The 72,089-nt window shown below is 44.7% G+C and overlaps 1 protein-coding gene across 4 annotated transcripts; it reads right to left on the bottom strand.

The window, feature by feature from the left end:
* Nucleotides 1–14,929: 14,929 nt before the first annotated feature.
* Nucleotides 14,930–60,999, bottom strand: LOC141100178 (uncharacterized). 4 transcript variants are annotated; one of them, XM_073588471.1, is made up of 7 exons: nucleotides 60,916–60,999; nucleotides 57,690–57,780; nucleotides 39,500–39,566; nucleotides 36,259–36,393; nucleotides 35,962–36,153; nucleotides 35,082–35,205; nucleotides 14,930–16,646 (listed from the first exon to the last, which is right to left on the bottom strand). In XM_073588471.1, the coding sequence occupies exons 4-7, from the start codon at nucleotides 36,364–36,366 to the stop codon at nucleotides 15,169–15,171; spliced, it is 1,902 nt and encodes a 633-aa protein (XP_073444572.1). In that variant the 5' UTR covers nucleotides 36,367–36,393; nucleotides 39,500–39,566; nucleotides 57,690–57,780; nucleotides 60,916–60,999; the 3' UTR covers nucleotides 14,930–15,168. The 4 variants fall into 4 exon arrangements, with proteins under 4 accessions (XP_073444572.1, XP_073444573.1, XP_073444571.1 ...); XM_073588472.1 differs by having other exon boundaries at nucleotides 39,513–39,566; XM_073588470.1 differs by lacking the exons at nucleotides 57,690–57,780; nucleotides 60,916–60,999 and adding an exon at nucleotides 41,672–41,743.
* Between the last annotated feature and the right edge of the window lie 11,090 nt (nucleotides 61,000–72,089).

Genomic DNA, 72,089 nt, shown 5'->3' with positions numbered 1-72,089 from the left:
TAGCAGCTAACAGTCTATTCAGTAGGACTATCAGCTGTGTATCTACCAGACTTCTGCACAACACAACTGATGGTCCCAACTCTATTTATAAGGCAAGAAATCCCACTTATTAAACCTGACAAGGCACACCTGTGAAGTGAAAACCATTTCCGGTGACTACCTCTTGAAGCTCATCAAGAGAATGCCAAGAGTGTGCAAAGCAGTAATCAAAGCAAAAGGTGGCTACTTTGAAGAACCTAGAATATAAGACATATTTTCAGTTGTTTCACACTTTTTTGTTAATTATATAATTCCACATGTGTTAATTTATAGTTTTGATGCCTTCAGAGTGAATCTACAATTTTCATAGTCATGAAATTAAAGAAAACTCTTTGAGGTGTGTCCAAACTTTTGGTCTGTACTGTATATGGGGGCAGGTTGAAGACATGGGGCCCGGATGGGAGGACACATTTGGCCATGATGGGAGGACATATGGGAGTAGGATGGAGACACATGTGGGCCAGGAATGAGACACATGGGGGCCAGGATGGGTATCGTTATAATAGGAAGGTATCATGATGTAGGACATTATGACTGTAGGGGCTAATTAAGGGATATTATTAATGCTGGGATATATTTTATTTTTGAGTATACTGTTTTCAGTGGTGGGAGGTCCTGTTACTGTGCAGGGTGATACTGTTGCTTTTTTTATTTGTCTGGCGCAGTGTAGAAGTTACAAAAAAATTGGGGAATCTGCTCTAGATAACTTATTCTATGCAGAGATGAGTCTTAGGTGGAAGTGATGGTGGTCTGCATACTGGATGAAGAAAAAAAGCAAAGTTGAATATCTTCAACTAGAGACTTCACTGGTATTACCGGTACACTTATGCTATACTGACACTATATACAGAGCTCCTGTGTATAATGTCACTGGTGATCACTGTATTACCTGGACACTTACACTATATACAGAGCTCCTGTGTATAATGTCACTGGTGATCACTGTATTACCTGGACACTGACACTATATACAGCGCTCCTGTGTATAATGTCACTGGTTAACTTATCTGTACACTGACACTATACACTGGATACTACGTACAGAGCTCCTGTGCACAATGGCATTTATGGTAATATTAGTATTGTGGTTTTAATTAATGAATAGTATTGTAGTAGTCACTATGTGGTGGTAATATGTGATCTGATGATGGTGTAGCAATATTTGTTACTTGCATGAGGTATTATTCAGTCACTATGTAGTGGTAATATTTGGTCTAGTCACGATGTGACAGTATTTGTTCCTTGTATGTGCTATTATTCGATCACTATGTGGTGGTAACATGTCGTCTGGTCATGGTGTTACAATATTTGATTCTTGTATGTGGTATTATTCGGTCATTATGGGGTGCCTGGGGCACTGCTGGACTGTTGCTCAGTGGTCCAAGGTTTTGTTTTCAGATGAAAGTAAATGTTGCATTTCATTTGGAAATCAAGGTCCCAGAGTCTGGAGGAAGAGTGAAGAGGCCACAATCCAAGCTGCTTGAGGTCTAGTGTGAAGTTTCCACAATCAGTGATGGTTTGGGGAGCCATGTCATCTGCTGGTGTAGGGCCACTGTGTTTTATCAAGTCCAAAGTCAGCGCAGCCCTCTACCTGGAAATTTTAGAGCACTTCATGCTTCCCTCTGCTGACAAGCTTTTTGGAGATGGAAATTTCATTCTCTAACAGGACTTGACACCTGTCCATACTGCCAAAAGCACCAGTACCTGGTTTAAAAACAACAGTATCACTGTGCTTGATTGGCCAGCAAAATCGCCTGACCTTAACACTATAGAGAATCTATGGGGTGTTATCAAAAGGAAGATGAGAGACACCAGATCCACAATGCAGATGAGCTGAAGTCTGCTATCAAAGCAACCTGGGCTTCCTTAACACCTCATCAGTGCCACAGGATGATCGCCTCTATGTCAAGCTGCATTGATGCAGTAATTGATGCAAAAGGAGTCCGGACCAAGTATTGAGTGCATTTACTGAACATACATTTCAGTGGGCCAATATTTCAGGCTTTTTTCCAGCTGATTTTGGTCTTGATAAAACACAATGGACCAACATGAACCAGAATTGAAAAAAAATTTTCAATAAAAATTACAATTTAACAAAAAAAAAAAAAAATCAGTGTGATTTTCTAGTTTTTATTATTAGATTCTGTCTCTCACGGTTGAACTGTACATACAATAAAAATTATAGACCTCCCCATTCTTTGTAGTTGGGAAAACTTGCAAATTTGTCAGTTTATCAAATACTTATTTTCCCCACTATATGTCTCACTACAACCATAACTATGAAAGAGTGTCCCGACTTTAGCAATTATTGGCCAAGTCTGAAAACCTTCAGCTAGACACAGCATGGACAGTAGCTGAATTGAGACTCCTATTCTGAAACCGGATAAATACTAGGCCAATCCTTGCATGGTTGCTCCTTTGGCTAAGCCAAGGTGCAGAGACTGAGGCAAAGGATGATGGATCTGGGTCCGGAGACACAAGGACTCTCCAACTGGAGTTGAGGCTAGAGACACCAAATGCCAAGTCTGAGACTGATCAGAAGCAACAGGCACAAACTCAGAGTCCCAGAGGCACAAAGCTAGAGCCACAAAGCCAAAAGGCACAAGACACAATGCCAGAGGCACAAAGACCTGATGGCTGAGTAACCTCTACTGGTAGCTTTGCAGAAAAGATGTGAAGGGTGGCTGGCTCTAGCCTCCCCTTTTCATAGATTGGTGGCTTCAGATGATTTTTCTAAAAACAACAGCTAATCATCAGTCTATGGTATTTGCCCTAAATATCTTTACCTTTACTGTGGTGCCACGGCATACAGATGTAAGTTTGCTGAACGAAAGGGATATGAGTATTTAGCATGTTTAACCAACTTGAGGGCCCACAGATGGATGGCCTTGGTCCCCACTTTCCCTAGGTTATTTGTTCACTCTCAATATCACTTTAACCCTACAAACTCTACCTTAGATTAAGTTATTTTTGATGCTGTGTAATTTTGCGGCACAAAAAAAAAAAATCTTACAGTTCATGCAAAGTGTTTTGGATTTATAAAAATCTCTTGCCTACTATGCTTATTTTTTTCCTACTCTGTGTAATCTGACATGTGGTTCATGTTTAAAATCTGCAACATGTGAATTTTGTCTTGTGGATACGCTGAGTTTTATGTGTTGATTTTTCCCCAGAGACTTGCATCATATGGTGAAAATCTGCAGGTAAAAAATGCATGTGCGTTTTGATTGCATTTCTGAAACACACTAAAACTGCATGTTTTCCACACAACTTAATCAATATAGTTTTGTCAAAGCTCAATACCAGGCAATATCAAAACAAAGCAGATTTATTTAAAACAAGTGTCAAAACTGCATGCACAAAAAAAAAGGACTCACAAAAATTTGTTTTTTTTTTACACAAGTAACCTAAATTTAGATAAAGCACAACTTCAGAGTGTTTTGTGACAGTAGCGTCTAACTGCCTGGAGGTTATTTGCTATTTCCTTAAGCTCTTTTTGCTATTTCCTTTCCGCCCTGATTTGTTAGTGCTTTTCCTTCACCTCAGTTACACAAGAACCAATTGGCCTGTGTAGTAACAGATAGGTACAATGATATCATTGGCTTTCATCAAAACCAGCTTTTCAGCCCTCATTGGTTATTTCTTGATTAGTCTCCCTACTAAAACACACACCAAGCTCCTAGTTTAAACACGCCCCCTGACGAAGCTTTGGGTGAAACGTGCATTGGGGCTGGTGGGCCAGCACATGTGTACTTTACCCCTACATATCTACATACCAGCTTGATGTAAGTACTTTACTTGATCTTTTTTCTTGGCTAAAACGCATTCAGCAATAGACTTGTCCTTGACTAGGGTATATTTTTAGGGGCTCTTGTTTTTAGGCCCAGCTATTCATATCTAAAATTGTACATATGTACTGGCATCACCTTTTTAGGAATACTCTGCATCTTACTTAAATCTGACTATATATATATTTCATTTTTAAAAAATATAGAAATAAAATGTGATGTTTTATAATATCAAAACAAAGCAGATTTATTTAAAACAAGTGTCAAAAATGCATGCAAATAAAAAAGCACTCAAACAAAATGTGTTTTTTTACACAAGTAATCTAAATTTAGTTAAAGCAATACTTCAGCGTGTTTTTATTAGCAGTGGAATGGCGTTTTAAAGGTAGGTCACCTTCCCCCGGTCATATACTCACACTCCAGCGTTTTCTCAGTTTTTCAAAGCCGCTCCTGCGGCGCGATCTTGTGACAGTAGCTTCTAACTGGCTGGAGGTCAGAAGCTAAGTCACAAGCTCTCAATACAAGTCTATGATAGACAGAATCAAGATATCATAGGCTTGTATTGAAAAGTGACCCCTGTCTAGTTCGGCTGAGGTCACACTGCGTTATGGCAGTCCGTATAACGAACTGCGTTACACCGCGGTATAACGCGGTGTAACGCAGTCCGTTAACGCTGCCATTGACCCCCATTATGTGGCGCATCGCGACGCATGCCGTGAAGCGGCACGCATTCGCAATGTGCCGTCATTCACTGACGGAGCCTCGGACGCAGGCTGCAGCGTCTGAGGCTTAGTCACCGCTAGCGCTGATGAATCATGCGTTGAACGGGCTGTGTTAACGCTATGTGAACCTGGCCTTCCATGAAAAACTGGAGCTGCAGGCAGGTCAGGCGGCAAAAAACAGATGAAAACACCGGCAGGTGAGTATCAGACAGGGGGCTGAGGACTTACATTTAAAGCACCACTCCAGAGGTGCAAACAAAAAAAAACGCTTAAGTGGTGTTTTAAAGCACTACTCCAGTGGCTTTTATTTGCAGTAATGTTTCTACTTTAAGGCACCTGACCCTAGTCTTGTACTTACCCACTGCCATCTTCACCTTCTCTCAGCGACGCTCCTGTTGGACCCCAGCAGTTTGTGACCTGCCAGGACACTCCAGTGTTTGCTGCATGAGCTGGGGGTCACTCTCAATGTGAGTCTGAGAGCCACGTTCCAGTTCTCATAGACAAACATTGAGCGCTTATGACCGTTACTGCTGACTTCTGGTCAGACAGAAGATGTGGCCAGATGGTGTTGGCGCAGGACCAGAGTGGCGCTGATAAGGTGAAGATGGTGGCGGGCAAGTATAATATTAGGGTCAGGGACCATAGATTAGTAGCACCTCTCCAGCACTGAAAATAAAAAAAACTCTTTACATTGGATAGTCTGGCCCAAATGTACCTATTTCTGCAAATAGTAAATATTCATTTGGACTTAAATCTAGACATCTGTTTTAAGAAGTCCCCACCTCTCCAATTTCTTTTGACCAGTTGTATGCTGCAAAAATGGACACCTACACAGGATCAGTTGTGATTCTCTAAAAAGTGTCATGAGAGGGGATCCCCCTTAAAGCCTTTGTTGATATTGTCAAGATGTTCTTTTACCCGTGTGGTTAACTGTCTCTTTGTGCGGACTATGTATAATTTCTTACAGGGGCAGTGAACTGCGTATATGACCCCCCGTAGAGTGACAAGAGATGAAGTCCTTAATTGAAAATTGTGTCAACCCACTAGAGTCCGTGAAAGTAGTTTAGAGGAGTTTCTTAATTCTAGTTCAGACACAGCAGGAACATTTCCCACAGGGAATAAAACCTACACCAGATGGGAAGAATTCTACTAAATTTGTCATTGATATTTTTGAACGAATTACTCCCGATTTGATTGTGGGAGCTACAAGGTTGCCTATTGTTTGGGCTCTCCTATATACAAACCTTGGATCGTTTAGTAGCAATTCACCTATTGGTTTATCCTGTTGGAGGATAGGCCAGTATTTTCTTACAATATTTTTAAATACCCTATGGATAGAGTAATATTGATTAGAGGTGGGCCAACCCGAACAGTAAAGTACGGCTTGCATACCAAACACCTATTGTGCGGGCACGGACACCGAACACTAACTTTTTTTTAAAATTTATTTACAGCACATAAGCCGACTCGCTCCTCCTCTCGCTGTTATTATCGGCAGCAGGTGTTGGATGATGGGAGCAGTAGTCCCATCAGCTGACACCAGTGACAGGAGGTAAACTTTATACCTCCGAACACAGCTGAGCATTCACACTGTCTTTTGACAGAGTGGGAAACGAGGCTCTCTGACCGACAGGGATGATTTCACCGCCAATCAGAAGCGGTGTTTGCCGCGCTGTCATGCACATGACCGCGTGGCAAACACTAGATGCTCAGGTCCCCCATTCAAGCAAATGGGGTCTGGGGTCAGGTACTGTTCTGGTACCCAAACTTTTTGTAACTGTTCAGCCGAACCCGCCGGACCCTAACATCCAGGTGTCCACCCATCTCTAATATTGAGTAATAATTGGAAGTTTGTTAATTTGTTGAGCAATACGTTGGGTTCCAGACATATGCTTTTCTTTATGAACCAAGTTGTGTCTGGACATAGACCCGACCTCCTGTATCACTTTTTGTAACATAGGTGACTGATACCGCTTGCTACGAAACTGTTGCTTTACATACTATGTTTCAGTGATGTAGTCTTCCAAGTTAGAACAATTTCGCCGTATATGTGTGAATTGACCCTTGGGGATACTGGTCAACCAAACGATTACATGGCAGCTAATTATATGTATAAAACTGTTAGAGAGTCTACCTCTTTATAATAACATTTGGTGTTTAAATGCGATTCTGGTCAATAAAGATATTAAGATCTGAGAAATTGACGTTAGATTTACTATTGGTTGGAGTGAATTCTAAGCCAAAATCATCATTGTTCAATTCCAAAATGAGAAGATTTAGATCAGACAGTACATCTCCCAAATAAAATGTTATCGATGAAATGGCGCCATAAAGTAAGGTCCTTCCATAACCGACTCTCAAGATGAAAATTTCTTCCCGCTTGCCCACATATAAGTTTGCGTAACTCAGGGCAAACCTGGTTCCCATTGCGGTGCCCCAGTGTAAAGATGAATTGTATACTTTCTGTGATGAACTGAATATGAGTTTCGTCGTATGTGTCTAGCATACGTAAGAAATGGCCTGCTGCCTCACAACCTTTGTTGATTAGTCACCGTATATAGGGACTTGACGTAAAGAGTGCCCAGAATATAATCAGTCTTCCAATCACCCTGGGATCGCCAGTGGGTCGATTGGTTGTTTTTCAAAGTGATAAAAGATGATTTCTCAGCAAAAATCCATCTGATATTAAATATACAGGTAGGACTTTATTCACCATTCTATAGCCTGTATGCCCATATTAATAGTTTAGATAGGTCAATTGTGGTGACAGATGCCCTTTAATGAATCTAGGTGTGTAGCTCCCATTTTTCTTCAGCAACTGTTGTATCCGGTCGTGATCATTAATATTGGTCTTGTCACTTAAAACATTTCATTTTCATTAATGCTTGCCATTGTCTAACTTGGGCAGTTACTACTGGGCATGGTTTCCATGGTATGTGCAAACACTCCTGTGCCTTCTAGGCAGTATTCTTGGAGCTATCCTAAAAGTGTAAATGTGCAGCACGGTTTATGATCATAGATGTTTAATTTTTTTTTTTTTATATAACTTGAGTAGTGGGGTACTTTGCTTAAAACCTTTGAAAACCCAGGACGCAGTGGTTCCTCTGAAATAAACTTCAAACCTTATTGTAGGGGTTTGGGGTCAATTTTGAAATTTGACTACAATGTACTCATTATGTGATAAATTCCTTACAAAACAGAAAATTATTAACAGAAAATTCCTTCCTTCTGTGATGACACATAATATAAGACCTGTACCTTGGTCCAGGATCTGATGAGGATTTAGACATGGAAGACTACAGACAATCTACAATGCACTAACGATATATAATGGTAAACATGGATGGCACAAAGTTAGCATTTTATATACAATGTCCTCAGAAAAAATAAGAATGATCTGTTTTTCGTATGGAATACAAATCGGACAAAGCTTTTACCACTGGTGGAGAAATACTTATTACTCTATTAAAAGGAATCTGTCACCAGATTTTTCTACCCTATTTGAGAGCAGGGTGAAGCAGGGGCAGAAAAACGGATTCCAAGGTTGTGTCACTTACTGAAATGCTTGCTGTAATATTGATAAAACCACTATTTTGTTTACTGTAGATCTATTAGTTTTCTGAATGCTGAGCTCTGTATTACCCCACCCACACCACTGATTGGGAGCTTTCTGCCCATGTACAGTGTACACAAAAAGATCCCTCTTGGTGGTGGGGGTAGGGTTAAACAAAGCTCATGAATATGGAAGACTATCTGGCAGCAGGTTTAATAGTCCTTTAATAATCTCCTGCTAATAGAACAGTGATTTTATGAAAACTACACTAAGTAACCCAGTAAGTGATACATCACTGGAATCAGTGTCTTTCTTTATCGCCTTATTGGGGGACACAGATTACCATGGGTGTATGCTGCTGATGCTAGGTGGCTGACACTATGCAAAACAAGAAAAATTAGCTCCTCCCCGGCAGTATACACCCACTGACAGGCACTAAGTACCTCAGTTTGTGCTTAGTGTCTGTAGGAGGCGGACTGGGATCTCCCCAGATCCGCATTTAATCTTTTTCTTTTCAGGTTTTTAGTTGTGTTTATTAATATTTGCGCTTTATTTTTCAGATACAGCATCAGGAAACAGGATGTGAGTTCATCCTGCATTTCCAATTCATACGGCTGAGCGAGCAATGTGGTATTGCCCACATTGCAACTCTCAGGCCCGCAGCCAGGACCTTCCCCTATCACCCTCGGGTGCTATGGGCCATGGATGGGTGGCCGGTCCTAGCCGATTCCCCTCCTCACCCCTCTCCCGGGACAGGGCTGAGAGGAAGGCGGCGGTCGCCAGCGGTGACGTTTCCCCTGCCAATGGGATTGGAGCCGTCTTCTGCACCATACGGACTTGGTGCGGGTACTGAGGATCGCCTTCCCCAGCGGCCTGCTCTCTATCGTGGGCCCCTGCGGTCATCCTCCTCAGGGACGTCAGGTAAGCTGATCTGGATGTCCCCTTCAGCCCCGCTCTCAAAGATAGACCCAAGGACCCCTGCAGCTATCAGTCAGTACCTGCAGCTATCACAGCTGTTTCTAATATCCGCCCGGCAACTCCCTCACACACTATCAGGGTCGGTACCTCTCTTCTCCTTTTGAATTTCACGCACTTTTTGCCCAGCGCTCTGGCAGGCGCGCGCTCCTTCTATCACCGGGGGACCGGCGGTGCCTTCCACGAGCAGCATACCCGGTGCCCCCTTCTCCAGCCCATCATGTAGTCTGCGGTTGTATATAGTTTTAAGCGGCTTCTTGGCTCTGGGCGCGCCGTCGCTTGTGAAAGCAGAGGGAGTTCTTTCACTTTCAAAAGCTGCCTTCCCTCTCCCTGTGCGCGCTTTCTTCACACGCTTCTTCAGCCTATCTCAGGGCTGCTTTCGCTTCAGCCTTGTCAGCAAGACGTTAACCGCGCCCTCCCCCTCGGGCCTCAGCCAATCACGCGGCGCGGCGGTTAAGCCCCGCCCACCGCCAGCGTCTTTTCCTGTCTTGCTGAACATCTTCCTCCCTCTTCTCCGGATCTTTTCCTAGGGGACACAACGCTGTTCTGTCTGCTTCTGAACCTCAGTAGGCTTGACGCTGCTTCAGCCTAACGCTGGAATTAGCTCCCCTCCGCAGTTTTCATTCAGGTAGCATTTCTACCACAGAGACATATGCCCAACCCTGCAGGGGCATTCTGTTCTAGACCCACCGCTATTCACTACGCCTGCGTGCGATGTAAAAAGAAGTGGGCATCAGGTCAGTCGTCTCCCCTCTGCCCGTCCTGCAGCCCTTCCTCCATGTCTGCCCCTCAGGAGCACACCGAGCCCCGGGTGGAGAACACCCCACCCCCTGAGTGGGCCGTGGCGATGTCTCAGTCGGTCTCTGATCTGACAAAAGTGTCTCAATCTCTGGTCCAGGTCTTAGAGCGGTTATCCCAGCTACCTGCAGCCACCCGTGCTTCGACCGCCCATCACGGTGAGTCGTCTGCACCTGACCGCAACCCTCAGATGGACAGGCCGGATAGGGGCTCTAGGAAGCGGGCTCTATCTGGCTCTTCTTCCAGCTCGCAAGGTCCTTCCACTTCGCCTAGGCTGCGCTCCTCGTCTCCCTCCTCGGCAGACAACCCTAAGTCAGACGATGATTCTCAATCTGGATCGGACTCAGAGGCGGACAACATAGCCAGAACCCGGGACATGGTGGATAGCCTCATATCGGTTATATTTCAAACTCTCAAGATAAAGGAGGATAAGGCACCTCCTCAGGAATCCTCTGTTTCTTTTAAGAAAGCAAGGTCCCCTTCTCGAACCTTTCCTAACCACAAAGAGTTCGACCTTTCTTTAGCCAATCACTGGCAACATCCTGAGAAACGGTTCTCAGGCCGTAAGTAATTAGATGTACTATATCCCTTCGATGCGGATCTAGTCACAAAATGGACCAAAGCTCCCGAGGTAGATCCACCAGTTTCCCATCTTTCCTCAAAGACGGTTTTTTTCCTTCCGGACGGAGCTTCGCTTAAAGATCCAACAGACAGGCAAATAGAATCGTTGGCTAAGTCAATTTTTGAGGCATCCGGCGCCTCCCTCTGTCCGATTTTCACCTCCGCTTGGGTGGCGAAGGTCATCTCGGCTTGGGCAAAGATTCTGCGCAGAGGCATTTCAGCAGCAGCTCCTCAGGACGAGCTGGCAGATTTAGCAGACCAATCATGCAGGTAAATACCTTCTAGCCGTTTCCTTGGACGCGGCTGGGTGCGTAGCAAGAGCTAACAGCAACATAGTAGCGATTGGCCGCATTCTTTGGCTGAAGTCGTGGAGTGCGGTCACCACCTCTAAAAAGTCGCTCACCAACCTGGCGTTTCAGGGCTCTAGGCTCTTTGGCGCCAAGCTGGATCAAATAATCTCGGACGCCTTGGTCGGTAAGAGTACCTCCCTTCCTCAGTCCCGGCCTAGAAGGTTTTTCAACAGGAAGGCTTCTCGGTCATTTAGGTCATTTCACCCCTTCTCTCCCGCAGAAAGGTCATCCCAGCAGGATCGGTCCTCTGCGTCCAGAGACCGGAGAAAACCATCTTACAAACCTGCTCCCCACTGGAGATCTAGGGGTCAGATCTCCAGGTCCTCAGGCCCCCATTCCGGCAGATTTTCATCTAAGTGACAGGTCACCCCCACCTGGAAATCTTTCAAGGACGCGTGGCTGTCCGTTGTCGAAGACGCTTGGGTCAGGGAACTCGTCACAACCGGATACAGAATCGAATTTTCTTCCCCCCCAGACAGTCGCTTTTTCCTGTCTCGACCCCCAAGACAACAGTCCCAGATTCAAGGATTCCTTCAGGCCATCTCCTCCCTCCTTTCCGCAGGGGTCATCGTGCCCATTCCCTCAAACGAGCGGTTTTCAGGGTTCTACTCGAATCTCTTCGTAGTCCCGAAAAAGGACGGCTCCCTTCGTCCAATTTTGGACCTCAAATTGCTCAACCGCCACGTGAGAATCCACCACTTCAAGATGGAATCTTTGCGCTCGGTAATAGCCTCAATGGAGCCCGGAGAGTTCCTCTGCTCTGTAGACATAAAGGATGCCTACCTCCACATCCCCATTTGCTCACAACATCAGAGATTCCTCCGCTTTGCGATTCAGGACAATCACTATCAGTTCACAGCCCTTCCCTTCGGCCTAGCCTCCGCTCCTCGTGTGTTCACGAAGGTGATGGCAACAGTCATGGATGTCCTTCGATCCAGGGGGATTCTCCTCATCCCTTACCTGGATGATCTCCTGATCAAGGGCTCGTCCCGCCTAGACTGTCTTCAAAGCCTTCAGATAACCCTGGATGCCCTCGAACGCCTCGGATGGATAGTCAACAAGGAGTCCATCCTTCACCCTACCCAGCGTCTGACCTTCTTGGGCATGGAATTCGACACCAATCTAGCCCGGGTGTTTCTTCCGAGAGGCAAATTTTCAGCCCTTTGCAAGGGGATTCGGTGCATAAAACGCTCAAGGGTCATGTCCCTTCGGTCCTGCATGAGGGTTCTGGGGAAGATGATAGCTTCCATGGAAGCTGTGCCCTTCGCACAATTTCACTCTCGCCCACTCCAGCTGTTTCACCTTTCAATCTGGGACAAGACCTCGTTTTCTCTGGACCGCCCCATCCTTCTTCTGCACAGTCAGACAATCGCTGACTTGGTGGACTTTGCCGGCGTCAGTTCTCCAGGGACGGTCCTTTCTTCCGCCTCAGTGGCAGGTCATCACCACCGATGCCAGTCTCCTAGGATGGGGGGCGGTTTACCATCGGAAAACGGCCCAAGGGCGCTGGAACGCCCAGGAGACTCACCTTCCCATCAACCTTCTGGAGATCAGAGCAATCTTCCTTGCTCTCCTTCGTTGGCAGCTTCTCCTCGTAGGCAAACCAGTCCGAATTCAGTCAGACAACGCCACGACCGTGGCATTCATAAACCACCAGGGAGGTACTCACAGCAGGCAGGTGATGTCAGAAGTGGCAAAGATACTGCGTTGGGCAGAGCGTCATGTTCCGGTGATCTCCGCCGTTCACATTCCAGGGGTGAAAAATTGGGCAGCCGACTTCTTAAGTCACCAAGGTCTATCATCAGGCGAATGGTCCCTTCATCCCACAGTCTTCAGTCAGATATGCCAGCGTTGGGGCACCCCGGACGTCGATCTAATGGCATCTCGGATGAACAACAAAGTATCTTGCTTTGTAGCCAGGTCCAGGGATCCTCTAGCCGTAGGTTGCGACGCCCTGGTAATTCCGTGGTCCCAGTTCCAACTGCCTTACCTGTTCCCTCCCCTTGCCCTAATCCCAAGAGTAGTCAAAAAGATAAAGTCAGAGGGGATCCCGGTTATTCTGGTGGCTCCAGACTGGCCGGGACATCCTTGGTACGCGGAGTTGGTGAACATGCTCGCGGACGTCCCCTGGAGGCTTCCAGACCGTCCAGATCTTCTCTCACAAGGCCCCCTTTACCACCAGAATTCTCAGTCTCTGAGTTTAACGGCATGGCCGATGAGGCCGCAATTCTGAGAGAATCAGGGTTTTCCAGCCGGGTCGTTCAAACCATGATCAGAGCTAGGAAGCCAGCCTCCTCCCGTATTTACCATAGGTACTGGAAGGCTTTTTTCCGTTGGTGCGAGGATAACGATTTTTTTCCATTGTCATTCTCCATTCCATCCATACTTTGCTTCCTCCAATCCGGTTTGGATGCGGGCCTTTCCCTCAGTACTCTCAAAGGCCAGGTGTCTGCCCTGGCAATCCTCTTCCAGAAGGATCTGGCTTCCTTGCCGCAGGTGAAGACTTTTCTCCAAGGAGTCGCCCATGTAGCTCCTCCTCATCATTCTCCGATAGATCCGTGGGATCTCAATCTCGTTCTTGGTGCTCTCCAAAAGGCGCCGTTCGAACCAATTCAGGACATTCCTGTGTCCCTTCTCTCATGGAAGGTGACCTTTCTAATCCCCATCACATCCATCAGGAGAGTTTCTGAGCTGGCGGCTTTGTCCTGTTGTTCCCCGTACCTTGTCCTCCACCAGGATAATGTTGTTCTCAGGCCAGTTCCTTCCTTCCTTCCGAAGGTGGTATCCCCCTTTCACATTAACGAAGATATCGTTCTTCCATCATTTTGTCCTGCGCCTGCTCATCCTCTGGAAAAGTCGCTCCACAAACTGGATTTAGTGAGAGCCTTGCGTGTCTACCTTGCCAGGACCGCTTCTTTTCGCCAATCCGATTCCTTGCTTGTCATCTCTGAAGGTCGCCGGAAAGGGCTTCCGGCATCTAAATCCACAATTGCTCGCTGGATTCGTTCTACCATCCTGGATGCCTACCGACTTCGAGAAAAATGGCCCACTCCGGGAGTGAAAGCCCACTCCACCCGGGCTGTAGGGGCTTCTTGGGCTGTGCGACACCAGGCTTAGGCCGTACAACTTTGCAGAGCCGCGACCTGGTCGTCTTTGCATACCTTTGCGAGGTTTGACAGGGTTCATACCCAGGCCTTATCTGATGCAGCTCTTGGTAGGAAGGTTCTGCAGGCGGCGGTCGCACATCGGCCGACCTAAGCCCTTTCTTCTTTCGTTCCTTTCTGGCTGTTCCCACCCTCGGGACTGCTTTGGAACGTCCCGTGGTAATCTGTGTCCCCCAATAAAGAAAGAGGGATTTTGGGTTCTTACCATAAAATCTCTTTCTTGGAGCCTTTATTGGGGAACACAGCACCCTCCCTGTTTAAGTTGTACCGTGTTGGGTGTTCATGTCCCTTGTTGGGTTGGTACATGCGTTGATAGTTTTTGGTTGCTTCTCCTACTGCTTTCTCACCAACTGAGGTACTTAGTGCCTGTCGGTGGGTGTATACTGCTGGGGAGGAGCTAATTTTTCTTGTTTTGCATAGTGTCAGCCTCCTAGCAGCAGCAGCATACACCCATGGTAATCTGTGTCCCCCAATAAAGGCTCCAAGAAAGAGATTTTACGGTAAGAACCCAAAATCCCTCTTTTTCTACATTATGCTGCTCTCAGATCAGGTGGCAAAAATCTGGTGACAAATTCCCATTAAAAGCAGTTTTTAGGGTATGAGCACTCATTGGAGTAAAATTTGTGCACCATTTCTGCATCTCTTGGCAGGCAAAATGCAGCTGCAAAAACGAGGGTTTTTGCCCTGCATTTTTGACTGATTTGAAAAATGTAGGGCAAAAACACAAAAAACTGACATGCTGCAGATTATTTTCTGCCCCAAATAAGCAATGCGTACATCGCCCTCTAGGTTTCTTATTCACTTTGCTGGCATCAGGATTAATTCAGGTTTTTCTAGAAAGTTTGCATGGCGAAAATGCAGCAAATCTGCATTGTGTGTACAAGCTCTTATTCTCTAAGGATAAAGCCATGAAGTGTAGTTTTGGTGCATTGCAAAACTGCATGAAGTTTAATATTTTTGACTTTATATTCGTTAAACAGGGCCATTTCCACATCAATTAAATTGTCCTCATAAATTCGGGTTATGCTGTAAAAAAACAAAAACACACTGATAAAACCATGTTTGCTTATACAAAAACAGCAAGGTGTGGCCTTACCCTACTGGCAAATTACACCTGAATTTTGAGTAATGCATTTATCTTCTGAAGATGAAAATTGGTTATTCCTGTTGGTGATTTTTTTGATGCGCAACAAGGCCCGATTTTTGGGCAAAAGTTTTACCACATATTGCGCATGAAAATGGTTTCTCGCCAGTGTGAGTTCTTTCATGTGCAATAAGGCCTCCTTTCTGGGCAAAACCTTTCCCACATTTCAAACATGAATATGGTTTCTCGCCAGTATGAGTTCTTTCATGTGAAATAAGGCCTCCTTTCTGGGCAAATTTTTTGTCACATTCCAGACATGAATATGGTTTCTCTCCAGTGTGAATTCTTTGATGTGCAATAAGGCCTCCTTTTTGGGAAAAACTTTTTTTACATTCACTACATTTAAACTTCTGCTCTAGGTGAATCTTCATGTGATCTAGAAGGTATGCTTTTTGGGTAAAACCTTTCCCACATACTATACATGAAATTAGTTCCTCTTCGTAGTGACTTTTCTGATGATCAACAAGACCTGACTCGAGGCTAAAACATTTCCCACATTCTGAACATGAAAACTGATCTTCTCCTTTGTGACTTCTCTGGTGGGAAATAAGTTTTGATTCCTTAGTAAAACTTTCCCCACATTCTAAACAAGAAAATGGCGTACAACCGGTGTGGCTTTTCTTATGTTTAACAAGATCCAGCTTCTTGGAGAAACATTTTTCACAGTCTGGACATGAGAATCGCTTCTCTCCCAAGTGAAGTTTTTGAAGTTGATCTAGTTTTGATTTTGTACTCTTACATCCCTCACATTCCGAACGAGTTCTTTGATGTCCAACGAGATCGTAATTCTTGGGAAAAGTTTGTCCAGTTTTAAAACATGAAAAGGTCTTCTCTTCAGTGTGAATTCTCCGATGATGGATTAGTTGTGATTTACTGGGAAATCCTTTTCCACACTTGCTACATGAAAACAGCTTCTTTCGTTTGTGACATTTCTGATGTTTAGTAAGAACTGATTTCTTAATGAAACTTTTCCCACATTTGGGGAAGAACTCTGTGTGAATTTTTGGATGTTTAACAAGATTTGATTTCTTTGCAAAGTATTTTCGACATTCTGGACAAGAAAATGGCACCATTCTTTTGCGGAGTCTCTGATGATGAACAAGATGTGATTTCCGGTTAAAACGTTTGACACAAAGTGCACATGAAAACTTCTTCACAGGTTTACAAATCACCAGAGGGTTACTACAATTAGCTTTTTCCTTAAAATATTTCATGCCTTCAGAAGACTGAAGTAGTGCAATGTCCGTCAATGTCCTCTGAATAAGAAAATGTGCTTCCTGTGTAAATTTTTTCTCCAGCTCTGATCTTAAAAATAATTCTTGTCTACTGTGTTCCGTAATTAGATCTGATGTATGAGAAAAAGGTCGCTCTTGGTTAAATTTAGGTGATGACAGATCCCAGCTATTGTGCTGTGGATAAAGAGTTTGTGTAATGGTTTTTCCTCTTGGAGACACTTGTGTGATACGATTCACATCTCTTTCACAACCATCTGCTGGATATAAAAGGATTTTATTTTAATTCATTTCTGTTGCTTGAAATACAAAGTAGGTAAATCAAGATATATCTGGAAAGTTTCCTTCACCATGTTCAATGCATAAGTAGAACAAGAACAAACAGGACGTGTATTACAACTAGAAAAAAGGCCTATTTACATAGAACAAAAATTGGCTAAAAAGTATTCATACAATTGCTCTTTCTTGTTCATCGGCCACTATAAATATGTGGCCAATAACTGACAAACAAGTTCACCAGATTATTAGACTATGTAACGCCATAAGACTAATGTCGCCTGATCCTGTAGATATTGATGGGTTTGGAAAACTCTAATGTGTATTGATCCTCACTGGAAATGTCGATCAAAAATAGGAAAAGAAAAACTGTGGCACTCATCCCATGGCTAAGATGTTATTCCTTTATTACATACTGGTGGAGGATACAGACAGAAGAAAGAGCGACGGCCATTTCACACTGCCAAGTGATTCATCCAGGCTCTGCTATCAGTTCCATCCAACATCCCTTATATCCTGTTTTGCCATGTGGATGGAAACATACTATAAAAAACAATTACATAGTAACACATACCGTAATTGTTTTTTTTTTTAAATCAAATATTTTTAATTGAAGAAAATGAGGATAACAATACATACATAAAGCAACAAATATGAACCTAGCACTCAACTTAAAGGTATTTGTAAGGCGGTTTATTGTAGTACACGAAAAAAGATGTTTCGGTCAATGTTACCTTCTTCAGTTACGTGTGGTATATAGAATGTGTAGAGCTTATAGGCATCTATCAGAAAGGACGATGGTGCTTTAGGCATTGAGGAGAATGATCTCTCTAAGGTAATGAGCTTGTCAGTATATAGGAGAGGGGCAAACGTGCCTCCAGATGCGGTGTCCACCGGCCATCACGGTGATGGCCGGTGGACACCGCATCTGGAGGCACGTTTTCCCCTCTCCTATATACTGACAAGCTCATTACCTTAGAGAGATCATTCTCCTCAATGCCTAAAGCACCATCGTCCTTTCTGATAGATGCCTATAAGCTCTACACAATCTATATACCACACGTAACTGAAGGTCACATTGACCGAAACGTCTTTTTTCGTGTACTACAATAAACCGCCTTACAAATACCTTTAAGTTGAGTGCTAGGTTCATATTTGTTGCTTTAACGGTTTGGGAACCTAACTGTTATGATTGAGTCACCGTAGGAGGCAAAAACAGAAATGCTAGCTAAGTCCAGAAAACCAGAGAGGTTGGCAGCTATCGGATTGCAGACCCCTGATCCTATCCACAACAACTAACAGTAGCCGTGGGGGGTTCCTACGATGCCCTAGACCCCTCGATCACAGCCGGAGAATTAAATAGGCCTAAAGAAAGAAAGGGGAAATCTAAACTGCCCCAGAGCAGACCCCAAAGCAATAGGCAGCCCCCAACATATAATGACGGTGAAGCAAGAAGAAAACACTAACACAGACAGAAAGATAGACTGAGCAAAGACGGGGCCCAAGCTAACTAGATAGGAAAGGACAGGAAGGCTGCTGTCTGCAATCCGTGAAAAACCCTATGAACATAAGAGCCAACAGACTGACAGTGAAAAAGGCCCTGAAGACGCTAGGCTTCAAAAAGCTATGTCAGTACTCAGGAATATTCTGAAGACAGAGCAACCGGCAAAAGGAGATTCAGCTCACCCCAGCAGGGAATGGCAGAATCCAGAAAAGCAAGGCAAACAAAACCAAAACACAAAAGCTAACAGGCAAAGCAGAAAACTTAGCTTTAGAGGAGCAGGAATCAGACTGGTGTCCTAGAAGTCCACAGAGAAATCACCCGCAGGGCAGAAGGGCGTCGGCAGCCTTATATCCAGTCCGTGACTCCACTCAGCCAGTCATCCTCATTAGGCTCAGGTGCCTGATAATCAGGCTCATTACCTTCCTTTACCAGAATAGGGAGTTCACCAGACCTCAGTGACGAAGGGGAAAATGAACTCACAACACCTAACCTTAGCACCATCTTGAGTTGTGCTCACGGTGTTCTTTCTAAACAATACATACATAGGCATGCATATTTATCAGCACTATTACTTTACTTACATTTTTAGTAATACAAGAAAATCCCCCCTTAGAAACTAAGAAAACCCTCCCCGCTTCATAAGTATTCACAAAATGGACTCTGTTCACAAATTCCTTTCTAGTAGGGGGATCTTCATCCAACCAATGTAATGTAATAGTCTTCCTTGCAACATATAGCATTTTGGATAACGCCAATCTGCCCCACTCGTCTGTCGCCACCCCGTCTACATGCCCTAAAATACAGGTCAATGGGTCTCGAGTAATGTTTATTTCCATCAATCTCTCTATCAAATTCAAGACCACTATCCAGAATGCCGGCAATCAGGGACAGGACCATAGCATATGTAGCATATCGTCCTCATCCATCGTACACCTCGGGCACCTGGAATCCATTCTCACACCAGCCTTTTTCATCCACACAGGGGTCCTATATACCCTATGTATGGTGAATAATTGCAACACCCTCCCAGACTCACTTACAGAGATTTTAGGGATGTATTTGTCAGGAACACCGCACTGCACTTGCTCACTGAGCCAGTGCGGGTGTCCTGAGTACAAAGACAGTACTCACAGATACCTGTGGAGCAGGGCAGCAGCGGTGACGATGCGTGCTTCAGAGTATTAGGACCTGAAGCACATGACTGCTGGGGGCGTGGCCTAAGCTCCACAGATCTAGGAGCTGCAGGGAAACTCCTAGAAAGGTAACTACGGGGAAATGTTACCAAGGGGCATAGACAGAGACAGAAACCAGACGAAGCCAGGGTCAAAGCACGAGATAGCAATACAGTACCACGGGGTTTAGACAGAAAGGATAGTCAGGACGTAGCAATAGGTCAGAAAACCAGAACGGGCAATAGATGGTACAATAGGGACAAACTGTAACGGAGTAACGATAGCCAAGCCAGGAGGTCAGAACCGGAGAAGACAGTAGTACCAAAGCGAGAGACGGAGTACAGAGTGAGGGAACAGGCCGGGGTCATACACGGGAAGCAAACAAGCAATGCAGAATACACGCACACCAGGGGTCAGACACACCAGAACAACAGTATAGCTGACAGAGAACCCTGGTAAAGAGTGAGTATAAATACCCCTCCCAGATCCAGAAAGAGGCCACGAACACTTAACCCTGTGAGTGCAGGGCAAGAACCCTGTTCAAACCATGACAGTACCCCCCTCTTAATGGGGTGCCACTGGACCCCCAGGCTTGTCTGGGTATCTGGCATGGAAAGACCGCACCAGACGATCGGCATGCACTGAACTGGCCGGAACCCATGACCGATCCTCCAGAGAGTACCCCTTCCAGTGTATCAGATACTGGAGTCTCCGGCGCACCCACCGGGAGTCAACAATGCGCCCTACTTCATACTCCAGCTGCCCCTCTACCAGCACTGGCGGAGCATTTGATGAGGGATCCTCTCTCACCGTCCCCACAGGCTTTAACAGGGACCTGTGGAAGACATTAGAAATTTTAAAGGAGGTGGGCAGCTGCAGTCGGTAGGCTACTGGGTTAACAACCTCCACAACTTTGTATGGGCCAATAAACTTGGGGCCCAGCTTTATAGAAGGTATCTTAAGCTTGATATTGCGGGTGGATAGCCACACCTTCTCCCCTACTGCAAATGCTGGACCTGGCCCCCTCCTCCTGTCAGCAAACCGCTTATAGTTTTCCTGGGCCTTGGAAATATTCCTCTGAACCTCCCTCCAAAGAATTCTAAGACGTTGTGTCACATCCTCAGCACCAGGACAACCTGAATCCATACGGGAAAACTCTCCAAAATGTGGGTTAAAGCCATAGTTGACCTGAAAAGGAGACTTCCCAGTAGACTGACTCACACGACCGTTGAATGCAAACTCTGCCATGGGCAATACCTCACACCAGTCCTCCTGCCTGGAAGAGGCCAAGCATCTCAGAATCTGCTCCAAAGATTGGTTCGTGCGCTCCGTCTGTCCATTAGACTCTGGGTGGTAGGCAGAGGAGAAGGACAACGAAATCCCCAGCTTTTTGCAAAAAGCCCTCCAGAACCTGGCTACAAACTGTACCCCTCTGTCTGACACCACATTCATAGGCACTCCATGTAACCTAATTATATGCTGCATAAATAAGCGGGCCAGGGTTTCAGCAGATGGTAACGCGGGGAGAGGTACAAAGTGAGCTTGTTTTGAAAACCTATCCACCACCACCCATATCACCGAGTTGCCCCTGGAAGGAGGAAGATTTGTGATAAAATCCATGGACAAATGTGTCCATGGTCTACCTGGAATTGGCAAAGGCCCCAATTCCCCGGCCGGCCGGACCTGAGAACTTTTAGAACGAGCGCACACCCCACATGCAGTCACAAACTTTTTAATATCTGTTACCATAGAGGGCCACCAGAAATCCCTCGCAATTGCCCCCCGGGTAGCTGCAATCCCAGGATGAGCACTCAACACAGAATCATGAAATTCCTGCATAAGTCCGAGACGGAAACGTTCCGGTACAAACAATTTACCCGGGGGTTTACCACCAGGAGCCCGAGCCTGGGCCTCCAAAATCCCTCTCTGTAACTCAGATGAGATTTCGGCCACCACTACTCCTGGCTGAAGAATGGAGGAGGGAGGTTCTGGAGGGGACACCGAATCAAAGCTTCGGGATAAGGCATCAGCCTTGATGTTTTTAGATCCCGGGCGGAATGTGATGGTAAACTGAAAACGAGAAAAAAAAAGTGCCCACCGAGCCTGTCTGGGGGTCAATCTCTTGGCAGACTCGATATAGGCCAAATTTTTGTGATCAGTGATGACTGTAATGGGATGAACAGACCCCTCCAGGAAATGCCTCCATTCTTCAAAAGCCAACTTTACCGCCAACAACTCTCTATTGCCGACATCGTAATTTCTCTCAGCAGAGGAAAATTTTTTAGAGAAGAAGGCGCAAGGCCTCAGGTTAGTAAGGGTAGGAGGGCCCTGAGACAAAACTGCCCCCACCCCTACTTCCGAGGCATCAACCTCCACGACAAAAGGTCTTGACGGGTCGGGTTGTACCAATACAGGGGCTGAAGAAAAGCACTTTTTTAATGTCATGAAAGAGTTTTTTGCAGCTACAGATCAATTTTTTACATCAGCTCCCTTGAGAGTGAAGTCCGTTAGAGGCTTTACCACCTGCGAAAAGCCCTTAATAAATTTCCTATAAAAGTTGTCAAAGCCCAAAAATCGTTGCAACCCTTTCAAGTCATGAGGCTGCACCCACTCCGTAACAGCCTGGACTTTCTTAGGATCCATGCGGAACCCCTCTCCTGACACAATCAACCCCAGAAAGGATACTTCTTGCATGAAAAATGAGCATTTTTCCAGCTTGGCATACAAATGATTCTCCCTCAGTCTCATGAGAACCATCCGCAAATGGTGCAAGTGAGATTGACTGTCCACCGAGTACACCAGAATGTCATCCAAATAGATAACCACAAAACGACCGATTAAATCAGAGAAAATTACATTAATAAAATTCTGAAAAACAGCAGGAGCGTTGGTGAGACCAAAGGGCATAACCAAGTTTTCGAACAGCCCTTCAGTCGTCAGGAATGCTGTTTTCCATTCGTCCCCTTCAAGGACTCTTATAAGGTTATATGCCCCACGTAAATCCAATTTAGAGAACCACTTGGCCCCGGTGAGTTGGTTACATAGATCAGGAATTAGGGGGAGAGGGTATGTATTTTTCACAGTAATTTTGTTTAATTCCCGAAAGTCGAGGCACGGCCGCAAACCACCATCTTTTTTCTTAACAAAAAAGAAGCCCGCTGCCACAGGTGAAACAGAAGGCCTAATATGCCCTTTGCGGAGACTCTCAGTAATGTACTCCTTCATGGCTAGACGTTCGGGCCCGGACAAATTGAACAGGCGAGCCTTGGGTAACTTGGCTCCAGGGACTAGATTAATGGCACAATCAAAGGGTCTATGTGGTGGTAGCGCCTCAGCCTCACTTTCAGAAAATACGTCTTGAAAATCTTTCAGGCACTCCAGAATACCTTCCAGATCGACAGACGACACTGACACAGATTTTACTGGGGTGACAAGGGTTGTAAAGTTACAACATAGACCATTAGCCATACAACCCCACTGAATGATCTCCCCTGTGACCCAGTCAATAGTAGGATTGTGACATTGAAGCCAAGGCATACCCAGTATCAGTCCAGCCGGCAGATTATTTATGACAAAACATCTTAATTTTTCCACGTGAGTGGAACCCACTTTCAGAGAAAAGGTATCAGTCATGAAACAAATTCCCTCCTGGGTGATAGGAGAAGAATCAATTGCCACGATTTTAACAGGATCTTTTAACCTGACTGTCCCCATCTTATGAAAAGTCACAACTTTGGCATCGATCAGATTAATAGAAGAACCACAGTCAACAAAGGTGGTAGTCCCAACCGGACTGCCTGTAAGTTCCAGTTCCACCGGAAGCAGAATTTTAGTAAGCGAGTAAAAGGGTACCTGGGAGTCTGGGCAACCTCCTCGATTGTTACCCAGACGGCTTCACTGAAGAAGGGCAAGAAGGACAGTTCCTTCTCCAATGTCCAGCGGATCCACAGTAAAAGCACAATTGGTTGTTTCTTCGGTGTCTCCTCTCTTTTTCCTCCAATAATGTGGCACCAACCTCCATGGGCTCAGGACTAGATGCAGAGTCTCTCAGATTGGAGAATAAAGGGGTCTCCTGCAGCATGACCCCTCTTGCCCGCAGCCTACGGTCCATGCGGACAGCCTGGATCATAGCGTCCTCCAAAGAATCCGGTGGAGGATGAAGGGCTAGGTGTTATGATTGAGTCACCGTAGGAGGCAAAAACAGAAATGCTAGCTAAGTCCTGAAAACCAGAGAAGTTGGCAACCATCAGACTGCAGACCCCTGAACCTATCAACACAACTAGCAGTAGCCGTGGGGGGTTCCTACGATGACCGTGACCCCTCGATCACAGCCGGAGAGATACATAGGCCTAAAGAAGGAAAGGGGAAATCTAACTGCCCCAGAGCAGACCCCAAAGCAATAGGCAGCCCCCCACCAATATAATGACGGTGAAGCAAGACGAAAACACTTACACAGACAGAAAGACAGGCTGAGCAAAGACGGGGCCCAAAAACTACCTAGACAGGAACGGACAGGAAGGCTGCTGTCTGCAATCTGCCAAAACCCTATCAGAGACAAAAGCCAACAAGCTGATATAAAAATGGCCCTGAAGCAACTAAGCTTCAAAAACTAAATCAGCACTCAGGTACCTTCAGAAGACAGAGCTCACGGAACACTGCACACTCCAGCAGGGAGTGGCAGAATCCAAAAAGCAAGGAAAACAAAAACAAATCTTAGATGCAAAAGGCAAAACAGAAAACCCAGCTTTAGGAGAGCAGGAATCAGACTGGTGTCCAAGAGTCCACAGAGAAATCACCCGCAGGGCAGAAAGGGCGTAGGCTGCCTTAAATCCAATCAGGGACTCCACTCATCCAATCGTCTTCATTAGTCCCAGGTGTCTGATAATCAGGCTCACTACCTTCCTTCACTAGAATAGGGAGTTCACCAGGCCTCAGTGACGGAGGGGAAAATGAACTCACAACAGCTAGGGCATCTTTCAAACGTTCGGACAGGCCTCTACAGAACAAACCCCGGAGGGCAGCGTCATCCCAGGAGACCTCCGCTGCCCAGCGTCTGAACTCAGAGCAGAACCATTCAGCAGAGTTCCTTCCCTGTGTCACACTCATCACCATATCCTCTGCCAGACGCACTCTATCAGGCTCATCATAAATGTGCCCCAGAGCCTCAAAGAACAAATTCACAGACATGCGTTCAGGAGCAGAGGAAGAGAGAAAGAAAGCCCATGCCTGTGGAGCCCCCCGAAGTAGGGAAATGACGACCCCCACCCTATGGAACTCATCCCCGGAAGAGCGGGGCCTCAGAGAAAAAAAAAAAGCTTGCATCCTTCTCTGAAAGACCTGAACTCCTTTTTATCCCCTGAGAAAAGGTCTGGCAATTTGACCGGAGATTCTGGGAATGCCAATGACACATCTCTATCCCCAGCACAAGAATCCCCTGTAGTGGCAGCCCCCTGTACCGTATCCACCAACTGTTGCTGGGTCTGGGCCATCATGCGCTGTTCCACATTAAGTTTGTGGAACATTTGGGTCAGGTGCTTGACCTGATCAGCCAAGGCTTGTATGGGATCCATGAGGATAACACACTTTTTTTTTCTCTCTCAGAGGGGGAAAAAAAAACTGAAATGGTCAGCTATAATGTCAGGAACACCGCACTGCACTTGCTCACTGAGCCAGTGCGGGTGTCCTGAGTACAAAGACAGTACTCACAGATACCTGTGGAGCAGGGCAGCAGCGGTGACGATGCGTGCTTCAGAGTATCAGGACCTGAAGCACATGACTGCTGGGGGCGTGGCCTAAGCTCCACAGATCTAGGAGCTGCAGGGAAACTCCTAGAAAGGTAACTACGGGGCAATGTTACCAAGGGACAGAGACAGAAACCAGACGAAGCCAGGGTCAAAGCACCAGATAGCAATACAGTACCACGGGGTTTAGACAGAAAGGATAGTCAGGACGTAGCAATAGGTCAGAAAACCAAAATGGGCAATAGACGGTACAATAGGGACAAACTGTAACGGAGTAACGATAGCCAAGCCAGGAGGTCAGAACCGGAGAAGACAGTAGTACCAAAGCGAGAGACGGAGTACAGAGTGAGGGAACAGGCCGGGGTCATACACGGGAAGCAAACAAGCAACGCAGAATACACGCACACCAGGGGTCAGACACACCAGAACAACAGTATAGCTGACAGAGAACCCTGGTAAAGAGTGAGTATAAATACCCCTCCCAGATCCAGAAAGAGGCCACGAACACTTAACCCTGTGAGTGCAGGGCAAGAACCCTGTTCAAACCATGACAGTATTGTAAGACCGACTTCCACTGAACATCCGATATGTCTCCCAAATCCGCAATCCACCTAACTTTGGCCATCAACGGATGTCTGTCCAAAAACATGTCCAGCAATCCCTTGTAAATAAGTGTTATAAAACCCCCTAGTACTCCCCTGTACCCCAAGTATACTCAACAAACTGTCCCTCTGTATCATTATTGGTGATCTTCTCCACTGGCTTATGAAATGCATGTCGCAGCTGTAGGTACTGGTGGAACATATTGCGCTCCAAAGAGAATTCGTTCTCAAGTGCCTCAAATGTTTTGAATGTCTCACCATCCAACAGCTGCAACACATACCATATACCTATTCTTCTCCACTGTTCAAAATTTCATAGATTTCGCATTTCGGTCAACCGCGGACCAAACCAAATAGATGTGTAAACTCGTGTATCCCCTTATTTCCCTCCACTGCTTAAGTTTTTTCCACAATTTTTCAAGCAGCGCCAGTTTTGGAAACCTTCTAGAACTCAGTCGAAATCTGCCCACCTCCAAGGAAGCCAACAATGGACCCTTCCCCACCATGTGAGAAATAACCTTCTCCACTGAGCTAGAAAATTTGTGATCCCCCCATCCCACCATATGTTGACAATGAGACCCAATGTAATAACCATGGATTGGGGACAGCCAGGCCTCTGTCATCTTTTGGGTGCTGCAACAACTCTAGCTTGATACGCGCTTGACCTCCCTTCCGTATCAAATCCCGAAAGATGGCATTAATTTTATAAAATTTGTTCTGAGGTAACCAGATCGGCGCATTATGCAGCACATACAAAAGCTGAGGCATGAGTATCATCTTAATTAAGTTCGCATGCCTGGCTTTTGTCAAGTTTAGCTTCCTCCACGCCTCAATCTTCCGCTTAAACTTACACAATAGTGGATCCAAATTAAGCCTCTCATAGTCCATAAGATTGTTTGATACCTTAATTCCCAGATACTTCCTCGACTACCTGTAGTTGAGTTAAACAATCTCTAACAATAGAGGTCCCGCGGTCCAGCGGCAGCAGCACCGATTTATCCCAATTAATACGTATCCCAGATACACCGGCATAATCATCAAGGACCGTCATCACTGCCCTCAAAGAACCCCCCACATCCCCCAAAAACAACAGCAAGTCGTCGGCATAGAGTGTCACCTTTTCCTCGTGTGTTCCATATTGGAATCCCACAATATTTTGCTCCCGTCTTATTACCGCCGCCAGTGGCTCAGTTGCTATGGTAAACAGGAGGGGAGACAGGGGGCCTTTGGAGCAGTATACAGCAATTGAACTCACTTAATAAATACTTCCCCAAAGCCCATATAGCGCATTGTAGCCCACAAGTACCTCCACTCTACAGTATCAAATGCTTTGGCCGCGTCTAATGACAGGATTGCTCTATGCCCTACATTGTCCATCGCCTGCATATTAATAAAGAGTCTCCTCAGATTCGTCGCTGTGGACTTGTTCAACATGAACCCCACCTGATCCTGGTGTATTATAGATGTTATGACTTTACTAAGACGATTAGCCATCATCTTCGCCAACAAATTTACACATGTTGTCAATAATGAGATCGGGCGATATAAAGCCTGTGTGATGGGATCTCTACCCTTTTTAGGAAGCACAACAATGATCGCTTCTAGCATGGACCACGGGAGTTCACCCATTTCTACCCCTGCCTTATATACTTTCAACAAAACAGGCAACAGAAGTTCCTTATATTTTTTAAATATTTCCCCCGGCAAACCATCTACCCCTGTAGCCCTATCATTAGCCATGGAGGAGAGTGCCAACTTCAGTTCCTCTAAATCAAATGGTTCATCTAAAAAATGTTGAGACTCCATAGACAATTTTGGAAGCCCAGCTCTAACCAAAAATGTATCAATCTCAGTATCCATCGGCTGCACCTGTGACCCATACAAATTAGTATAGAAGCACGCCATCACCTCCAGCAAACCCCGAGTATCCGTGACCTCCTGTCCATCCTCCCCCTTTAAGGCGACTATGTAAGCGCTGTCTTTGTGCAGCAGCCACTAGGGCCAAGAGATGGCCGTCTCTCCCTCCCTCCTCAAAATATTGCATAGTACGGAACATCTTTTTCCGCTCAGCTGCCCGCAATGACAATGCATTAACTCCGGCCTGAGGCTAAAAAAGGCTCTTGTACCCGGGTGGATGGGTCATGAATCAATGCCTCCTCCAACTCCTGGAATGCCAGCAGATCCTTCTGCTTAGTGCTTGCTTGGATCTTAGATATCTCTTTAGGACACAGCCCCCTAAAAAAAGCTTTCATAGCTTCCCAAACAATCCCCTCATGTGCCGTACCCCTAATGGTCTTAAAGTACTCCCGAAGCTCCCTCCCCAAGTCACCTCCTTTATCATTAAGCTGTAACAAGAAGGGGTTTAATCCCCAGAGAGGTCTACTATTGATCATTTGTCCCTGGTCGCCAAGCAACACAAACATTGGGGAGTGGTCAGACACCGTTGTGGCCAGATAGCCCACATCCGTCAAAAGGCTCAGCATCCGCTCATTCCCCAGCGCCAAATCAATCGTTGACACTGAGAAGAAAGCTGTTGAGAAACACAAGAATTTACGTACCCCAGGGTTACGAATCCTTCACAAGTCAGTCATAGATGTCTCCCTTAATAACACCCCGAAAGGAGTATAGTTGCCCCCCTGCTTTATGTCTTCCCCCCCCTACCTCTGTCCCAGTGAGAATCAGGTACATTGTTAAAGTCCCCCATCACCAGACACGTGATCCCAGGGAATTCTGCAATAATTTATAGTATCTTAAGGAACAGCTTGCTGTTATATGGAGGCAGAATGTATACAGATAAAAGCAACATAGGCCTATTATTGCGTTTACAGAGTAAACACACATATCGCTGTTCCGAATCAATAAGTGAAGTAAGCTTTTCAAACTGTGTTCCCCTACATAATACTGACTTCCCTTGAATATGCAGAATATGTAGCATGGTAGCAGTCTTGCATCCAGCGCCCATTTAGTATATGAGACCTTTCAGGAACCAAATGGGTCTCCTGCAAAAAGACCACAGCTGGCTTTGCTTCACGCAGGAATTGAAAAACTGCCTGTTTTTTAACATCCGCTGCCAGGGCTCTAACATTCCTGCTTAAAATTTTGATATCATGTACCATTACAATTCAAACTTGCATATAATACAAAATGTGTATTGGCATGTATATAGCCTGACTAGGAAGCGTGAAGTAAACATTTTCCATAATCCCCTCCCCCCAAAAAATTAACCCCCAAACAAAGAACAGCAAAACAGAAAAATCAAAACATCTTTTCCTGTGATGGAAAAATTGGCGTATATTATCCATAACCATCCTTAATCTCGCCATATCCAGTCCCACATCGGATCCCTGAACGCAGGGGTCCGTGATGACTTGACCTTGTGAACAAAAATTAAACCATTAATTCTCCACAGAGAACCCCAAAAACCACCGGGGACACCACTTGACAGAACAGACGCACAGGTCATGGGACCCTCAGTCAGCAGAATCCTTTGCCTTCTCCATCCGCAGTTCTTTCCTGTTGCGTCCAGCCACTTGAGTGCATTTTTGGCCTCAGAGCAAAAATGGACTTTATCCGCAGCCATGACCCGCAACTTAGCCGGATATAACATGGAGTATATCATTCCAATCTCCCGCAACCTCTTCTTGATGCTAAAAAACTTTGCTCTGTTTCTGTACTTCAATTGAATAGTCCGGAAAAATGGAGATTGCAGAGCCATTGATTACAAGATCAGGTTGATCCCTAGCAAGTTTCAAAATTGTATATCTGCCCTGATAGTGGAGAATTTGAGCTATTACAGTCCGTGGTGGACGTCCAGGGGGAGGGGACGCGTGGGGACCTTGTGGGCTCGTTCGATGGCATAGAATCGAGACAATTTATCGGCACCCAATTTATCCAGTATCCACTTCTCAAAAAACTCCATAGGGGTGTTACGCTCAACTTTTTCTGGTACACCGATCAGCCTCAGGTTGTTGCGTCAGGATGTGTTTTCTAGGTTTTCTAGATCATCCGCTTTAGCTTGTACAGCGGTTATAGCCACTACCATTTGCTTACACTCCTTCTCGGCTCTTATTATATAGTCCTCCGCAGAACTGAACCTTTTCTCGACTTCGCCCACCCTTTCTTTCACCACATGCAAAGTGTGCTGCAATTTGGACATTTCGGCCTGGATAGCGCCCAGTTGCGTCGCCATACTGAGAATGGAGGAGTCACAGTGTGTAATGGCGCGAAAAACATCCTTTAGGGTCAGCTCCTCTGGCAATATCAGCTTCCCCTGCAGCAGCCCTGCAGTCATCTCACCACCTCCTGTGTCTCCATCCTGTGAGCCACTCCGTCCCTCATCTTAACTTTCAACATCCTCCTCCTCCCCCCGCTCTTGCTCCTTCTCTTCCCTCTCATACCTCCGCAGAGAGTGCGTGTCTCCTCTATCTCCTGCCTGGCTCCGAGGCTCCCCCATGTTACTGGCAAATCGATGCAGCTTGATTATAGCGTCCATCCTCTGAGACTCTCCCTGTGCCGACTACTTCTCCACCTCTAGCCCTCCGGTGGCACGGGCACTATCTTGGGCCTGTCAGGGTCCCCGCATTTTTCCTGGAGCTTTTTCTGCCGGTCGTCAGCGCTACCGATAGATTCTGGGCGATCCTGGGATGTCACTGCACTCTAAGCCTCACTGCAGGGAGGCAGAGAAATGCCGCTGGGCGTCACAAGGTATGATCTGACTACATATTCTGCAGGAGCTGTACCCGCACATGTCCTCTCACATGTCACTCCAGGCCACGCCCCCCCGGAACATAATTTACATAACAAAATCAGCTTCATGTCTAAGGAGCAAACAAACACAAATCACTTTTGGAATAATAAAATAGGTCTATCTTCCCCAAATGGTAGGGGTGGTCACCCCGTGCTACTCCTGCAAATCGCACTGCTCGTTAATTACATTTATGATGGGAGGTTGGGTTGAACGGATAACAGAGCCTGCCTGTAGCGCTTGGCAGAGTGAAATGGTAGTCGCTCTTTTTTAGTCTGTATCCTCCGCCCCGTATGTAATAAAGGAATAACTTTTTAGCCATGTGGTCAGTGCCACAGTTTATGTTCCTATTTTTGAAGTTTCCTGTCTCCTGTTGAGCACAACATGTGGCTATGTTTTAACTGCCTCAGGATTTAAACAATACTTATCTCCGTATGTTACTCCATTAGTTTTATGGCAATGATTAGTAGTGCCGACCTATCCTCTTTTCATTTATGTAGAAATGTTGGTCACATATGTCTTATTTCAGACTGCCAATTCCTTTGTTCTCCTAGAGGTAAGCTGTCGGCAGAGTTTTCTATCTGTTGCTTTCTCACAGAAAAAACTTGGCCTGGCGGAGAGAGTCGAGATGGCTGCCTGCTGAACACTAGGCCAATGTACTGTTTTGGCAGAGAGTCATCTAATGTGTATGGCCAGATTTACGCTGACACACTGCATCCTCTGCACAGAGTATTTGCTGACCAATTGCATGCTATATTAACGATCTTTTTGCTCCCATACAGCTTGTGCCTGCCATTAAACAAGCATGAATAGACTGGTAGTTTTGCTTATGGGCCGAACCAGGCCCATATAAGTACAAACAGGATGTACGGATTTTAGTACAGATTACAGTTACCGGTCTGGGAAGTGTAAATGGTTAATCAATAATATAGACACTGACAAAATTGTGTGAACCCTTCTGGTAAAGTAAGAAATATCCACAATGATCACATAAATAACTTAAAACCGACAAGTTTAACTAATTAAGATCAGAAATTGCTTTTAAATTGTGGTTTTGCTGAAATTTTTTTTTTTTTTAAATGTCTACAACAAGAATGATGGTATCTCTAGAAAAGATTAAAAATAATTTGACCGTAGGGACATGTGAAACTAAGGTGTGTCCTGCAATTGATATCACAGGTGTCTACAAACTTGTACTGAGTCATTCTGCCTATTTAAACGAAATTAAAAGATGCTGACCCTGTAGGTGGTGAACACCATTTATAGATGCAATGCGTAATGTGGATTGCCTATTCATATTCCTTGTGTCCTACCCTCCCCCTACCTTAGTCTTGTCTTCTCTTTTGATAAACCGTGATTGATATTAGATCGCCGTGACAATAATGTGCTCCCTTGTATGGGAGAGTTATATTTCAAAATAAAACTTATTGAAACTACACAAAATCAAAAGTAGTCATTGTACTGTTTGGTATCATGGTGTGTGCCACACTGAACATGGACAAAAGAAAACTAAGGAGAAAGTTGTCTCAGTAGATTAGAAAGAAAATGATAGTAAAACATGTTATAGGTGAAGGCTAGCAGACCATCTCTCCAAACAGCTTGATGTTACTTTTACTAGAGATGCACATACTATTCAGAGGTTTAACATAAACGGGACTGTAGCCAACCTCCTTTGACATGGCCGCAAGAGGAAAATTGATGACCAATTGAAGAGTCATAATACGAATGGTAACCAAAGAGGTCAGAACATAAGCGTCAGATGGCACCATCTTTCACTGTATTGGCCAAAGTGGACTTTATGGGAGATAACAGCAGAGGAAACCACTTTGGAAAGCAAATCATAAAAAAAAGATAGACTGGAGTTTGCTAAAATGCATATTGAAAAGCCACAAAGCTTCTGGGAGAATGTCCTTTACATGTGAGGCTAACCTGCAGCTCCTTGATCACAAACACAAAAATGAAGCAAACAAAGAAGAAAAAGAAAAGAGCATTGTACCTACTGTGAAACATGTAGGGGGCTCAGTTGTGTTTTGGGGCTGCTATTCTGCATCTGGGCAGAGTTCAATAAAATCTCAAGCAAAGCATTCTGGAGTGAAATATGCTGCTCAGTGTCAGAAAGCTTGGTCCAAGTTACAGATCATGGGTCCTCCAACAGGATAATGACACAACACACATCTAAAAACATCCAAAAATGACTAGGACTGTTCTTAAGTGGCATCTATGGACATTGATGTAAATCCTAATGAACATCTGTGGAAGGAGCTGAAACATATAGTCAGTAGAAGGCACCCTTCACACCTGAGACAGCTGGAGCAGTTTGCTCACGAGTAGTGGGACAAAATATCTGCGGGCATTGAGAGTTACAGAAATTGTCTGCAGTGATTGCCTCAAACAGCTGTTCAGAAAAATATTAAGTTAAGGACACTATCATGTTTGTCCAGGCCATTATCATTAGCTTGTGTTGTTTTTTTTTTTGTTTTACATTTTTTCTGTTGAGCAACAATTCAAAAGCAATGTCTGATTTTCATTAGTTTATATTCAGTAAAGTTAAATTGAAAATTACTTTTGTCAATTTCAAGCTATTTCAGTGACCACTGTGGGTTTTCCTTACTTCAACAGAAGGACACCAACAATTTGGTTCATGTGTGTAACTGGTGGTCCATGTGTTTACAACTAATATATGTGGGGGTCTAGGGCTAACTTTTGCCTCTTGTCATTGGCTCAGCAAATTGTGTGAGGAACTTGAATGCAATCAAAATTGAAAGGCTGATTTCCTTCATGTTTTCGTTCTTTTAATTTTTAAGCTGATTTAGATTAGTACATAGTAGGGAAGATGGTGTGGTTAAGGTATTCACTGTACAGGTGTTTAAGGCTATTCCATTATCTGTGGAAAAGTGGTGTGTCATATGAAGCGGTTTCGCCAGAATTTCAGGCATTACGCCTAACCAAAATACATTATAATAAGCTGTACCAAATGACAACTTTACAGTCATATGTAAAAGTTTAGGCACCCCTATTAATGTTAACCTTTTTTCTTTATAACAATTTTGGTTTTTGCAACAGGTATTTCAGTTTCATATATCTAATAACTGATGGACTCAGTTATATTTCTGGATTCAAATGAGGTTTATTGTACTAACAGAAAATGTGCAATCTGCATTTAAACAAAATTTGACCGGTGCAAAAGTATGGGCACCCTTATCATTTTCTTGATATGAACACTCCTAACTACTTTTTACTGACTTCCTGAAGCACAAAATTGGTTTTGTAACCTCATTGAGCTTTGAACTTCATAGCCAGGTGTATCAAATCATGAGAAAAGGTATTTCAAGTGGCCACTTGCAAGTAGTTCTCCTATTTGATTCTCCTATGAAGAGTGGCATCATGGGCTCCTCAAAACAACTCTCAAATGATCTGAAAACAAAGATTATTCAACATAGCTTTTCAGGGGAAGGATACAAAAAGTTGTCTCAGAGATTTATCCTGTCAGTTTCCACTGTGAGGAACATAGTAAGGAAACGGAAGAACACAGGTACAGTTCTTGTTAAGCCCAGAAGTGGCAGGCCAAGAAAAATATCAGAAAGGCAGAGAAGAAGAATGGTGGGAACAGTCAAGGACAATCCACAAACCACCTCCAAAGACCTGCAGCATCATCTTGCTGCAGATGGTGTCACTGTGCATCGGTCAACAATACAGCGCACTTTGCACAAGGAGAAGCTGTATGGGAGAGTGATGCGAAAGAAGCCGTTTCCGCAAGCACGCCACAAACAGAGTCGCCTGAGGTATGCAAAAGCACATTGGGACAAGCCAGTTACATTTTGGAAGAAGGTCCTGTGGACTGATGAAACAAAGATTGAGTTGTTTGGTCATACAAAAAGGCGTTATGCATGCGCTGTATTGTTGACTGATGCACAGTGACACCATCTGCAGCAAGATGCTGCTGCAGGTCTTTGGAGGTGGTCTGTGGATTGTCCTTGACTGTTCTCACCATTCTTCTTCTCTGCCTTTCTGATATTTTTCTTGGCCTGCCACTTCTGGGCTTAACAAGAACTGTACCTGTGTTCTTCCATTTCCTTACTATGTTCCTCACAGTGGAAACTGACAGGATAAATCTCTGAGACAACTTTTTGTATCCTTCCCCTGAAAAGCTATGTTGAATAATCTTTGTTTTCAGATCATTTGAGAGTTGTTTTGAGGAGCCCATGATGCCACTCTTCATAGGAGAATCAAATAGGAGAACTACTTGCAAGTGGCCACCTTAAATACCTTTTCTCATGATTTGATACACCTGGCTATGAAGTTCAAAGCTCAATGAGGTTACAAAACCAATTTAGTGCTTCAGGAAGTCAGTAAAAAGTAGTTAGGAGTGTTCAAATCAAGAAAACGATAAGGGTGCCCATACTTTTGCACCGGTCAAATTTTGTTTAAATGCAGATTGCACATTTTCTGTTAGTACAATAAACCTCATTTGAATCCAGAAATATAACTGAGTCCATCAGTTATTAGATATATGAAACTGAAATACCTGTTGCAAAAACCAAAATTGTTATAAAGAAAAAAGGTTAACATTAATAGGGGTGCCCAAACTTTTACATATGACTGTATATAAAGTTATGTGTGTTCTGCTTTACGGAAACTGTTCTCTTCTCCACTTACCTACTAATGCACGGGGCTGTTTAGTCTTCATCATAACGTCCTTGTACAGATCCTCATGTGCTCCTATATACTCCCACTCCTCCATGGAGAAATGGACAGTGACATCCTGACACCTTATAGGAACCTGACACACAATGATACAGTCATCACCCAGACACATCATCCCTTGTGTTATAGCATAATACCCCAGCAGTAGAGATTGTGCGAATCAATATGCATAACCCGGTCCAACAGCCAGATCAACAATCTGTAGCTGTCGGATGGGAGTCCTGAAAACTCCCTCCTACTTCCCAGCTTCTGCGACTCTTCTTTTAATATGAAAGCATATAACAATAATTTGCAAAGGGAACAAGTTAGTAAACTTTTGATATTTTCATTAAGGATAAAAACACGAATAAATGAAGAGAGTCTGCCAATGGATGGCACTACACCATAGCAGAAGAGAATATTAAGTTTACAACAGAAATATAAATCATAACTGTGGAAATATAATGTAGAATCTATAAACCGGTTTGTCATACTGTGAATAATCTAAGTACCAAGTGGCAGACTGATCAATAAAGTATATTATGAATACATATAATAAAGAGTAGACAAAAATAAACAGTAACCAAGACAAGTTGTGAAATCTGCTGTGGTGTGGTGGCACTTCCCCAACGCGCGTTTCAACAATTGTGCCTTCTTCTAGGGAAGTCTGGCCTAGTACAACAACATAACTGCAGAATGATGCACATATGACACTGCACCAGACTGGGTATTGGATATAGTCAGGTAGGAAGAGGATCTCAGGGCTCTCGTCCAGCAGTCACAGCTTACTGACATGGCCAATGGACCTGGTCCTCAGAATGGATTTGCACCAACTCATATCACTAGCACTCACCTCCCCAGTCAGCAGCTCAGTGATCTTGTTTGTTAGATCCAGGATCTTCTGCTCATTGTATCTTCCAGGGATCAGTGAGTGAGGTGGAAGATCTGTCATAGGCCCCTGGGTTCTGCCCCATCTTTGTGACACACAGGAACAATTTCTGGGAAACAGACACTCACCAAATGTCTTTGTCACTATTGTGCAATCCTGAGGAAGCAGACAGATATCACCATGTACATTCCTAGAATGTCTCCACTCTTAAATAATGTTTCTGCATGATTAATAGAAATATAATTTTCATAATCCCCTCACCTCTCCAGTCAGCTGGTAGATAATCTCCAGGGTGAGGTTTAATATACTTTTTATCATCCCACTTTTATCCTTGTCTACCCTTTGTGGTTCAGTCAGGTAGGGAACCATTGTCTTGTAATATGGCCTGTAAGGAGACTTCAACACAAAACATTTGACTAAAGAAACATGAATGGAAAAAATTAATTAGCATAGTTTTCTAACCAACCTCTTAAAGGGAACCTGTTACATCCAGAAACTCTGTGAACCAGCAGATATAGTGGTAAAATGGAAGCACTCTCTGTCATGGGGGGGGGGCATTGGCTATAATGATGTAGATGTAGTTAAACTTTTGAGAGATTTTCACCCCACCATTAAAGGGAACCTGTCAGCAGGATTATGCATAGTAACCAGGGCTGTGGAGTCGGAGTCGGAGAGTCGGAGTCGTGGAGTCGGTGCTCATTTTGGTGGAGTCGGAGTCGGAGTTGGAGTCGGTATAAAATGGACCGACTCCGACTCCTAAAATATATAATAAATTGGGTACAGTAATTCAATGCAGGATGTGCTGAATATTTTTTCATAGGAGTTTGGGAAAGTTATGAAATGTCCTATAAATGGCTGTTATATTCCTGATCTAAGGCTACATTCTCACACAGCATTTTTCCTGTGTTTTTTGAGGATACGTTTTTCAGCTGCAAAAGCTGATCATCTTTTTAAAAAACCGCATCACCTGAAAGGTTTTTGAGCTCATAGATAATGTTTTCAATAGCAAAAGCAGATTAGAAATCTGCTCTATCTATCCATTTATCCATATCTGTCTATCCATATCGTATCTGTACCAAAAAGAATGAAAACCGGGTAGTACACCAATATATATTCTGTTCTATATAAATATCTTGATTATTGGATCATAAAAATGATTAAATGTCTGAGGTTCACATTGTACTACAATAAATTTTTCACTTAAATATAAGCAATATGTGTGGGAGTCGGAGTCGTGGAGTTGGAGTCGGTGTAAGGGAAATTGAGGAGTCGGAGTCGGAGTCGCAGGTTTGGCTTACCGACTCCACAGCCCTGATAGTAACCTACACACAGTGTCAGGTCAGTGTCGTTATACTGAATAAAATGATACCTCGATTGATGAAATCCGTCTTGAGGCTGTTTCTTAATCTTTATTTTCAGTAGCGTGTTAATGATATGCTCATGTCCAAAGGAATGGCTGGGGTATGTGTGCTCTGATTACATATTCATAATGCAGACTGCTGACAGGTCACTGACCCCTCACTGACCAGCCCCCTAGTTTGCATAATGAATATACTAACGTGTGTATTTAAAAAAAACATGTAATAGAACAAACTGACGGCACATCTAGAACTAGTCTGAATAGGTGCATACCAAAAGGCAACTTACATATTAAATTAGAAAATGGCAGCACACCAAATATGAAATATGTGAAATACGAATAGCAAAATGGCTTTAGTAATACATTTCATAATGTTCATACCAGGCAGTCAGTATAGGGACCCATTCAATCTGAGATCACCTTGTCGTTGGTGAATGGGCTCACATCTTTTGGCCAAATTTTGTGCTAAGTATCTCATATGTTTTTCAAGATTACAAAAGCCATTATGCTATTCATATTTCACTTATTTCATATGCCTTACAAAAGCCATTATGAAATGTATTACTAAAGCCATTTTGCTATTCGTATTTCACATATTTCATATTTGATGTGCTACCATTTTCTAATTTAATATTTAAAAAAAACATGTCACTTCATCACAATGGCGGCGCTTGTGCACTATCACTTGTCAGTTAGTGCTTATTATCTTGTGCTGTTGAAAAGAAACAAAAATCGTCATCAAAATGGCGCTGTCGGCTGTGCCTGCGCATTAGCATCTATCGCATATCTATAGATGCTACTGCACAAACGCCTCTTTCCTCCCCTTGTTGCTACAGCCAAAAAAAATTTACACTACAACAAAATGGTGCCGGAGGCGCCATTTTGCTGTAGTGTAAATTTTCAGAATGGCATTAATGCTTTTTAAGTATAACATGAGGTGTAGTAATAGAGTGCTTTTGGTGTACTTCCCCTGTAAATACCTTACCAAGACATGCATAAAAAATAGCATTTCCAAACTGTGGTACAGTAAAGGGTGTTTTACTGGATGGAAGATATGTTTCTCCCAGCAGATTAATGTTTGGCCGGGTTTTTCCCTAAAGACGGGACCTGCGATGATGTCAGGGTCACGTGATCAGCCCATGTGGTGTCTACCTCACTGGTGGGAGGGGTTAGGTCCTATGTAATGGAGGTTGGTAATTACCACAGTGTGAGTGTGTTTCTGGAAGCTACAGGAACTTGTGTGGACTCAGCCTGAAACTTGTATATAGGATTCCTGTGCTGCAGGACTATCGCAGCAAGACTCAGAAGAACCCCGGGAATGGCACCTGGCAGATGCCTCAGGACCTGGCAGCCGCTTAGTTACGCCCGTCCCGTGCAAGGGGTGAGTCTGGGACCAGTGGTTCTCCAAGCTGGAGTATGTGTTTGGTTTTCCTTATGATTTGTTAAGCTGCTGGTTACTGAGGGTCATTAAAACCACTGGAATTGGACTTTATGCCTGTGTGCTGCCTCGTTACTGCCGCCCGGCTATTGCCTACCAGAGCGAATCCCTACACAACATTTATACAACACACCAAAGAATTGGAACATTTACTCATTCAAACCAATGGGAAGCTTGTTGCACGCAGATTTAGAGTAAATGCACACAACATATTTTTCAGCTGCCTGAAAAAGATCTGCAAAACCGATGCAAAAAAAATCATGCACGTGAATGAAAAATGTTTGACAATCGTGAAGTGGTTAACAGGAGCAGCATCTTCATTCTTCTAGTCATAGTGTAAAAGATAGAAAAAAGCCACAGCTAAATAGACTGCCATCTTTTATCTAAAGCGGCTAAGGCCGGGGTCACACTTGCAACTGCAATGTGAGAAACTCGCGCGAGTCTCTCGCCTCAATACCCGGCACTCAGGACTGGCGTGTGCGGCTGCATGTATTTCTATGCAGCAGAACCGCCGGTGGCAGTGTTGGGTATTGAGGCGAGAGTTTCTCGCATTGCAGTTGCAAGTGTGACACCAGCCTAAGCCTGAGTAAACCTCAGCGGCTCTGCGTGTCTCTTAAAGCACCACTCCAGTGTTTGCTTTTTTTTTAATCACAACTGGAGTGGCACTTCAAATGTAAGCCCCCTGCCCCTGTTCTTATACTCACCTTCACCTCTTACCGAAAAGTCACTGTATGGCGCCAGCAGGTCACTTTTTGACGGACCGGAGCGACACTGGAAAAGAATGAAGGGGACGACAGATGAGTATCAGACAGCAGGCACAGGACTGCCATTTAAAGCACCATTCCAGAGGTGCAATAAAAAAAAAAATAAAACACACAAAAAAAACGCTGGAGTGGTGCATTAAAGACTGTGTGTGCTCATACCGATAATGAGGTTTTTTTGTGTTAATGTTGATTAAGGCATGGAATTCATTTGTCAAAATACTTTGAGAACATACCCCTTTGTCCACGGCTATGTACATACAAAATCTTTTTACTGCATTTCAGAGCGTAAATGTGCTATGGTGCACCCAGGGTTTTTTTTTGTTGTTTTTTTTTTTTTTAAAGGAGATTTTAAAGCAGAACCTGGCAGTAACCTTCCTCCAAATCTCAACACTTCTCAGAAAACATGGAGTTTCCGCTCAGATTCTGCTCCAAAAAGACTTCATGCACGCATAGCCAATGAGTGGAAACTAAGTTTTTGAGGCATTTCGAGATTTGGAGAATTTCCGCTAAGTTTCTGCTCTAAAAACTTACTGAAAAACTAAGTGTGCACACAGCCAATGAAGGAAAGAACAGTGCTAGCAATTACTCCAAAAGGAGGGCCCCCATGATGAAGACGACTGGGCTTGTGACAACTAGAATCACTTTTAGAAGTTGCCCAGTGTGCAGTAACAATGATTGCACTTTATGTTCTAAAAACGCTTACAGCGATTGTCTGAGACTGTAACACTGAGCGGTGAGGGTGCGAGACCCGGCACCACTGCCGATCAGCCGGATGACAGTGGCTGTGGTGTTGTACTGCACATCCACCCGCATATTGATCAGAATCAGTGTGAGGCTGGAGTCACACACAACGTAGAGAAACACGGGCCGTATTTTACGGTCCTAATACGCATAAATGGTCCCTAAATAGTGCTCCGTATGTCATCCGTTGTCAGGGTGTGGCCGCCTATTTTTCTCATGTAAGCATCCGTATATAATCCGTATGGCATCCGTATATCGTTTTTTTTCTCACAGGCTTGCAAAACGGACATATAATGGAGCCCAATGACAGGTTTTCAAATCCTCAATGGCTGCCTGTAGATGAATTAATTACCCTCGGAAAGTTTCTGACTTTTTTACCACGGTCATTAGTTCATTCACAGACCAGCCGGGGACTCCCGCTGACGTCACTGAGGCTGATCACCTACACCTCCCAAATTTTGCACACAAACCCTCATCTAATTATTAGTCAGGGACATATAAAAAAAACATGAAATGAAATGCTTTACTGTATGTAAACCATGTGTCATTTCATGTCGGGTTGGGGAATGATTTGATAGAAGCCGGCAATTTAATTAGCGGCAATTCTGCTATGAAGAACTCTGTGAAATATAAATATATATATGTTTGTCACTATGACATGTGTATATATATATATATATATTCTATGTGTATATATCTATTCTTTCTTTATTAAACCTGTCAGTGTGAGATTACTGTATAGCGCACAGAATTGCCGGCTTTTCTAAAAGACACCGGGTGCGTATTTCTCGCAAGTCACACGTGTGGTCCGTGTGTAATCCGTATTTTTTGCGCACCCATAGACTTGCATTGGCGTACTACGGGCGTGGTACGCTGACAATTGCAGCATGCTGCGAGTGGCACGGACTGTAAAGTATACGCAAGAAAAATACGGCTGGTGCGAGGGACCCCATATAGAATTATTGGTCCGCGTGCAATGCGTTTTTTTAACGCCTCTCACTCCTCCGTATTCCTCTCTAGTGTGACGCCGGCCTTAAAGTTCCAGAAATCCAATAGCAGAAAGTCACAGAGGGAATACTTACTGCAGAAAAAATGTATAAAATGAAAAAAATCCCAGAACATTTTGTCATCATCAATGCTCACACCGAAAGGATCTCTATAGAGAGGTGCTGCGAGACATCGAGCTGTAACTATACAGTATGCCCTGCAGTATACATGCTGCCTCACTCTCAGGAGGATATGGCAGAATATTAGGAGACTGCAGAAATCACCTGGATATAAGGGCTCTGTTTATGGGGTCCGTGAGACATCCTATATAAGGGGGGACAGCAAATGTACCTCATAGAGAAAGGAAACATGAAAGACACTTACTAAGCATTAACAGATGCTGGATCCTAGTGAATAAAGAACCTGAGCTGGGACTGCTGGTGGGCTCCTGGGCTGGGGCTGCTGGTGGGCTCCTGGGCTGGGGCTGCTGGTGGGCTCCTGGGCTGGGGCTGCTGGTGGGCTCCTGGGCTGGGGCTGCTGGTGGGCTCCTGGGCTGGGGCAGCTGGTGGGCTCCTGGGCTGGGGCTGCTGGTGGGCTCCTGAGCTGGGGCTGCTGGTGGGCTCCTGAGCTGGGGCTGCTGGTGGGCTCCTGAGCTGGGGCTGCTGGTGGGCTCCTGGGCTGGGGCAGCTGGTGGGCTCCTGGGCTGGGGCTGCTGGTGGGCTCCTGGGCTGGGGCAGCTGGTGGGCTCCTGGGCTGGGGCTGTTGGTGGGCTCCTGGGCTGAGGCTGCTGGTGGGCTCCTGGGCTGAGGCTGCTGGTGGGCTCCTGAGCTGGGGCTGCTGGTGGGCTCCTGAGCTGGGGCTGTTGGTGGGCTCCTGGGCTGAGGATGCTGGTGGGCTCCTGGGCTGAGGATGCTGGTGGGCTCCTGAGCTGGGGCTGTTGGTGGGCTCCTGGGCTGAGGATGCTGGTGGGCTCCTGAGCTGGGGCTGCTGGTGGGCTCCTGAGCTGGGGCTGCTGGTGGGCTCCTGGGCTGGGGCAGCTGGTGGGCTCCTGGGCTGGGGAAGCTGGTGGGCTCCTGAGCTGGGGCTGCTGGTGGGATCCTTTTTCGCTGGGGCTGATGATGAGCTGCAGGACCTTTGCTGATGTCAGGAGCATGTGACCAGAAGGAGGAGTCAGGCTCTAGGCAGTGCGGTTGCAGGCCACTTGCTTTTCTGTGGCTCATGTGTAAGGGCATGTTCAGACCTAGTAGCCGTTTTGCAGTAAACAAAGCAAAAACACATCTGATTGTGCCCACTGCCCTGAGGGTATAGATATTTCTTATGTTTTGACATGATGTCAAAATTACAGCAGAAATACACTAAATGTCTTTCTAAGCATTTATTCATAAACCTTAAGTTCACATGACGAGTTTCTGGTGCGTATTTCATGCTGAGTATTTTCATAACCGTACGTGCACACGCTGCAGAATCCGCTGCGGATCAATCCGCACGGATTTTGCAAAAACCGCAGATAAACCGCAGGTCAAAAGACCTGCGGATTATCTGCGGTTTGGTCCTGCGGATTCAACATCTCCACAATGGTGGTGATAGGAACCCGCAGCGGTTTCCGCAGAAAGAATTGACATGTCAATTCTTTCTGCGGTTTCAAAACCGCAGCAAATCCGCGCGGATTTTTCCGCTACGTCTACACAGCGGTTTTTTAACCCCTTCACTACCAAGGGTGGTTTGCACGTTAACTACCGGGCCAATTTTTACAATTCTGACCACTGTACCTTTATGAGGTCATAACTCTGGAACGCTTTCATGGATCCTGGTGATTCTGACATTGTTTTCTCGTGACATATTGTACTTCATGTTCGTGGTAAAATTGCATTCAAATAACTTGCGTTTATTTGTGAAAAAAATGGAAATTTGGCGAAAATTTTGAAAATTTCGCAATTTTCCAACTTTGAATTTTTATGCCCTTAAATCACAGCGATACGGCACACAAAAAACTTAATACATAACATTTCCCACATGTTTACTTTACATCAGCACAATTTTGCAACCAAAATTTTTTTTTGCTAGGAAGTTATAAGGGTTAAAATTTGACCAGCGATTTCTCATTTTTGCAACACCATTTTATTTTTAGGGACCACTTCACATTTGAAGCCACTTTGAGGGGTCTATATGATAGAAAATACCCAAAAGTGACACCATTCTAAAAACTGCACCCCTCAAGGTGCTTAAAACCACATTCAAGAAGTTTATTAACCCTTTAGGTGCGTCACAGGAATTTTTTGAATATTAAAAAAAAATGAACATTTAACTTTTTTTCACAAAAAAAATACTTCAGGTTCAATTTTCTTTATTTTACCAAGGGTAACAGGAGAAATTGGACTGCAAAAGTTATTGTGCAATTTGTCCTGACTACGCTGATACCTGATATGTGGGGGGGAACCACTGTTTCGGCGCATGGCAGAGCTCAGAATGGAAGGAGCGCCGTTTGACTTTTTCAATGCAAAATTGGCTGGAATTCAGATCGGACGCCATGTCACGTTTGGCGAGCCCCTGATGTACCTAAACAGTGGAAACCCCCCCAAGTGACCCCATTTTGGAAACTAGACCCCCCAAGGAACTTATCTAGATATGTGGTGAGAACTTTGAACCCACAAGGGCTTCACAGAAGTTTATAACGTACAGCGGTACAATTAAAAAATCATATTTTTTCCACAAAAATGATCTTTTCACCCACAATTTTTATTTTTCCAAGGGTAACAGGACCCTAAAAGTTTTTGTGCAATTTGTCCTGAGTACGCTGATACCCCATATGTGGGTGTAAATGACTATTTGGGCGCATAGCAGAGCTCGGAAGGGAAGCAGCGCCATTTGACGTTTTTGGCTAGAATTGAGATCGGACACCATGTCGCGATTGGAAAACCCCTGATGTACCAAAACAGTGGAAACCCCCCACAAATGACACCATTTTGGAATCTAGACCCCCCAAGGAACTTATCTAGATGTGTGGTGAGAACTTTGAACCCCCAAGGGCTTCACAGAAGTTTATAACGTACAGCAGTACAATTAAAAAATCATATTTTTTCCACAAAAATGATCTTTTCACCCTCAATTCTTATTTTTCCAAAAGTAACAGGACCCTAAAAGATATTGTGCAATTTATCCTGAGTACGCAGATACCCCACATGTGGGTGTAAACCACTATTTGGGCGTATGGCAGAGCTCGGAAGGGAAGCAGCGCCATTTGACGTTTTTGGCTGGAATTGAGATCGGACACCATGTCGCATTAGGAAAGCCCCTGATGTACCAAAACAGTAGAAACCCCCCACAAATGACACCATTTTGGAAACTAGACCCCCCAAGGAACTTATCTAGATGTGTGGTGAGCACTTTGAACCCCCCAGTGCTTCACTGAAGTTTATAACGTCCGGGCGTGAAAATAAAAAAATCGTATTTTTTCCACAAACATGATCTTTTAGTCCCCATTTTTTTATTTTCCCAAGGGTAACAGGAGAAATTGGACCCCAAAATTTGTTGTCCAATTTGTCCTGAGTACGCTGATACCTCATATGTGGGAGAAAACTACTGTATGGGCACACGTCGGGGCTCGGAAGGGAAGTAGTGACGTTTTGGAATGCAGACTTTGATGGAATGGTCTGCGGGTGTCATGTTGCGTTTGGAGAGCCCCTGATGTACCTAAACAGTGGAAACCCCCCACAAGTGACCCCATTTTGGAAACTAGACCCCCTAATGAACTTATCTAGATGTGTGGTGAGCACTTTGAACCCCCCCAGTGCTTCACAGAAGTTTATAACGACCGGGCGTGAAAATAAAAAAATCGTATTTTTTCCACAAACATGATCTTTTAGTCCCCATTTTTTTATTTTCCCAAGGGTAACAGGAGAAATTGGACCCCAAAAGTTGTTGTCCAATTTGTCCTGAGTACACTGATACCTCATATGTGGGAGAAAACTACTGTATGGGCACACGTCGGGGCTCGGAAGGGAAGTAGTGACGTTTTGGAATGCAGACTTTGATGGATTGGTATGCGGGTGTCATGTGCGTTTGGAGAGCCCCTGATGTACCTAAACTATTGAAACTCCCCACATGTGACCCCATTTTGGAAACTAGACCCCCCACGGAGCTTATCTAGATGTGTGGAGAGCACTTTGAACCCCCAAGTGCTTCACAGAAGTTTATAACGCCTGGGCGTGAAAATAAAAAAAACATTTTTTTCCGCAAAATTATATTTTTGCCCCCAGTTTTTTATTTTCCTAAGGGTAACAGGAGAAATTGGACCCCAAAAGTTGTTTTGTAATTTGTCCTGAGTAGGCTGATACCCTACATGTGGGGGTAAAACACTGTTTGGGCACATGGCAGAGCTTGGAAGGGAAGGAGCACCATTTGACTTTTTCAACGCAGAATTGGCTGGAATTGAGATCAGACGCCATGTTGCCTTTGGAGAGCACCTGATGTGCCCAAACAGTGGAAACCCCCAATTATAACTCCAACCCTAACCTCAACACACCCCTAACCCTAATCTGAGCCCTAGCCCTAACCCTAGCCCTAACCCTAGCCCTAACCCTAGCCTTAACCCTAACCCTAGCCTTAACCCTAGCCTTAACCCTAGCCCTAACCCTAGCCCTAACCCTACCCTAACCCTAACCCTAGCGGGAAAATGGAAATAAATACATTTTCTTTTAGTTTTATTATTTTTCTCTAACTAAGGGGGTGATAATGAGGGGTTTGATTTACTATTTATGGCGGTTTTTATGTTTGGCAGCTGTCGCACGCTAAAAGACGCTTTTTATTGTAAAAATAGTTTTTGCATCACCACATATTGTGAGCTATAATTTTTCCATATTTTGACCCACCGAGTCATGTGAGGTCTTATTTTTTGCGGGACGAGTTGACGTTTTTATTGGTACCATTTTCGGGCACGTGACATTTTTTGATCGCTTTTTATTCCGATTTTTGGGATGCAGAATGAACAAAAACCAGCTTTTCATGAATTTCTTTTGGGGGGTGCGTTTACACCGTTCCGCGTGCGGTAACATTGATAACGCGTTTTTATTCTTCGGGTCAGTACGGTTACAGCGATACCTCATTTAGGTCGTTTTTTTATGTTTTGTCGGTTTTTTGCAATGAAAACAATTTTATATAAAAAATAATTATTTTTGTATCGCTTTATTCTGCGAGCTATAACTTTTTTATTTTTTTGCGGATGATGCTGTATGGTGGCTCGTTTTTTGCGGGACAAGATGACGTTTTCAGCGGTACCATGGATATTTATATGCGTCTTTTTGATCGCGCGTTATTGCACTTTTTGTTCGGTGGTATGATAATAAATCATTATTTTTTGCTTCGTTTTTTATTTTTATTTTTTAAGGGGTTCGCTAAAGGGGTTAACTAATGGGACAGTTTTATAGGGCAGGTCATTACGGACGCGGCGATACCAAATATGTGTACTTTTATTGTTTTGGTTTTTTTTTATTTTCAAAAAATGGATTTATTGGGGAATATTTTTTTTTTTTTAACTAATTTATTTAGCGATTTTTTTTAAATTATTTTTAACACTTTTTTTTTTTTTTACTTTATTACCTTGTCCCAGGTGGGACATCACTGTCCTGTGACAGATCGCTGATCTGTCACATCACAGATCACTGTGACAGATCAGCGATCTGTCACAGGCACTGCTGCAGACTTCCTCATGCCTGCGCTTTGCAGGCACTGAGGAAGCCAGCTTCCTCAGGCCCCCGAAGGCCCCCGTCGCCATCTTGGATTCGGGGGCCTGGAGGAAGGGAGTCCCCCGCAGCAGCGCTGCACATTGCGCTGCCGTGGGGGGCTCAGGGAAGCACGGAGGGAGCCCCCTCCCTGCCGATGCTTCCCTTTAACCCCCGGTACACCGCGATCGCGTTTGATCGCGGTGTGCAAGGGGTTAACGTGTCGGGGGCGGTCCGTGACCGCCCCTGACACATTGTGCCGGGTGTCAGCTATGATAATTAGCTGACACTCGGCCGCGATCAGCGGCGCTCACCACGTGGGCGCCGCTGATCGCGATGACGTAATATTCCGTCCATGGTAATTAGGTCCATGGTCACATGGACGGAATATTACGTCAATTGTAGGTAAGGGGTTAATACCATTCATTTGAATGGTACTGTACACCGCAGCTAAAACTGCTGTGGGTCCGCAGCGGCCAAAACCGCTGCGGAAACGCAGCGGAATCCGCAGCGTGTGCACGCAGCCTTACACAGAAATAAACGCGGCGTCTTACAGTTCATGCAAAGTGGATGGGACGTATAGAAAGCTCATGTGGGCTGTGTAGAGAGCTCATGCACACTATGCTGCTTTTTTTTTTTTTTTTACACAGTATAAATCTGACCTTAGGTGCCATTTTGAAATCTGCTATATGTCAATTGCTATTGCAATAAATATTAATTTTATTTGCAGATATTCTCCACAGACTTTAATGAGACAAGGAAAATCCACATATGCATTTTTATTGCGGATCCGCTTTGTATCAAATTACATTTTATCAAGGCTAACAGAAATAATCCGGGATTAAAGTTTAATTTAAGCTGGACATCAATCTCCATGGATCTGCGTCCCCCTAGTGAGGTGAGGCACGCGACTAACCACGGAAGTCTAACCACGGCTCGTTCTCATCTGCACATAAATCGGACCAATCGGAGTGCAGGCTGATAAAAAAATCAGATCGCAATCTGACTAATGTTATTAAAGGAAACCTGTCACCTTGTTTTTCCACAATAAGCTGCAGCCACTGCCTTTCGGGCTTATCTACAGCATTCTGTAATGCTGTAGATAAGCCCCTGATCTAACCTGAAAGATAAGAAAAACAAGTTATATTATACTCACCTGGGGGCAGTCCAGTCTGATGGGCGTCGCAGGTCCGGGTCCGGCGCCTCCCATCTTCATGTGATGGCGTCATCTTCCTTGCTTCTTGCATACCTCCCAACTTTTGAAGAAGGGAAAGAGGGACAAAGGTGCAGCAAATTTTAACCCACGCCCCTGACCACACCCACTGGTGACTGGTACTGAGGAAAAGAAAAGAACAGAGAGAGAAAGAAAGAACAGAGAGAGAAAGAAAGGAGAAAGAAAGAACAGAGAAAGAAAGGAGAGAGAAAGGAAAGAAAGAACAGAGAGAAAGAACAGAGAGAGAGAAAGAAAGAACAGAGAGAGAAAGAAAGAACAGAGAAAGAAAGAACAGAGAGAGAAAGAAAGAAAGGGGAAGGAAAGAAGAGAGAGAAAGAACAGAGAGAGAGAAAGAAAGGGGAAATAAACAACAGCGAGAGAAAGAAAGAAGAGAGAGAGAAAGAACAGAGAGAGAAAGAACAGATTGAGAAAGAAAGATGGAAAGAAAGAACAGAGAAAACAAAAGAAAGAGGGGAAAGAGAACAGAGAGAGAAAGAAAGAGGGGAAAGAAAGAAAGCAGCGAGAGAGAGAAAGAAAGGGGAAAGAAAGAATAGAGAGAAAGAAAGAATAGAGAGAGAAAGAAAGAGGGGAAAGAACAGAGAGAAAGAAAACAGAGCGAGAAAGAAATAAAGAACAGAAAGAAAGAAAGGAGAGAGAAAGAAAGAACAGAGAAAGAAATAAAGAAAGAAAGAAAGAACAGAGAGCGAGAAAGAAAGAGGGGAAAGAAAGAAAGAAAGAACAGAGAGAGAAAAAAAGATTAGAGAGAGAAAGAAAGAACAGAGAGAAAGGAAGAAAGAACAGAGAAAAAAGAAAGAACCAGAGAAAGAAAGAACAAAGCGAGAAATAAAGAAACAGAGAGAAACAGAGAGAGGGTTAAACACTAACTAGGAGCTGTAACTGGATTGCAGCCATTTTTCACCCAGTCAGTACCATCAATAATACGGAAGGCAGATAAAGTTGCAGGTATCGGAGGCAATGGGAAGCAGAGACAGTCGGGTAAGTAAACGCGGGCGAGTGATGTCAGCAGCGTGATCACTTGACATGATCATGCTGCTCCTGTCACTCTGACCCGGCGGTCAGACCTTCAATGGTACTCGAGTCTGTAAGACACTAGTACAATTGATTCCTGGGAGCCGGCGCACTGCAGCTTCTCTGTGTCAGCTGTCAGCTTGACAATCGGCACAGAGAACAGCTGGCTTCCAGTCTGGGGTGTCGGACAAGATCCCGGCCGGGACAGCAGGACAGAGTCTCAAAATCGGGACTGTCACGCTGGATCCGGGACGGTTGGGAGGTATGCAATGACCAACAAGGTTAATATACAGCAGAAAATGGCGGGATGGAGATTGTCCTCATTTGCTTATTATTCAAGGTGACTGATCACAGAACATAAGTGTGGACAACACTGGGGCAGTTACCCATAGCAATGGGACCCCTGTGCGTGCTCAGTCGTCTGGCGGCAGAGCTGTGTGCCCGCAGTCGTCTGGTGGCAGAGCTGTGTGCCCGCAGTCGTCTGGTGGCAGAGCTGTGTGAGCTCAATCGTCTGGCGGCAGAGCTGTGTGCGCACAATCGTCTGGTGGCAGAGCTGTGTGCCCGCAGTTGTCTGACAGCAGGCTGGCCCGGGCAGGGCTCAGCACATAGCGGTGCAGTCCCCTGTGGCACTCAGTGTCAGGCACACACTTACCGCACATCTTGACGTGCGCCCCGAGGACACTGCTGGATCTGGCGGCTCCTCCCCACACACATGGCTCCTATTATGCTCTTGCTTCCTGTTTATCCTCCCTCCAATGGCAGCTGGGGTCGATCCGGCTCCTGCCTCTGTATGTGTGGGAGGGGACACAGCAGGGTGTTAGGGCAGTATCCCGGTGGGCACAACACCTTGTGCAGCCAGCCTGCATGAAGAGGGGGTGTGGCCGGCAAGAGAGGGGGCATGGCTGGCACATTTTCAGTGCAGTGCCGGAAAAATTACATCCCGGCCGGGACAGGGGAAAAATTCTCAAAATCTGGAACTGTCCCGCTGGATCTGGGACGGCTGGGAGGTATGTTCTTGCCGTGGCTCCTATGCAGGCATACTGATCTGCCCTGTTGAGTGCAGAGCCAAGTACTGCAGTGCGCAGGTGCTGGGCCTCTCTGACCTTTCCCAGCGCCTGTGCACTGCAGTACTTGGCTCTGCCCTCAACAGGGCAGATCAGTACGCCTGTGCAGGAGCCACGACAAGAAGCAAGGAAGATAATGCCATCACATAAAGATGGAAGGTGCCGGACCCGGACCTGCGACGCCCATCGGACCAGACCGCCCCCCTGGGTGAGTATAATATAACTTGTTTTACTTCTCTTTCAGGTAGATATTCAGGTAAAATGCTGTAGATAAGCCGCGAAAGGCAGTGGTCGCAGCTTATTGCGGAAAAACAAGGTGACAGGTTCCCTTTAAATGATTCTGTACTGATCTCTGATTTTTTTCTCATCTTGAATCTGGAGGAGAAAAAAAATTGCAGCATGTAGCGAGTGGCAGCATATATTGGATGAGACTCGCCAATGCAAGTCAATGGGTGAGAGAAAAAAATTGTGTATGCTGTCCGGATTTTAAGTGAAACGGAGGCAGGGGGTAGTCGTGATAGCAGGTGGCAGTTCTGGCACAACCTGGCCCTCTGCTCTATTAACACACAGTAGTTCAATCACTTGCAACTCAGTGTCTATGCCACACGGCCGGGAGTCCTTTTCCTTTAACACCACACAATGACCGTCAGAGTCCAGGTTCAACTTTAACAAAACAAGTTTACTTAGTTCGTCAAGTTTAGTCACAGAAACAGTACAAGATTCTTTGCAGCTTCCTTAATGGCCAGACTAACCCGCTTCAGAGGTTCCCTGCCCGCTTCCCTTTCCGAAGGTGAAGTCAAGCAATGGCTCTTCCATTCCTTACCAGGCCGTAGGCCTCGGACGTTAAGGGTTGTTCCCACAAAGTTAGCTGCTACCATTCTGATGCTGCCAAGATATTCCTCCACACAATGTGACTGTCAGCTATCAGGCCCTGGACTGCTGGGCTCCCCAGCTTGGACATTCCCCCTGGACACAACTGTCCTGTCCGTTGCTCATGGCTCACACTCCACACTCCTTCTGACTAACTCCAGGAAGCTCCCCAACTAGTCTTTCTTCCTAGCCCCTCCTAACTAGCTAAATCCTATTGGTCTAACCTACTCCTATCTTACTCTATTGTGCCCCCCTAGTGGGCTAAATCCTATACTATCCCTATGTCTATACAACACATCAACATCAGTACATTGGCAACACATAAGCATAAGGCAATATACAGTATATATACACGTAAACACATTACATGACACATGAAATATACTGTTTCTGTCAACAGCATATTTACACACCAGGGATGTATGAAATGAGTGCAGGGCATTAATCTGGCCCTTGTACCCCTTACATACGCACACATCTCAAAGGAAACCTGACATTTCATCAGCGACGTTCAGTAAATTCACAGACCAAACCATCAGAATAGATATACAGATAGAAAGATATATGTCTTTGAGATATATAATTAGTGCAGTTTACCATACCTGTATTTAGCTAATAACTAAGTACAAAAATGACATGAAGTCCCCCTATTTTGAATAACCAGCTAAAAGAAAGCAGACAGCTGGGAGCTGGTCTTAATGGTCTGGGAAGGGGCCAATATCCATGGATATCCATGTATATTCCAATCTTATTAATATCAGCTCAGCACTGTCTGTTTTCTGTTAACTGGTTATTAAAAAGGGGGACCCCCAAAAAAATCCTCCCTATTTTTAATAACCAGCAAAGGCAAAGCAGACAGATGATATTAATAGGCTGGGAAGGGCCATGGATATTGGCCCCTTCCTAGCTTATTAAGGCCAGCTATCAGCCGCCTCAGAGATGGCACATCCATTAGATGCACCAATTCTGGCACTTAGTCCTGGCTCTTCCCAATTGCTTTGGTGCGTTGGCAATCGGGGTAATGGTTTGGACGTACGTAGCCTTCTTCATGCATATGCCCCCTTGGGAGTGTCCCTCCATGACAACTGGCTGGCCAGCATTCATGTGAGGACACGTCCCTGGCGGCATATGCATGAAGGCTACGTACGTCCTTCTTGGGGAGTGCTAGAGGTACGGTTACGGTGTTATAACGCCGATCGCGTCAGGATAGGTGTTAGGGATGGTGGAACGCACCAAATATAAATAATAGGAGGTGCGTTCGCCGCCCGGGGTCCACCGTGCGGTAGGTGACTAGACTGCTGCTGCACAATGGCAGATGCACCAGAAGGTGAAGTAGTGCGCATGGGTTAACGTCACCCTAACGCTAGGAGCGGCTCTGTTCAGACACAGAGTCGCTTGGCATAAATAAATGTAAAGACACTAGCCCTGTTAACGTCACAGGAGCCGGCGTGTGGCGTCGCAGCCGAGAACACCAATAGCTGTTAATGCAGCGTAGCGGCAACTATAGCCGCAAGCGTCGGCGCCGAGAACCAGGCACCGACGGACACTAGTGTAGGCGTGTAGCTTGCCACAATCTGGAGCTGACTAACCCAACACACAGTCACCATTCGTAGTATCCAAGGGAAGGGGTTTCATAATAAGTCAGTCACCAGTCCATGCATCCATCACCATACACACACAGCATAATATGCTACACTAGCGCATGGCCGAGCCGCCATGCAGGCTTTTTATAGCCATGCGCTTCCGGGACCTTCCAGTACCCTGGAAAGGACCAATCAGATCCGACACAGGACCTGAACATGTGACCCCTGCTCTCCAGTGAGAGGTCACCTTGCGGGCATGCCCAGTAGCACGGCATGAGGACTTAGCCTCTGGAGCGGTTCCCTGCAGAGCAGGTTGCGCTACCATTGCTGCACCAGAGGTGGCAGCAACATCCAGGCTGTCAGAGTGAGTCTGAGCAGCACCCGGAGCGGTTGGAGGAGAATGGGAGACCGCAGGATGTCTGGCTCTGGATTCCCGCTGTGCAGCGTCAGGAATCCGACGCCTAACAATAGGTCTGTCTGCCTTCTGTCCTGTCTCATATGCACAAACTGCCCCCTGATGGTGCTAAAGAACTTTGAGGTAGTAGGAATCACGTTAGCCGGCTTATTGCTAATAGCGTTTGTCTTCTGGTTGATAAATAAGATCTCTGAGTATACAAGTGCTAGTTGAAGGGAAATTCTTACCGAGCCAATGAGGATTTAGTGGGAGGTGACCGGGTGGGGTCACATTGGCCAAACCACTAAATAAGTAAGCTTCTTTATCAGGTTTCTATGGGTCTTGACACCTATCAACTGGGAGGTCAGTTTAGGTTACGCAAGTCAGACATTGATTGGAAACCCCTTGTAACAACGGCATGCAAGCCTATGCATCAAATTAGCGAAGTGCAGTCAGCATAGGTCAAGGAATTGCAAGCAAAGTGAGAAAGAAGTTGGGGCCAGAAGAAGGAGGAAGTGGGCACAAACAGCAGCACGTATTAAGAGAATTTTAGCCCCCATGAGTGATATGAGGTGTAATAGACACAGTCAAGTATCAACCAGAAAACAGGGATAGGACGTTATGAAGCACCAGGAGACAGAAAGAAGGTGCTGCAGTGACCAGTAGCTGCGAAAGATCTCAGATAGATGTAACAGACTTAATGAGTTAAAAGTTTACCTACCATTACTGGATCTGTGTGTGAATGACCTTTGAGACTCCCTGCAGATAAGTGAAAGTGCATGATCTTACGTGTAAAAGAAACTTTGTGAATGAGAGGACATTGCAGATTTTGTGTGGAAACTGCAATTTTCATAAGAAAATCGGATGCGAATCATGTTTTGTATGGTAGATGGATATTAGCTGGGACACACCCAGGCACGAATGTGAAGAAACTTCATTATGTACAGCGAGGAGACGATTGGTGGGCGCTGCTAGCGTTGAATGTGTATATCCCCCTAAGTAATGAACTAAGAGGTCACACTCTACAAGACCTGAAGTTTAATGAGCAGTTTATATTGCAAAGCCCAGATGGCCAAGTCTTCCACGGCAGATGTTTCCGTGTTAGGAATAGAGCCTCCACTTGAGTGTACGGGTGTGTATGGTATGGGTTACATTGTACAAAGAGGTTTTGTTTCGTGTTCCCAAGTTTGCCTTGAATGTGAAACTGGTGAATTGGCTTGTGTGTGACAAGTATTCCATAAGAAAATGTCGTGCCTTAATTGCACATTTGGATTAATGCTTATTATATCCCCTGAAGGTTGGAGAGTTGCTAAAATTGTACCAGGAGGGTACGGCCAACAGCTCACTGGTTTTGGATTTCTGTCAGACAGATTCCCAGAGTATAAAGTATTCTGGCTCAATGTACATGGAATTCCCACCATCCCCTGGGTTGATGTGATTTTGTTAAGTAACATAGGGAATTATAATCTTGTCAGATGTCCGTTAAATAATGGAGATCCAGAAACTTACCTTGTTCAGGCGCAGCTGGCTGCTCTCCTCACTGGGTTCACACTGTGACATAACACGTATTTGTTAAAGGTATATAGCTAGTTTTGTCTTGATGTTCAGTTGCGTTCAGAATGTATAATGTATGTGATAAGGAAGTAGAGACAGATGGTTCAAAGTACAACTTTGATTTGAAGCAGTATTAGATATCCATGGAAGGCAGTTGTAACGTAGCAAAGATAAGGAATGCTTTTAGTATGTTTGCTAGGAAAGGAAAGAGTTTAGTTTTTGCAGTCAGCTTTGTCGCAGAGAAGATTAAAAAAAAAAAAAAATTTCCTGTTATATGTGTTTTGGAACCCGCCACTCTGCCCCCTATTCGGTATCAGCATGGTGATTTCCAGAAGGGGGGGAAAGGAGGGAATCCGCCATTTCACTATCTGCCATCTTAATGGAAATTCACTATTTTAATGTAATGATCTACTATTTTTAAAAAAAATAAAAAAATAAAATACAAGAAGGGTATCTCTCACTAATCTAGATATTGAGTTTCTTTTCGGAAGGTCCAAGAACTTGGGTGTATGGTGATCACACAGCATGAGATAGTAGAAAGCAGAACCACTCCTCCCTCATAACTCTACAGGGGAGGTGGAGTTGACGGCACTCATTGAAGCATTTAGGGGGCCTTAAGGTAAGCAAGACTCTACATACAAGTTCCAGATATTGTTTTCAGGTGGACCCACAACTACGGCCCCATATGTGGAGGAAAGGTTTTTCTTTCTTACAACAACAGGCCCTGAAAGAGGTTGCCATAGTGAAGGTGAGGGTACATATGAAGAAGAACCAATGGAGCACAAAGCAAACAAGGCAGCTGGGAACCAGCCAGAGGACCAAGACACTGGGAGACCCCTGAGGCGCCTCCACTGGTCATGGTGAGCATTAAACATAACCAGTTAGACTTACAGTGGGGAAAAAAAGTATTTAGTCAGTCAGCAATAGTGCAAGTTCTACCACTTAAAAAGATGAGAGGCGTCTGTAATTTACATCATAGGTAGACCTCAACTATGGTAGACAAACTGAGAAAAAAAATCCAGAAAATCACATTGTCTGTTTTTTTTTCATTTTATTTGCATATTATGGTGGAAAATAAGTATTTGGTCAGAAACAAGCAATCAAGATTTCTGGCTCTCACAGACCTGTAACTTCTTCTTTAAGAGTCTCCTCTTTCCTCCACTCATTACCTGTAGTAATGGCACCTGTTTAAACTTGTTATCAGTATAAAAAGACACCTGTGCACACCCTCAAACAGTCTGACTCCAAACTCCACTATGGTGAAGACCAAAGAGCTGTCAAAGGACACCAGAAACAAAATTGTAGCCCTGCACCAGGCTGGGAAGACTGAATCTGCAATAGCCAACCAGCTTGGAGTGAAGAAATCAACTGTGGGAGCAATAATTAGAAAATGGAAGACATACAAGACCACTGATAATCTCCCTCGATCTGGTGCTCCACGCAAAATCCCACCCCGTGGGGTCAGAATGATCACAAGAACGGTGAGCAAAAATCCCAGAACCACGCGGGGGGACCTAGTGAATGAACTGCAGAGAGCTGGGACCAATGTAACAAGGCCTACCATAAGTAACACACTACGCCACCATGGACTCAGATCCTGCAGTGCCAGACGTGTCCCACTGCTTAAGCCTGTACATGTCCGGGCCCGTCTGAAGTTTGCTAGAGAGCATTTGGATGATCCAGAGGAGTTTTGGGAGAATGTCCTATGGTCTGATGAAACCAAACTGGAACTGTTTGGTAGAAACACAACTTGTCGTGTTTGGAGGAAAAAGAATACTGAGTTGCATCCATCAAACACCATACCTACTGTAAAGCATGGTGGTGGAAACATCATGCTTTGGGGCTGTTTCTCTGCAAAGGGGCCAGGACGACTGATCCGGGTACATGAAAGAATGAATGGGGCCATGTATCGTGAGATTTTAAGTGCAAACCTCCTTCCATCAGCAAGGGCATTGAAGATGAAACGTGGCTGGGTCTTTCAGCATGACAATGATCCAAAGCACACCGCCAGGGCAACGAAGGAGTGGCTTCGTAAGAAGCATTTCAAGGTCCTGGAGTGGCCTAGCCAGTCTCCAGATCTCAACCCTATAGAAAACCTTTGGAGGGAGTTGAAAGTCCGTGTTGCCAAGCGAAAAGCCAAAAACATCACTGCTCTAGAGGAGATCTGCATGGAGGAATGGGCCAACATACCAACAACAGTGTGTGGCAACCTTGTGAAGACTTACAGAAAACGTTTGACCTCTGTCATTGCCAACAAAGGATATATCACAAAGTATTGAGAAGAAATTTTGTTTCTGACCAAATACTTATTTTCCACCATAATATGCAAATAAAATGAAAAAAAAAAAACAGACAATGTGATTTTCTGGATTTTTTTTTCTCAGTTTGTCTCCCATAGTTGAGGTCTACCTATGATGTAAATTACAGACGCCTCTCATCTTTTTAAGTGGTGGAACTTGCACTATTGCTGACTGACTAAATACTTTTTTTCCCCACTGTAAGTATCCTACAGGCTCTGACTCGGCCACCAACCGGGAAAAAGACTGAAGTCTGGTAGGAAGCTGGAGCTCAGAACCGTGGATGGTGGGATAGCGGGTATGTTTTACCAAAATCCTTGTACCATGTGATGGCTCATGGCTCAACGCACGTGAGTGAAGAAGAAACTGTGTGCTCTGCAGATAGATATTGGGTCGCACCTGCTTAGCTTTACACTGACAGAGATTAGATGCGCACAACGCAGATCAGAGGCGTAGCTAGGGTTTTGGTTCAGGGGGGCAAAACTTCTGAGTGGGCTACTAGGTAACTTTGATTACAATTCGGTGACGCACCCTAATAGTGGATGTAGGAGATGACTGCGCTGTTACTGAAAATAATCCCTATATAAAGACCAACATGGATATTACCGCAATATGGTCAGTGGTAAATACCAGTCCTACAAAACATATGTGATTACTGCACAGGTATAGTTGGTGTCTTACCGCTGACGTTCTTTCTGATGGAATCGGTCACTTTTCACGTCTTTTCCATCTGGCCCAGACCGACATGACAACTCCTCCAGCCAGGACTCTGCTACAGAGAATACAACGACACGTTTCACTTCTCATATTCCAGCCCCATCACCATGTATCCCCAACCTGCACAAACCCATCATCCTGCTGATACCCAAATACTGAGCCGCTGCTCCCGTATATGTCCCTGTTACTGCACCTGATACCCCAATACTGAGCCGCTGCTGCCGTATGTGCCCCTATTACTGCACCTGATACCCCAATACTGAGCCGCTGCTGCCGTATGTGCCCCTATTACTGCACCTGATACCCCAATACTGAGCCGCTGCTGCCGTATGTGCCCCTATTACTGCACCTGATACCCCAATACTGAGCCGCTGCTGCCGTATGTGCCCCTATTACTGCACCTGATACCCCAATACCGAGCCGCTGCTGCCGTATGTGTCCCTATTAGTGCACCTGATACCCTAATGCTGAGCCACTGCTGCTGCTGCCGTATGTGTCCCTATTACTGCACCTGATACCCCAATACTGAGCCGCTGCTGCCGTATGTGCCCCTATTACTGCACCTGATACCCCAATACTGAGCCGCTGCTGCCGTATGTGCCCCTATTACTGCACCTGATACCCCAATACTGAGCCGCTGCTGCCGTATGTGCCCCTATTACTGCACCTGATATCCCAATACTGAGCCGCTGCTGCCGTATGTGCCCCTATTACTGCACCTGATACCCCAATACCGAGCCGCTGCTGCCGTATGTGTCCCTATTACTGCACCTGATACCCTAATGCTGAGCCACTGCTGCTGCTGCCGTATGTGTCCCTATTACTGCACCTGATACCCCAATACTGAGCCGCTGCTGCCGTATGTGTCCCTATTACTGCACCTGATACCCTAATGCTGAGCCGCTGCTGCCGTATGTGTCCTTATTACTGCACCTGATACCCCAATACTGAGCCTTTGCTGCCGTATGTGTCCCTATTACTGCACCTGATACCCCAATGCTGAGCCACTGCTGCCGTATGTGTCCCTATTACTGCACCTGATACCCCAATACTGAGCCTCTGCTGCCGTATGTGTCCCTATAACTGCACCTGATACCCCAATGCTGAGCCACTGCTGCCGTATGTGTCCCTATTACTGCACCTGATACCCCAATGCTGAGCCGCTGCTGCCGTATGTGTCCCTATTACTGCACCTGATACCCTAATGCTGAGCCGCTGCTGCCGTATGTGTCCCTATAACTGCACCTGATACCCCAATGCTGAGCCACTGCTGCCGTATGTGTCCCTATTACTGCACCCGATACCCCAATACTGAGCCTCTGCTGCCGTATGTGTCCCTATTACTGCACCTGATACCCCAATACTGAGCCTCTGCTGCCGTATGTGTCCCTATAACTGCACCTGATACCCCAATGCTGAGCCACTGCTGCCGTATGTGTCCCTATTACTGCACCTGATACCCCAATACTGAGCCACTGCTGCCATATGTGTCCCTATTACTGCACCTGATACCCCCTATACACACACGGCTCTGCTCCGCACACCCTATACACACACGGCTCCGCTCCGTACACCCCGTACACACGCGGCTCCGCACCATACACCTCGTACACATACGGCTCAAATCCGTACACCTTGCACACACGGCTCCACTCCGTACACGCCGCACACACACAGCTCTGCTCTGTACACGCCGTACACACACAGCTCTGCTCTGCACACCCCGTACACAATTGGCTCCGCTCCGTACACACACGGCTCTGCTCTGTACACTCCGTACAAACTCATATATAAATCCCTAAAACAATACTTTATTATTTAAAAACCACAGATGTGGTACACACCGGAAAAATGTGACAGTAATAGAGAAAATGAAAAATAGGTGTTCAAAATTAAACCCACACTAGGGTAACCCCTACGAGTCCCTATTAGGTAACTATGCTGTACCCTGCCTGGCTGCGGAGGTTGGCACCCTAAGGGGGGAACGTTGTGGCGCCCCCGCTCACGATGGCTATCCCTGGGGGCCCTGATAAACCCTACAGCCACTGGTGGTCCCTTCTACCCAATGTAAGGGAACCCCTCGTTCTAGACAGAGATCAGACCTGCTCTATAGAGGACCCTGTGTCCCAAAAAGAGAGGTTAAAAACAAATTAGAACACACATGGCATGGAGTGGCATATTGAAGTCCCACAAAAAGATACAGACAAACTTCAAGGCAGCCCAGTGGGGTATCTCAGTTCAGATCATGCCTAATTCTTATATACAAAATAAGGAGAGGCATCTTTTACAAAAATCGATGTAGAAATAGCTGAAAGATGCCATCAATAGTCTCCCAATAGTGGGAGACTATTGATGGCATCTTTCAGCTATTTCTACATCGATTTTTGTAAAAGATGCCTCTCCTTATTTTGTATATAAGAATTAGGCATGATCTGAACTGAGATACCCCACTGGGCTGCCTTGAAGTTTGTCTGTATCTTTTTGTGGGACTTCAATATGCCACTCCATGCCATGTGTGTTCTAATTTGTTTTTAACCTCTCTTTTTGGGACACAGGGTCCTCTATAGAGCAGGTCTGATCTCTGTCTAGAACGAGGGGTTCCCTTACATTGGGTAGAAGGGACCACCAGTGGCTGTAGGGTTTATCAGGGCCCCCAGGGATAGCCATCGTGAGCGGGGGCGCCACAACGTTCCCCCCTTAGGGTGCCAACCTCCGCAGCCAGGCAGGGTACAGCATAGTTACCTAATAGGGACTCGTAGGGGTTACCCTAGTGTGGGTTTAATTTTGAACACCTATTTTTCATTTTCTCTATTACTGTCACATTTTTCCGGTGTGTACCACATCTGTGGTTTTTAAATAATAAAGTATTGTTTTAGGGATTTATATATGAGTTTGATTTGAGAACCCTTAAGGATTATAATTTTCATATTCTGTACACTCCGTACACACTTGGCTCCGCTCCGTACACAAACGGCTCTTCCCTGTACACGCCGTGCACACTTGGCTCCGCTCCGTACACAAACAGCTCTGCTCACCCCATACACACGCGGTTCCGCTCTGTACACCTCATACGTGCATATCTCTGCTCCGTACACCTTCTACACACACGGCTCCGCTCTGTACACCTCATACACACACAGCTCTGCTACATCTACCCTGTAAACCAATCCTGACCCACACAGAAACTTACTTCACCTCAACCAGCACCATGTCAACCAGCACAGCAGAGCCCTGTGCTGAAGCCCCTGATCATGTGACCCCCTGACTCCGCCCCTCCTGTGACCTCATCACAGGTCCTGTGCGCACAGAAAAGCTCATAACGATGTTGCTGGCTGTGAGGTGGGGGGCCCACTGCTGGCATCGGGCCCCCCACCGCCTTCTCAGGGGCCCATAGCGGCTGGGCGGCAGAGTAGGGAGATCGATTCTCCCTGCTCTGCCGTGGAATGTAACTGTATGGGCGCGCTGTGCACGCCGATACAGTTACAGTAGCGTAGCTCAGTGGGCCCCTCAGAGCTCGGGGCCCGGGGCGACCGCCCTCTCTGCCCCCCCGGCAGCTACGCTACTGACGCAGATAGAATAGAAAGATGTCATAAATACACACGCACACCTGGGCCCTTCTACCCGTTTCAATGACTGCAGATTGACTTCATACAAGCTGCCTGAGGTAAAATGTATGAGGTATGTGCTCGTGTGTGTTGATCTCCTTTCAGGGGACTGGAAGCTTTCTGATGTCAGAAACTACTACAACTGAGGTACTCCTTTGTCCCCAGAGAAGTTGCCACTATGTGACAACCTCTACAGCAGGTCCAGGAAAGAGACTCTCATTTGTGTATAAATAAGTTTTTGATTCTATTCCAGACATTGGTAATTGACTAAAAGACAGGAGGACCACTGGAGCCACTGGTTGATGGTCCCTGCTAAGCCACGTCAATAGAGCTAACCCCTTCCTGACATCAGACGTACTATCCCGTCCATGGGACCCGGGCCCCTATGCCCATGGACGGGATAGTACGTCTAGCGCGATCAGCGGCGCCCACGTGGTGAGCGCCGCTGATCGCGGCCGGGGGTCAGCTGATTATCACAGCTGACACCCGGCACAATGTGTCAGGGGCGGTCACGGACCGCCCCTGACACTTTAACCCCTTGCACACCGCGATCAAACATGATCGCGGTGTACCGGGGGTTAAAGGGAAGCATCGGCAAGGAGGGGGCTCCCTCCATGCTTCCCTCAGCCCCCCACGGCAGCGCAATGTGCAGCGCTGCTGCGGGGGGCTCCTTTCCTGCAGGCCCCCGAAGCTGGCTTCCTCAGTGCCTGCAAAGCGCAGGCATGAGGAAGCCTTCTGCACTGCCTGTGACAGATCGCTGATCTGTCACAGTGATCTGTGATGTGACAGATCAGCGATCTGTCACAGGACAGTGATGTCCCACCTAGGACTATTTAATAAAGTTAAAAAAAAAATTAAAAAAGTGTTAAAATAAATTTAAAAAAATCGCCAAATAAATTAGAAAAAAAAAAAAAATATTCCCCCAAATAAATCCATTTTTTGGAAATTAAAAAAAACAAAACAATAAAAGTACACATATTAGGTATCGCCGCGTCCGTAACAACCCGCCCTATAAAACTGTCCCATTAGATAACCCCTTTAGAGAACCCCTTAAAAAATAAAAATAAAAAACAAAGCAAAAAATAATGATTTATTATCATACCGCCAAACAAAAAGTGTAATAACGCGTGATCAAAAAGACGCATATAAATATCCATGGTACTGCTGAAAACGTCATCTTGTCCCGCAAAAAACGAGCCGCCACACAGCATCATCAGCGAAAAAATAAAAAAGTTATAGCTCGCAGAATAAAGCGATGCAAAAATAATTATTTTTTATATAAAATAGTTTTCATTGCATAAAACCGACAAAACATAAAAAAAGACCTAAATGAGGTATCGCTGTAACCGTACTGACCTGAAGAATAAAACCACTTTATCAATTTTACCGCACGCGGAACGGTGTAAACGCACCCCCCCAAAAGAAATTCATGAAACGCTGGTTTTTGTTCATTCTGCGTCCCAAAAATCGGAATAAAAAGCGATCAAAAAATGTCACGTGCCCGAAAATGGTACCAATGAAAATGTCAACTCGTCCCGCAAAAAATAAGACCTCACATGACTCGGTGGGTCAAAATACGGAAAAATTATAGCTCTCAATATGTGGTGATGCAAAAACTATTTTTACAATAAAAAGCGTCTTTTAGCGTGCGACAGCTGCCAAATATAAAAACCACCATAAATAGTAAATCAAACCCCCTGTTATCACCTCCTTAGTTAGGGAAAAATAATAAAATAAAAAAAATGTATTTATTTCCATTTTTCCATTAGGGTTAGGGCTAGGGTTAGGGCTAGGGTTAGGGTTGGGGCTAGGGTTAGGGCTGAGATTAGGGTTAGGGGTGTGTTGGGGTTCGGGTTGGAGTTAGAATTGGGGGTTTCCACTGTTTGGGCACATCAGGGGCTCTCCAAATGCAACATGGCGTCTGATCTCAATTCCAGCCAATTCTGAGTTGAAAAAGTCAAATGGTGCTCCTTCCCGTCCAAGCTCTGCCATGCGCCCAAACAGTGTTTTACCCCCACATGTAGGGTATCAGCCTACTCAGGTCAAATTGCAAAGAATTTTTGGGGTCCAATTTCTCCTGTTACCCTTAGGAAAATAAAAAGTTGGGGGCAAAAATATCATTTTTGTGGAAAAAAATGATTTTTTTATTTTCACGTCCGAGCGTTATAAACTTCTGTGAAGCACTTGGGGGTTCAAAGTGCTCACCACACATCTAGATAAGTTCCGTGGGGGGTCTAGTGTCCAAAATGGGGTCACTTGTGGGGAGTTTCAATAGTTTAGGTACATCAGGGGCTCTCCAAACGCACATGACACCCGCAGACCATTCCATCAAAGTCTGCATTCCAAAACGTCACTGCTTCCCTTCTGAGCCCCGACGTGTGTCCATACAGTAGTTTTCTCCCACATATGGGGCGTCAGCATACTCATGACAAATTGGACAACAACTTTTGGGGTCCAATTTCTCCTGTTACCCTTGGGAAAATGAAAAAATTGGGGACTAATTGATCATGTTTGTGGAAAAAATACGATTTTTTTATTTTCATGCCCGGGCATTATAAACTTCTGTGAAGCCCTTGGGGGTTCAAAGTGCTCACCACACATCTAGATAAGTTCCTTAGGGGGTCTCGTTTCCAAAATGGGGTCATTTGTGGGGGGTTTCCACTGTTTAGGTACATTAGGGGATCTCCAAAGGCAACATGACACCCTCACAACATTCCCTCAAAGTCTGGATTCCAAAACGTCACTAGTTCCCTTCCGAGCCCCGACGTGTGCCCATACAGTAGTTTTCTCCCACATATGGGGTGTCAGCGTACTCAGGACAAATTGGACAACAACTTTTGGGGTCCAATTTCTCCTGGTACCCTTGGGAAAATAAAAAAATGGTGACTAAAAGATCATGTTTGTGGAAAAAATACGAATTTTTTATTTTCACGCCCGGGCGTTATAAACTTCTGTGAAGCACTGGGGGGTTCAAAGTGCTCACCACACATCTAGATAAGTTCCTTGGGGGGTCTAGTTTACAAAATGGTGTCATTTGTTTTGGTACATCAGGGGTTTTCCCATCGCGACATGATGTCCGATCTCAATTCCAGCCAAAAACGTCAAATGGCGCTGCTTCCCTTCCAAGCTCTGCCATGCGCCCAAATAGTGGTTTACCCCCACATGTGGGGTATCAGCGTACTCAGGACAAATTGCACAATATCTTTTAGGGTCCTGTTACCCTTGGGAAAATAAAAATTGGGGTGAAAAGATCATTTTTGTGGAAAAAATATGATTTTTTAATTGTACCGCTGTACGTTATAAACTTCTGTAAAGCCCTTGTGGGTTCAAAGTTCTCACCACATATTTAGATAAGTTCCTTTGGGGTCTAGTTTCCAAAATGGGGTCACTTGTAGGGGGTTTCCACTGTTTAGGTACATCAGGGACTCTCCAAACGTGACATGGCGTCCGATCTGAATTCCAGCCAATTTTGCATTGAAAAAGTCAAACGGCGCTCCTTCCATTCTGAGCTCTGCCATGCGCCGAAACAGTCGTTCCCCCCCACATATCAGGTATCAGCGTACTCAGGACAAATTGCACAATAACTTTTGCAGTCCAATTTCTCCTGTTACCCTTGGTAAAATAAAAAAAATTGAACCTGAAGTATTTTTTTTGTGAAAAAAAGTTAGATGTTCATTTTTTTTTTTAAATATTCAAAAAAATTCCTGTGACGCACCTAAAGGGTTAATAAACTTCTTGAATGTGGTTTTGAGCACCTTAAGGGCTGCAGTTTTTAGAATGGTGTCACTTTTGGGTATTTTCTATCATATAAACCCCTCAAAGTGGCTTCAAATGTGATGTGGTCCTAAAAATAAAATGGTGTTGTAAAAATGAGAAATCACTGGTCAACTTTTAACCCTTATAACTTCCTAACAAAAAAAATTTTGGTTCCAAAATTGTGCTGATGTAAAGTAAACATGTGGGAAATGTTAGTTATCAAGTTTTTTGTGTGCCATATCTCTGTGATTTAAGGGCATAAAAATTCAAAGTTGGAAAATTTCCGTTTTTCTCACAAATAAACGCAAATTATTTGAATGAAATTTTACCACTAGCATGAAGTACAATATGTCATGAGAAAACAATGTCAGAATCACCAGGATCCATGGAAGCGTTCCAGAGTTATGACCTCATAAAGGTACAGTGGTCAGAATTGTAAAAATTGGCCCGGTCATGAACGTGCAAACCACCCTTGGGGGTGAAGGGGTTAAAGAAAGACCAATCCATGCAAATCACTGTGAGGTCCTGGAGCGGAAGAATGAGGGTCCTGCTCCTGATAATGCTGGCAGCTTTACCGCAAGAAGGACAGATGGCTGAGATACCTCAAAATAACACATCAGTAATCTTGTGGTTTGACACCAGGATAGCAACAGCTACGTTTAGGTACTCCCAATAATACTAGTCCAGATGGTAGCATCACAAAGGCGCTGGAGGGTCTTACATCCCTGTCCGAAGAACTGGCAGAAAATTCTGGTATCAACAATCCGTTCACGGACTGGCTGGAATCCTGGTTCGGTAGATGGAGTCATCTTGTGTCCAGCCTTCTCATTTCTCTAGCAGTAGTAGCAGCAGTACTTGTGACCTGTGGATGCTGCTGCATACCGTGCATCAGAGGACTACTTCAAAGATTGATTGATGGGTCTATTACAAAAACTATGTACATTGGATTCAAACCCCATGGTGATGAATATGAGCAAATGGTATAAAGTTGAGAATAAGATATGATCTCCCTTCCATATGGGGAATTCGGCAGAAGAAAGGTTAGGAAGTCCGACACTGGCATTAGGCCTTTGAATGTACCTATACGCCAAGGGTAGAATCATATCTGTTCTCAAAAGGGGGGATTGATAGGGAATCCTATATGTCCTCTTTGTCTTTATGTATTTCTGGGGTCTCACATACACACTCTGTATATGAATATGCTGTCTCATGTTGATGATTACCTATAACCTTGTTTTTCATGAGACATGATGGATAAACAACTTACTGCACCCAGTTGGACATTGAAACTACATGACTATGTTTAATAAGAGTAGAGTCCACATGCTAGATAGATACTGGGGATGTAGCACTCAGTAAGCCTCAATAACACAGATAATTGAGCTATAATCGTCATGAGGATAAATTAATAAGATTGATATTGGGTCTTAGGTAACTAGCACCTGTTCTGCTAAAAGTTCCATCACGTCCTAACAACCACTAATAATTAACAAGCACAGGACATTCTGATTGGTTATAGAATATGAATATGATTGGTAGAAACCATTTATGCTTACTCTTGAATAAGCAACTGTCCAATGGAATATGATGATGTAATGTAACCGCCTACTCAAAAGAGTATATAAACTTGATCTGATTAAACAGCCGTGTGGCATTTGCAGATACATAACCTGTCTCTATGTATTTGTCCACCACTACTCGAATAGGCCTCAAACCAATAATCTGGCAACCCTCCAGTATATCGATCTCCCATTGAGAGATAAAGATCAAATCCGAAACCCATCAGTTGACATGAGCTGTGTAATATCCGCTGACATAAAGGCCAGGGGTTAGTAATGGAGAGGTGTCTAACAGACACCCCCATTACTAACTCGTAGCCAAAACAAAGAAACACACACGAAAGTGCTTCATTTGTAAAATGTGCTTCCTAACAAATTCCCTCTTTTACCTATTTACCATAAAAAAATCCACAGAATCTGCTGAAGTCCATATGGAGGTCCCAAAACAATCAACATTTTCTCCATCCAGTCTATGGAATCCCGTTCAGAGAACACAGCCACTGCCGTGTCTCGCGCTGCGTTGCGCAAGAACTGGGCTGCTGTGGTGAGCTGTTATGTCAGTAAGGTTAATCGCTTTTCACAGCCCCTGCACTGTAGTAACATTACTGAGGTCACCACTTGCAGGGTAAGAAATTACTGTGCAGCTTGAGATCCGGCAATAAGTCCTCATGCTGCGAGCAGTGATGTCTGTAAGGTTACTGTGGTTCATCGGCTGTGTGGGACATCAAGGCTCACCTATGGAGTCGAAAGATCGCCATTTTGAGCTATTAAATAGCACTTTTTACCTTTTAAACTTGTGTGCTGCCTACATTTTTTGTGTTCTGTTTGTCTATCTATACCTGTTTATAAGATTGCTTTATTATTTGGAAAACTAGCTTTAAATTACATAGAGATTACAGTATGTAAAAGATGATATTAAAAACACATTGTGTACGGATGTCATAGGGATGCTAGGCAAGAAAAATCGCTTTGTACTCATATGACACTGGTCCTACTTTTCTGGATCAACATCGGAGCAATTTTTTTAAGGCAGATGAGAGGGAACCCTAAGGGTAAGTTCACACAGGGCATTTTTGCAGCTTTTTTTTTTTACTGCGTTTTTTATGCTAATTTTCAGCTGCTTTTTTAATTGGCAGCAAAGCCTATGAGATTTCATAAATCTCATACACACAGGATTATCAGGATTTTGTGCTTTGCAGCGTTTTTTAGACATAGAGAATGTCACTTCTTCTTTCTTTGGTGAAAAAAACGCTGCAAATACGCTGGTTGAGATTTCTTGCAGCGCATTTGCTGCAGAAAAGTCAATGACAGCAGGATTTGACATCACTCAGCTCTGCTACATCTAGATGGCAGGCTGCATGATGATTCCATACAGCCTGTCATCCAGCAGAGCGGACCCGAACCCCATTCACTTGAATGAATGGGGTTCGGGTCAATACAATACAGTGTTTGACACGGTGATATGCATGACAGAGCTGCAAACACCGCTTCTCATTGGTGGGGAAATCCGCAGCTGTGATCGGAGGTGTGAAGTTTACCTCCAGTCACTGGTGTCAGATGATGGGACTACTGCTCCCATCATCTGACACCTACAGTCGCTAATTGCAGTGAGAGCAGGAGCGGCGGATGGGAGTATTCATCTACCACTCCTGCGCTGTATATAAAAAACCAGCGTGGGGTCCCCCCTTTTGACTAAAGCTCACAGCTGGGGCTGCTATTCTCAGGCTGGTAAGGGACCACTGATCTTGGGCCCCTCCAGCCTAAAAACAGCAGCCCGCAGCTGCCCAGAAAAGGCGCATCTATTAGATGCTCCTATTCTGAAGCTTCGCCCGCTTCTTCCACTGCCCTGTAGTGGTGGTAAGTGGGGTTAATAAGGGGTTAATGTCACCTTGCTATTGTTAGGAATCTGGGTCATTCTATGCATACGCAGCAACCCAGATTCTCACATTTGTCTCCAGAGGATGTCCTTTTTTCCTGCTTCTGAGCATGCTCACGGGACTAGCTCTCATTGGAGTTCAGGAGTCAGGTGCTCAGGTCCTGCTCCTGATTTGATTGGTTATGCTCGGGGCTCTGGAGATTTCCAGCAGGTCCTGTACGCTATAAAAAGTGCGCATGGCCGCTATGCCATGCGCTAGTATTTTCCATACTTGCTGCTGTGTGTTTGGTGATGGATGCTTGGACTGGTGAATGACTTATTAAGAAACCCCTTCCCTCTGATAATACGAATGTGTGAGTGATTGGGAAACAGCCAATGTGGAAGTTTACCGACCGCCATATTGGGACACCCAAGTGATGGGTGTCTCAATATGGAAACTGCTGCTGGTACCAACCTATTGCGCGGTACCACCAGCTGAACACCGTCACACCACACACACGCAAACACACACACTTAGACTTACACTCAGGCTGGAGTCATACACAAGCTATAAAAAAAAAAAATCGGTCCATTTTTAAAGGAAAAGAATAGCACAAATGTTTCATGAACAGTGATACGTATGTCTTCCGATTGGAATGTGAGGATGTGATTTTTTTTCTTGCATCTAAGCATCCGTGTGACATCCGTATGACGAGATTTTCTTGCCGGCTTGCAAAATGGACATATAATGGAGCCGAATGACAGGTTAAAACACAAACGAAAGAATAGATATAGACACATAGAATACACACATATACATGTCACTGAAACACACATATACATATACAGTCATATGTAAAAGTTTGGGCACCCCTATTAATGTTAACCTTTTTTCTTTATAACAATTTTGGTTTTTGCAACAGGTATTTCAGTTTCATATATCTAATAACTGATGGACTCAGTTATATTTCTGGATTCAAATGAGGTTTATTGTGCTAACAGAAAATGTGCAATCTGCATTTAAACAAAATTTGACCGGTGCAAAAGTATGGGCACCCTTATCATTTTCTTGATTTGAACACTCCTAAATACTTATTACTGACTTCCTGAAGAACTAAATTGGTTTTGTAACCTCATTGAGCTTTGAACTTCATAACCAGGTGTATCAAATCATGAGAAAAGGTTTTTAAAGTGGCCACTTGCAAGTAGTTCTCCTATTTGATTCTCCTATGAAGAGTGGCATCATGGGCTCCTCAAAACAACTCTCAAATGATCTGAAAACCAAGATTATTCAACATAGCTTTTCAGGGGGAAGGATACAAAAAGTTGTCTCAGAGATTTAACCTGTCAGTTTCCACTGTGAGGAACATAGTAAGGAAATGGAAGAACACAGGTACAGTTCTTGTTAAGCCCAGAAGTGGCAGGCCAAGAAAAATATCCGAAAGGCAGAGAAGAAGAATGGTGAGAACAGTCAAGGACAATCCACAGACCACCTCCAAATACCTGCAGCATCATCTTGCTGCAGATGGTGTCACTGTGCATCGGTCAACAATACAGCGCATGCATAACGCCTTTTTGTATGACCAAACAACTCAATCTTTGTTTCATCAGTCCACAGGACCTTCTTCCAAAATGTAACTGGCTTGTCCAAATGTGCTTTTGCATACCTCAGGCGACTCTGTTTGTGGCGTGCTTGCAGAAACGGCTTCTTTCGCATCACTCTCCCATACAGCTTCTCCTTGTGCAAAGTGCGCTGTATTGTTGACCGATGCACAGTGACACCATCTGCAGCAAGATGATGCTGCAGGTCTTTGGAGGTGGTCTGTGGATTGTCCTTGACTGTTCTCACCATTCTTCTTCTCTGCCTTTCTGATATTTTTCTTGGTCTGCCACTTCTGGGCTTAACAAGAACTGTACCTGTGTTCTTCCATTTCCTTACTATGTTCCTCACAGTGGAAACTGACAGGTTAAATCTCTGAGACAGCTTTTTGTATCCTTCCCCTGAAAAGCTATGTTGAATAATCTTTGTTTTCAGATCATTTGAGAGTTGTTTTGAGGAGCCCATGATGCCACTCTTCATAGGAGAATCAAATAGGAGAACTACTTGCAAGTGGCCACCTTAAATACCTTTTCTCATGATTTGATGAGCCAGGTGTACCTGGCTATGAAGTTCAAAGCTCAATGAGGTTACAAAACCAATTTAGTGCTTCAGGAAGTCAGTAAAAAGTAGTTAGGAGTGTTTAAATCAAGAAAATGATAAGGGTGCCCATACTTTTGCACCGGTCAAATTTTGTTTAAATGCAGATTGCACATTTTCTGTTAGTACAATAAACCTCATTTGAATCCAGAAATATAACTGAGTCCATCAGTTATTAGATATATGAAACTGAAATAGCTGTTGCAAAAACCAAAATTGTTATAAAGAAAAAAGGTTAACATTAATAGGGGTGCCCAAACTTTTACATATGACTGTATATATTTATATTTCATAGAGCTCTACATAGCATAATAGCCAGAAGTATACGGTAGAAAACATTACAAAATTTATTAAAGACCAAAACACATTTTAAAATACATAATAGTGGAGTGAAACATGATTCCAGGAACATACAAAAAGGTACAGGGGTAAAACCCCCCTCAAAAAGTACCCACCAATTCCCTGGTAATAGATCCCATTATAAGACAAAAATTGTCAATTTCCTGCAGGGCCATATACTATGGGAGGGTACCAGATAAAAAAAAAAAAAGCGCCCCTAATAATACCCATAGCAAAGTACCAGTCGATCTGAGCCAATAATTAGTGTATTTTCTTATGCCTATTTGGAGTTGATATTAGGTGCCTGGGCAATTTTTCAATTCACTCTGGCCCATTGGCACCATTTATGCACCTGGGTTGTCTTATAGCATAATAGCCGCTAAAACAATTGCCGACTTCTGTAAAATCAATACAAAACCCGACATGAAATGACACATGGTTTACATACAGTAAACCATTTAATTTCATTTTTCTTTTATATGTCTTTGACTAATTATAAGATTAGGGTATGTGTGTAAAATTTGGGACATGCAGGTGCTAAATTAAGGAGTTTATTTGTGGGCTTCCACAGTAATTTCTCCGCCAGAGAGGGAAAGCCAGTGAGTGAGGGCATATTTTAATAGCCTAGAAAGGGGCCATTGTTTTTGGCCCCCCTGGCTAAAAAAAAATCTGTCCCCAGCCACCCCAGAAAAGACGCATCTATAAGATGCGCCTTTTCTGGCACTTAGCCTCTCTATTCCCATGGCCTTTAGCGGTGGCTCATGGGTTAATAATGATGGGTTAATGTCACCTTGCTATTGAAAGGTGACATTAAGCCGGGTTAATAATGGAGAGGTGTCAATAAGACGCCTATCCATTATTAACCCTAGAATAGTAAAGGGTTAAAAAAAGACACTCACACACTAATTAAAAATTCTTTTAATGAAATAATTACACCAAGTTTTTGACAAAATTAATTATTCAGCTAATCCAAAAAAAGGCGTTCTATAAAAAAAATTAAATTAAAAACCAACAATATACATACCTCTCTGCCATTCAGTCAGGTCCCCCCGC

Source organism: Dendrobates tinctorius, unplaced genomic scaffold, assembly GCF_039654945.1.
Source record: "Dendrobates tinctorius isolate UK_male_01 unplaced genomic scaffold, ASM3965494v1 ptg000103l, whole genome shotgun sequence".
In the NCBI taxonomy this organism is placed as follows: Eukaryota; Metazoa; Chordata; class Amphibia; order Anura; family Dendrobatidae; genus Dendrobates; species Dendrobates tinctorius.
This window is presented reverse-complemented; position numbering and strand designations above follow the sequence as displayed.

Excerpts from the sequence above, each read along its gene's own strand:
- LOC141100178 (XM_073588471.1), bottom strand. The coding sequence starts at position 36,366 with ATGGTTCCCTACCTGACTGAACCACAAAGGGTAGACAAGGATAAAAGT. Across the intron at positions 35,206-35,961 it reads CTGAGCTGCTGACTGGGGAG|GTTCCTATAAGGTGTCAGGA; the intron begins GTGAGTGCTAGT and ends ATTGTGTGTCAG. Across the intron at positions 16,647-35,081 it reads ACAGCCCCGTGCATTAGTAG|CAGATGGTTGTGAAAGAGAT; the intron begins GTAAGTGGAGAA and ends TTTTATATCCAG.